The sequence below is a fragment of the Rhamphochromis longiceps genome, linkage group LG2 (assembly GCF_057381845.1).
Source record: "Rhamphochromis longiceps isolate RC_006_pf linkage group LG2, R_longiceps_female_GT1.1, whole genome shotgun sequence".
NCBI classification, from domain to species: Eukaryota; Metazoa; Chordata; class Actinopteri; order Cichliformes; family Cichlidae; genus Rhamphochromis; species Rhamphochromis longiceps.
Window position 1 is genome coordinate 22,543,860 of NC_140558.1, and position 72,089 is coordinate 22,615,948.

A 72,089-nucleotide genomic window follows, 5' to 3' on the forward strand; every position below is an offset into this window, starting at 1 on the left:
ACTAACACTGAGTTTTATTAACTTGAAATCATTATTACAGTTCCATTTAATTTTATGTGTATGTAGTTCTGAATCACAATCAAGGTCCTTTGTAAGGTAAAGACCTTCTTTGAGCAAGCACTTGGTGACAGTGGGAAAGAAAATCTCCCTTTTAACAGTAAGAAACCTCCAGCAGAACCAGGCTCACGGAGACATGCTGTGGAAGGGAACCAGAGATAATTAATAACTATGATTGAATGCAGAGAGGTGTATAAACACACAGAGATTGAAAACAGTGAAGAAGAAATGCTCAGTTTAGCATGGGAAGCCCCGAGACGTCTAGGCCTATTGCAGGGTAACTTAGGGTCACCTGATCCAGCCCTAACTATAGTCTTTATCAAAAAGTAAAATGTTAAAGCTAATCCTTAAATGAAGCAGTTGTTTGTGTCCCAAAATCCAAACTGGAAGCACAGAAGAGGGGACTGAAAGCTGAAGCCTCTGGGAACCTGAGAGTCTGAGACCAAAGTAAGATGTAATAACCTGAGTTTACTCTGAAGATCAAGCAGGAAATTAGAAGTCATCCAGGTCTTTATGTCTTTAAGATATTCCTGCATTTTAACTAATTAGTATGTGCCATTTGGTTTCATGGAAACTTCATGCACAAAGGCCCCAGCCAGATGACAGAGTCAAACCCAGAATATTCTTGATATTAGGTAACAGTGCTAACACCCGTGCTACTGTGGCGTCATCATAGAGAGCTGCTATCTCTGAGATGGTCACCTCACACCCTGTCAGTTAACCATGGGAGAGAAGTCCAATCCACCTGCAGTTCAAACCTTTGGTTTAACAAAGGCAGCCAGTCTGGGGAACGTTGGCTTAAGGTGAAGGGGAAAGGATTTAAACTAGCTTCTTTTAGATTACTAAGTAAGGGACTGCACAAAGCCCCGGTGTAATATACAGGATTTTGAACAGTGAATAAAAATATGGAGTAGAAAAAATCTGAAGAAAATGCTTGAAAATGTGTTAAGATCTGACATATTTATGAAGAACACATTGTTAACATGATTTTAAGCATATTGTTGGATGTATGTTGACTCACAGCAGATTTGACTGACTTAGAGACACTGTTACTGGCGTAAACAGAGGCACTCTGGAGAAAACTAAGTTGTTTGGTATTATGCTGCCTGAAGCTAATCTCCTCTAAACTTCAACAGAAAGTGATATTCAAACTCCAATACCTGCCCCACAGTGATTTTGCAGACAGCGTAGTCTTGAGCCTCATTTCAATTTGCTTGTGAGTTTCAGATAATCTCAGATTTATTATTTGTTTGGTTGTTTCCACTCTGAAATATGTGGTTTGACAAATGACACGCTTGTATCACACCATTTCACTTGTCGGTACTCTCTACCCCTTCTTATAAAGTATCTCTTCACTGCCTCAAACCCTATAACGGATGATGCAAGTTCACACCAATAGATGGCAAGACTCATTAAAGCCAGAAGACCTTTAATCAGTCCCACAGATTATAAACTGTGAAACTCTAAAAGTAGATACTGAATTCAGTGAGAAATGAACTTTATAATTACATTACCATATCAGAACGAGTTTTTACGTTTTATGACACTACACTGGTGGCACTAATCATATCAGAGGGAGACGGGTCCGCCAATAGGGCTGAGGTCCAACAACTGGTCATGTGGTGCTCAGAACAGAATCTGGTTCTTATACTAAGAAGAAAAAAGAAATCATCATGAAACTGGTCTGCCAACGCTACAGCTGCAGTTCAGCACCACCACAGAAAGCATCCTGGTGGACTGTGTAACAGTGTGGTATACTGGATGCTCTGCAGCAGATACAAAAGACTATCCACAGGGTAACAAGCACAGCACAAAGACCACTGGTACAGGTGACACACCTCCCAAGAGCTTTAAAAACACTAAGGATAGTTCCCACTCTAGACACTTGCTGTGTGACCTGTTGCCCTGTGGTAGATACTACAGGTCTGTCAAGACAAGGACAGTTTTTTATCCAAGTACAGTCACTGTTAAAAATCACTTTTATCACAGTGCACCATTGTACTTTTTATTTGATATTTGACTGAATATCCATAGTTATTTATTATATTCCACTTGAAAAAGCATGCCTTGCTGCTCAAATTACTTTGTTTTATTGTGTGAATGGTACTTTTTTATTTAATCTTAGTGGCACCTCATTGTCACAGTGTCTTATAATGCAGTGATCCAGATCCAGCTTAGCACAACTGAAATTATAATAGATGCCTAAGACATAATTGATGACTACTTTATGATGTAGCATAGAAGACCCCAAGGTGAGAAGCTGGGCTGCTGCATGAACAATCAGAAGCACTCTTCCTCCTCCTTGATAGTGGTACGAGTGAATCAGGGCAGATACGAGAGCTAGGTCCAATAAGGAGGAGACGAGGGGTGCAGCTGAACACTGAGCTTTTCCTAAGAAGGTCCTAAATGAGTGAAGTGACTTGGAAGCATCTGCGTGGCAGCCGTTATAAGAGCTGTTCAAATTCTCCAGAAACTAAGGAAAGGTATTTTAGTGCTTCCTCTTATCGCCTCTTTTAACAAAGGATACACTAGACCTTTATCAAAGGAGATAATTACAACCCATAATTCATAGCGACATACCATCTGACTGTTAATTAAAATGACCAACACAACTGACAAAGTGGTGCAGATCGTGTAAATATTAATTAACAGTCTGTTTTCCATTTCATGCCATGACCTGCTGATATGAATTTCTGAACATCACACAGCTGTAATCTGCTTCTTGTTGAGGTATTGAGTTGCATTTTTATGAGCTTTCTAAATCAAGATAATGAGCTATATGAGTTGATCACAGGGCATTTGAACTTCACAGTAGTCGAGCTTGCATTAGTCTCTCTCTTTTTCTTTAATAAGCAACCTTTGTAATGAAGTCAACTTTTTGCAGATTGTTCACATCTTGATGGCGAGCTTGAGACAACACAGAAAAAGCACACTGTGGTGAAGTGAGGCCCATATTTTTGTAGTTCATCTTCTGGACATTGTAGTTTCAGCACAGCAGACTTATTAATTCTCCTTTACACCTTTCCTTGGCCTCATAACATTTCCCTCTGATGTCAAGGAAAAGTGATTAGGAAGAGAAGGTAGGAGGTAATTTTTTGGAGTATTTGACCACATCCCAGGTAATCTAATACAACAGTGGCTGCAAGTTTAGGATGCTGCAGACACTGACAGTAACCTTGTTTCTCTTTATGAAGTGGTGGGGAAGCAGGCTTAGATGGAGGAAAGAGACAAGCCAGAGCTGGTGATTTGCTAGGGGGCTGAAAACTTAACCAGCCAACCCTAACTACTGGGTGGAATAATAAATAATAATAAAGAAAGCTTTGCTTGTATAGTGCTGTCCAAAACCTAGCTGCAAAGGGCTGTGTGCAATAAAATAGATAACAAAGAAACTTCGTAAAGAAAACTGAATCCGTGAAGGCCCTTAGGACCCACAGCCAACTTCTTATATGCGTGCTGTGCTATAAAAGTATTTGCCCCCTTTTGCATATTTGTCAGAATTATATGCTTCAGCTCTTTAATACCAGTATTTCTTTCCTGACATTGTGTTTATCACATCAACATTATGGTTCACTTAAAGGAGTTTCACACTGTGTATCCTCACTTCACTGTTCTCCCACCACCCTTTGTTCATCTTTAATCTTCCCCACAATCTAAGCTCTCACATGCAAATGGAGACAACAATGACACAGAGGAAAGGTCTTCTCCAGAGTGTCAAAGTACTTTGCATGGCAGAGTGAAACAGCATTAGGTGGTCATTCCCAGTCACGGTCATGGCTCCTGGTGTCTGTGCCATTTACAGAGTCATAATTCCAACGCTGGTCTCCCTCTGCGCTGCCACCTTTGGAGCTTGGCACGCTCTCTTCATCCCTCGATTTCTGTTCCAACGCAGCTGTAGATTTAAGCCAGAGCACGTCGTACACCTTAGTTGTCTCCCTCAACGGCGAGACTCTTTCATTTTATTTAAGATTTTGCTGTTCTCAATCTCATGACAATCTCCTGGAAGCCCAGTGGTGCAGCCCACTGTTGTTTGTCTGCTGTCCTGCAGATGGTCCCTGCTTCTCACTGGTCCTCTTGAAGCCTTCTCTCCCAGTCATGGTCTGCATCTGCACCTCAATCTCTTCTTCTATATCCCTCATGTCGCGGTCTCTGCAATTTAAAAATGAAAGCTTCCCCAGAAAACCCTCTTTTGCCCTCTGTCAGCTTAACACAATTAGACATGCACAATGAAGTTGTGCATTGTCTCTTAAAAATTCCAGGGCTTCTCCCCTGGAGTAGTTTCACTCCAGGCCCTGTTGTAAGAAAAAACATTAGCCAGTGGTGTGTCCTGCTGTAAATCATGTGATTAGATCCCACGATTAACCCTCTGCTGTGGAAAAAGTGATGTAGATGTTAGCGCAGCGCATCTGTATGGACACTTTCTCACAGTGACCTCTGCACTGTAAACAATACAAGGTCATGAATAACACACTGCTGGTAAATTCACAAAGACACAGAAAGTGGCAATCAAAAGGTTAAGTCAGCCCAAAAGCTCATGCAACCTGCTGCTGTCACCTTTCTGCTCCTGTAAAAAGAAACATACATACATACATCCACCCTTTGGTCAGGTCTAGATGGAGGTGCAATCTTGCATACTGGTGTCAAGTCAATGAAAGCTTTTGTCAGTCCAGTCAGTCCCCATTTTTTATTTGCTGACAGTAGAACCTCTCGTGACGCAATAAGTTTCTACTGCCAGCAATGACGTCATTTCAAAAAAGGAAAAAAAAAGAATTTAGAGTGGATTACCTCGCTGAATCCTTTTTGGCCGGGACTTGTTTTGTGATTGTCCCAAATAAGTGGCTTTCTCCCGAGCCCATTTTAAGTTTGGAGAAGCTCACTTGCGATTGATCAACATGTTGTGTAGCGTTTTCGATCCAGATCTTGCAGGCCTGCTTGAAAAGGAGAAAATTGCCAAACAAAAATCTCAGTGCACTGTTAAAATCAAAAAATATGAAGGCCTCTTTTAGAAGTTGTCTAAGTGTACTCTCTTAGAATGATAGACAAACACATGGAAGTTAAGCTGTAAAACAATTCAGCCAAAACCTGGCTTGAGTGTTTCTAATGGTGTTAACCTATAATGTTCTTCCGACTGCTGCACGTGGAAAATTGATTCAGGTCTGCTCTTCACCTGCAAGTGACACACTGAGACATTTTGCTCATTCTTCTCATTGCTTAAAACAACACGTCTCCCCTCTCTGGTTCTGAACTCCCCTTTCTTAAAAACCCAGAGAGATTGTAGTTGCCCTACGTTGAAAAACACCAAACCCTCTTCCTATTTTAATCAACAATTCTACTAATTTTGTGTGTGTGTGTGTGTGTGTCCACCCTAGGGGAGCTGGTGTACCACCTTCTCCCGCTAGTTGGAAACAACTTTTACACACATTTCTACACTCCTCTCTTTTTTTTCTTTTCTTGTTTTTGTTTCCAATTTTCTTTTTCTTTCTCTTTTTTTTGCCTGTCCCGTTTGGCTCTTTTGCCATCAGAATTATTGTCTAAAGGCAAAGAAAGATGCCCAACGGATTTACTTTACCAAATTGACCATCCCAGCCTTGCCGTCCATTTGATTCACCTTTTATTGTTTATTTTATTTTCACTTGCTGAATACGGGACAGACTTGACTGGGGGAAAGAAGGGGAGAAAGAAAGAGGGAAAGAGAAACAGCTGAGAAGAGGGACGGGGGAGAAGGGCAAAAAACAAAAACCAACAGAATGAGCAGAGAGAAAAAAATGCATCTATCGATCACCTGGATCACCTGTTGAGAAAGAAAAAAGAAAACAAGCAGAAGAAAACAAGAGTAATAGAATAAACAACATCACAATGATATATGGGAATATGACAGTAAATACTAAATATTAAACATTATTGTGCAGCACGTAATATCGACAGCGCACAGTGTGCTTTGAGGTAGGAGCAAAAAGGGTGTAGTTTGTGGGTGTGATCACCCGTGTGTACACCTGTGAGCATGGACGCGCTTGTTTTTTTTAAAAGGTTCCTTCATGTAATGATCTGCTAGAGGGTGTGGGGGGGCCACAGCCCCGTCCACCAGGGTATGAAGCAGGTATGGAGGAGATCAAAACTCCAGACATCCAGAGGCCCCCAGAACATAAGAGACCAAGGAAGACCAACAGAGGGGCAGCCGCACCACTGTCCCAGAAAGAGCTGAGGAGAGTCCCAGATGAGGGGTCACTCAGCAGCCGCGGAGCAGAAGCCAGGGGGGGTTGCAGTGACGCGCCCGTGAGCTCCGCTGGCAGCCAGCCGTGCCTGAGTGACCGAGCCCCAGGCCGAGAGGCCGGGGGCACCCCACCTCCGAAGTGGCCCGAGCGAGCCCCGGGCTCCAGGCCCCAATACGCAGCCGCCAAGGAGTGAGCCGGTGTGTACCTGGACGCCCATCCCCGGACACAAAGAATCACCAACTCTTCTCTTTCTCTCAACAGGTGATCCAGGATATTTTTTTTCTCTTCATTCTCTTTTTAAGTTTCCTTTCTCACTGTCCCTCTTCGCTTCTGTTTTTCTTTTCCTTCATCTTTCTTTCTCCCTTTCCTATCCCTCAGTCATGTCTGTCCCGTCTGTGACAACTGAAAATAAAATAAAATAATTAATAAAAACAAAGGTCGATCAAATGGACCAATACGGCAAGGCCGTGGTGATCCATTTGGCAAAGTAAATCCATTGGGTCTCCTTGTTGGTCTTCAGACAACAATTCTGATGGCTAAAGAACCAAATGGGACAGGCAAAAAAAAACCCAAAAAAGTGAAGTTGACTAAAAGATCTCAGAAAGCAACATCGTGGACATCTAAAGAAACAGCTAAGAAACACTGAACTCTATCAGTCTGGAAAGGGTTACAAAGGCATTTCAAGCGCTTTGGGAATCGAACCACGATGAGGGCCTTAATCCAGAAAATGTGGAAAACCTGAAGGCCTCACTTGGAGGTTTCTTTTCCTACTGCTGCCAGCCTTTAAAGTGGACGTCAGCGTGGACAACGGCCATATGCATGCTACGCCAGTCGGCTGGCATGCATATTGATTGGAAGATTAACTTGTAGTCGGGCAGACGGCAAGTTGCTGCAATACGGCGATTCCGTCTGCCCCCATACTTTAAAGTTTTATTTAGGCTGTATGTTTGTCCTTTTTTCCGTCGTTTGATTTGTAGTTTGGGTTTTTGTTACGCCACTGGTGGAAGGCCCTTTTTCTAGCTGCTGATCACCAGTGTGTTCCTGGAGTTGGGCTATCCCCAGCGTGTGAATATTAGTTTTTGTTGTAATATATTAAAATTTTCTTTTATTCAGACGCGGAGTGCCGACGTGGAGGAGACTAGGGTGCCTTGGTGGTGGGATCCTTTGAGTGTACACACCTGCCTTTCTTAGTTTATTAGTGTAAGTGTGTGATAGTGTGCTGCACTTGTGTCTTGGTGTTTTTCTTTTCTCTTTTTTTTTTTTTAGTTTGTGCATGGCATCCCTGCCCCTCCATTGGTAAGCCTCGGCTCTGAATACCTTTTTAAGCATATTTGTACATTGATATTTATGATTGTGCTTTTATATGCTGTTTTAAATAATTAATAAATTGTCAACTTGTTTTATCATTGAACCTCATCTCTGTACTGGGGTGGCGTTGTCTTTTAAACTGAAGAGTATGTACAGTGGGGCAAAAAAGTATTTAGTCAGCCACCGATTGTGCAAGTTCCCCCACTTAAAATGATGACAGAGGTCAGTAATTTGCACCAGAGGTACACTTCAACTGTGAGAGACAGAATGTGAGAAAAAAATCCATGAATCCACATGGTAGGATTTGTAAAGAATTTATTCGTAAATTAGGGTGGAAAATAAGTATTTGGTCACCTCAAACAAGGAAAATCTCTGGCTCTCACAGACCTGTAACATCTTCTGTAAGAAGCTTTTCTGTCCCCCACTCGTTACCTGTATGAATGGCACCTGTTCGAACTCATCATCAGTATAAAAGACACCTGTCCACAGCCTCAAACAGTCAGACTCCAAACTCCGCCATGGCCAAGACCAAAGAGCTTTGGAAGGACACCAGGAAAAGTATTGTAGACCTGCACCAGACTGGGAAGAGTGAATCTACAATAGGCAAGCAGCTTGGTGTGAAAAAATCAACTGTGGGAGCAATCATCAGAAAATGGAAGACATACAAGACCACTGATAATCTCCCTCGATCTGGGGCTCCACGCAAGATCTCATCCCATGAGGTCAAAATGATCATGAGAACGGTGAGCAAAGATCCCAGAACCACACGGGGGGACCTGGTGAATGACCTGCAGAGAGCTGGGACCAAAGTAACAAAGGTCACCATCAGTAACACACTACAACGGCAGGGAATCAAATCCCGCAGTGCCAGACGTGTTCCGCTGCTGAAGCCAGTGCATGTCCAGGCCCGTCTGAAGTTTGCCAGAGAGCACATGGATGATACAGCAGAGGATTGGGAGAATGTCATGTGGTCAGATGAAACCAAAGTAGAACTTTTTGGTATAAACTCAACTCGTCGTGTTTGGAGGAAGAAGAATACTGAGTTGCATCCCAAGAACACCATACCTACTGTGAAGCATGGGGGTGGAAACATCATGCTATGGGGCTGTTTTTCTGCCAAGGGGACAGGACGACTGATCCTGTCACGGTTCTGGGTCCGTTGGACCCAGTATTTTGAGTTTATTATGTTTTGGTTCACTTTTGCATCATGGATTATTCTTTGTTTCTCTGGTACTTTGTGTTTCAGTTATCTTGGTGTTTTGGATTGTTTCTCATTCTCTTGTTGTGATGTTTATTATTATTATTATTATCATTATTAGAGTTTCATGTTTCTATTATCCATGTTTTAGGAATGGTGGTTTCATGTATAGTTCAGTTCCATGTTTCATTTTCTGTCTCTGTGTTGAGTCCATGTCTCTGAGTTGTGATTCATGTTTCCTGTTTTATTGTGAAAGACTTTGTCTTATGTTAGTGTGTGCAGCTTTGTTCCCCATGTCTCGTTAGCCCTGATCTCTCCCAGCTGTGTCTCCCTTCTGTGGCCCATTTCCTCATTACTACCCTGTGTATTTAAGCCCTGTGTTTTCCCATGCCCAGTGTCGCGTCGTACCCTCAGATTATGCCTGTGTGTTTTTGGAGGACCCAGCCAGCATATCCTCACATCTGCTGGCGGTCCGGGGAAGTTTGTTCAGCTACCATGAAAGTATGTACAGGCTGTAGTGAGTACAAGCTATGTACAGGATATGAACAGGATATAAATATGAAAAACTATACAGAATATGAAATAAATAACTTTACAGAATCTGGGATATACAGCTATACAGAAATGGGAACTATGCAAGTTGTAAACAGTTGTAGGATTAAAGATTATCGAATGTACAGAATGATTATTTACACAGAGCTATACAGTAGTGCAGTTAAGATAAGTGAGGGTGTAGATAGTTTCTACAGAGGCTATATAAAGTGCTAGTGGTTGTGAGTGGTGGTTATTATTGTGTTTGAGGGTACAGTTGTCCATTGTGGGTGTGTGTATGTTCAGTCCATGAGTTTAACGTTGGTCAGATGTCAGGAGGCAGAGTTCAGGAGTCTGACAGCTGTGGGGAAGAAGCTGTTCCGGTACCTGGTGGTCTTAGTCCGGAGGCTCCTGTGGCGCCTCCCAGAGGGCAGGAGGGTGAAGAGTCCATGTGATGGGTGACTGGGGTCTTTGATGATTTTCCCAGCCCTTTTCAGACACCGCTTCCTGTAGATGTCTTTTATGGCAGGAAGTGGTGCTCCGGCGATGCGCTGGGCAGTTTTCACGACCCTCTGCAACGCCTTCCGGTCTGAGGCAGAGCAGTTCCCGTACCAGACTGTTATACAGTTGGTCAGGATGCTCTCGATGGTGCAGCGATAGAAGTTCACCAGGGTGTCTGAGGACAGGTGGTTCTTCCTCAGAGTCCTCAAGAAGAAGAGGCGCTGGTGAGCCTTCTTGACCAGCTTGGAGCAGTTGGTCATCCAGGTGAGATCCTCGGAGATGTGGACTCCCAGGAACTTGAAGCTGCTCACACGCTCCACAGCCGTCCCCTTAATGTGGATGGGTGGATGTGGGTCAGCATTCCTCCTGTAGTCCACGATGAGCTCCTTGGTCTTCTCGGTGTTAAGCAGCAGGTTGTTTCTGTCGCACCACTCAGCCAGACGATCCACCTCCTCCCTGTAGGCGGCCTCATCGTTGTCACTGATGAGGCCAATCACCGTGGTGTCATCTGCAAACTTAATGATGGTGTTGGAACCATCAGCAGGTCTGCAGTCGTGGGTGAAGAGGGAGTAGAGGAAAGGGCTCATCACACAGCCTTGTGGTACACCGGTGTTCATTGTGATGGTAGATGAGCAGCGGTTATCCAGCCGGACATGTTGGGGGCGGTTGGTCAGGAAGTCCAGTAACCATTTGCAGATGAGGGAACTGATACCCAGGTCTGTCAGTTTCCTGATGAGTTGTGAGGGGTGGATTGTATTGAATGCTGAACTGAAGTCTATAAACAGCATTCTGGCGTAGGTGTTGTTGTTGTCCAGGTGTGAGAGGACAGAGTGCATTGCGATGGAGACTGCATCCTCTGTGCTCCTGTTCCGGCGGTATGCGAATTGGTGGGGGTCCAGGGTGGGGGGGAGACAGGATTTGAAGTGTGCTAGGACCAGTCGCTCTAAGCACTTAGTGATGATGGGGGTGAGTGCTACTGGGCGGTAATCATTGAGGCAAGATGGGTTGGAGTTTTTGGGTATCGGGACGATGGAGGTGGATTTGAAGCAGGCCGGTACCACAGCGTGGGCCAAGGACAGATTGAATATGTCTGTGAGCACTCCTGCAAGCTCCCCAGAACACGCTCTGAGAACACGCCCGGGGATGCCATCAGGGCCTGCAGCCTTGTGGACATTGATCCTGCTCAGCACCGCTCCTACATCGGTGGGGGAGAGAGTCATAGGTTGGTGGTCTGGCGTCATGTCTGCTTTGGTTGTGGTTGTGGGGTTCCCTCGCTCAAAACGAACATAAAAGTTGTTGAGCTCATTGAGGAAGGAGACATCAGAGGATGCGGGGGAGGGTTTGGTGGTCCTGTAGTCTGTGAAAACATATTGCATTTATTTACAATTAAAGACACACAGAGCAGGAAGTTTGTTACTGTTTTACATCCACAGACACACAAGAAAAGAAGCAGGCAACATGAGGTAAAGTTATGGCAATTTTATTTGTGTATTTCAGTACATGTATTTAGATTAGAGTTTTTAAAAAACAAACGTCCCAAGAAGAAGGACGGGGTGAAAGAAAGGTGGAGAGAGGGGGAAGGAGGAAGAAACTATTGATTTCCTCAAACTTGATGCTGCTGCGTCAGTTCTTTCTCAGCAGTCTGCTCCAGAATCCCCTCCTGTCCTCGGCTTGCTTTTCTTTTGCCTTCAGTTCTTTTAAGGTTTTGTTGAGCTGCTCCTCAGAGTCTTTAAATTTTTCTTTCAGCTGCTGTTTGGCCAGTTTCACTTTGTGTTTGAGGAGCTCTTTAGCTTCCTTTTTGTGCTTTCGTATTTCTTTAAGTGCGTCTTTGCAGTCTTTCTTGGTCACCGCAGAGCCGGTCATTTCTTTCTTGAATACCTTCACCTCAATTTTCTCTTGTGCAAGTTCTTCTTGCACTTTCATCAGTTCCTTCTTCATGTTTTGAGTGTAACTCTTTGTATCTTCCATTTCTTTCTTTGCTTCCTGTATTTTAATTTTCTCTTCCTCCAACACTTTTTGAGCTTCCAACAATTCTTTCTTCATATTTTCAATCTCATTTTCTGCCTCGTGTTTACGTTTTCTCTCCTCTTCAAGTTGTTGCTTCACATGCAGTAATTCCTTCCTTAGTATTTCAGCTTCAGCCATTACATTTGCAGCTTCTTGTGTTGCCAACTGCATTTTCCTTTTTCCCTCTTCAAAATCTTCTTGCACCTCCTGTAATTCCTGTATCACATTTCCTGCCTCCTTCTTTGCAGTTTGATATTTATTTTTGGCTTCTTGTGCTGTGGTTTTCTCTCCCTCCAATGCTTTTTGAGCTTCCAACAGTTCTTTCTTCATGTTTTCATTCTCGTTTTCTGCCTGTTGTTTTCCCATTTTCTCTCCTTTAAGTTTGAGACCCACATGCAGTAATTCCTGCAATACTACTTCAGTTTCAAACTGTGAATTTTTAGCTTCTCCTCTTGATTTTTCTGCCTCTTCTTTTAATTTGACATTTTCAGCCTGTATCATTTGAAATTCTTCTTGCAGGTTAATCAGCTGTACTGTATTGTATGGTGAAGCACTCGCCGATCCTCTTCTCGTTCTCCCTTGATTCATTTTGGCCTTTTAAACAAAGGAACCAATGTATTGTAGAGGAGTGAAGTGAAGTTTTTGATGTTTTTTCGTCAACTGTCGTTTGTCCTGCACAGAGATGCTGCTGTAGATGTGTCTCTAGCTGTGTCTGGATACAATGAACAATGCTGTAACTAAGTGCTTGTGTTGCACAGTTCTACTAAACATTCCATTCCATGCATTCTCCGCCCACATGGTCAGAAATGTCAGGTGCTGCATCACCAAATGCTGTCACCTGTTGCCTAGCAAAAACAGCTGTTTACTTTTTGGGGTCTGGTTCATTGTTTAATAAAGAAAACATGTCCAAGTATTGGGGGCTGAGGCTCAGCGCATATTCTAGCCTGCTGTGTGGATTGGCAGCAAGAAATCACCAACACGTTTTCACTCCCAAAGCGTAACATTTTACGCTAGATGACAAATCGTCAACATATTACGTTTTCGGCTACCTACCACGTTCCTAAATGATGACCTCAGAAAAAAGAGGAAATATGAGAACCGTCTGGACTCCATCTGCACATGTTCGCTCTTTTCCTTCAAATCGCTTAGAAACACGCTATTTAGCATCATTATAGTCCTGGTTAAGATCAGGAATAAGGTTATGGTTAGGGCTATTGATAAGGTTAGGTTTAGGGCTGGAATACAGGGCTGGAACGTCCATTACCACGGGAGCGTCATTGCACTGGATTCCAGCCATAACCCGCTGCGTACCATAAGAACGCCGAAGGTCTCCTTTCGCGTTCCTCAGGAACGCTGCGGGACGTGACAAAACGTCGACATGTTACGCCTCGGGAGTGAGAACAGGCTGAAATCACTGGTGGGCAACATGAGTGAGGAGAAAACTGGAGCAGCCAAGCAGGGAGCTGCAGGTTGCTGGTTTGAATCTCTGTTCAGATGCTGGTGTCTCCTCTCTCTGAGATGTCTGCAAACAGTCCCAGATAAAACAATAAGGATAATAAACAAACACGTGACTAAAATAACAATTATGACTCTGATGTGTTTCATGTGTAGCAGGATGGCCTCTATAACAGCAGTCGCTGCAAGCATCCACATCGGAACACTTACTTTTCTTTAAGCAGGCGTGCTGGGGTCCTCCCAAGGAAAGTATGAAACTTCATTTCCTTCATGCTGGTGAACTTTTTACCAAATATTTTCATCAAAGCTTCTCCATCACTGACAGGGATTGTTTGGATCTTCACACTCATCTCCACGAACCCTAAAAAATGAGTCTCACTTTGCTCATATAATGCCAGGAGTGTCTCCATATTCCACAACAGTCTATGCAAACATGTAACAGTATCCCATATTCATATAAATATTATTGATATTATAACAAAAGCTGTCACCAACACAATTGTCCCAAGTGCTTTTTTTAAACAGGATTTTCAACTAGAGGATTTCCCCACAGAGCCAGCCTTCCTGATTCATTTTTCCAGCCTGGATGAGTCCTTCTTTGCTTTGCTGCTCCTCCAGCACACCACAGCATAGAATAAATAAAAATAAATTGAATTAGGAAAACCAAGTAATAAATGTGAAAATTTGAGACCGATAAGCTTACTTAATTCTGATTTTAAGGTGTTGGGTAAAATATTAGCAACACGTCTGCAAGATACTCTCCCCTCAGTAATTCATAGAGATCAAAACGGTTTTATATTGGGGCGCCAAGGTCTACATAATGTAAGAAGAGTCTTTAACATTATAGACGGACTAAACAATTCTTCAGAGAGGGCCTTTCTTTCACTGGATGCTGCAAAAGCATTGGATAGGGTCGAGTGGCCTTATCTTTTTGATGTTCTGACTAGATTTGGTTATGGAGATGTCTTTTGAAGATGGATACAATTATTACACTCAAATCCAACTGCTGAAATCTTGACAAACAAAAATATCTCTAAACCAATAAGGGTGAAACGGGGATGTCCACAAGGCTCACCGATAAGCCCACTGTTGTTTATATTAGCTATGGAACCCTTTGCTATAGCCGTACGTTCGAGTTTATCATTGACAGGAATTATGGTAAATGAAGTAGAACATAGGATTTCGTTGTACGCAGACGATGTGATAGTATATCTCTCTAAAATAACAGAATCTATACCTGCTCTGCTTAGATTGATAGGGGAGTTTGGTCAAATATCAGGGTATATCATTAACAAATCTAAATCATCCGTTTTATTACTAAATGAAGAAGAAAGGAAAAACCCACCCATAGTAACATCTCATTTTAAGACAGTAAAGGACTTTATGTACTTAGGAATAATGATTTCGCCCAAATTAAGTGAGGTCGTGGAAAATAACTATGAAAGACTTTCAAAAGAAATAACAGTGGACAGATGCATATCTCTACCAGTTTCTTTAATTGGTCGGATTAATATATACAAAATGAGTATACTGCCAAAGGTGCTTTATGCGTATCAGAACATCCCCCTGCCGCCTCCTGTTGATTGGTTTAGCAGGATCAAAAAGCTTGTTCTAGGTTTTCTATGGAAAAATGGGAGACCATGGATAAGATTATCATTGTTGCATCTACCATACAACGAGGGTGGTGTCATGTGTCCAAATATTGAGTGGTATTACTGGGCATGTCAAATCAGGTCTATAAGATACTATTTTGACTTAAATAACGCCCCGTAATTGTCAGAGATGGAAAGTATTAATTTGCATCCACCTTTACCTTTATATTTTTTCTCAGACACAGCAATAAACTTGATTAAAAAGGCGAAAAATCCAATGGTAAAGAACATGGTCAAAGTGTTGTATGATGTAAAAAGATATATGAAGGAACCTGTTGTATTGTCACAGTTTACACCGATGTGGGGAAACCAGGATTTCAGACCAGGAAGAGAGGATGAAGTTTTTAGACAATGGTCAATTAAAGGACTCCAAAAAATCCAAGATTTGTATGCAACAGATTCTCAAGATATTTCCTTTGATATGCTTAGACATAAATATAATATAGATAGAAAGCAATTTTTCAAATATTTCCAAATTAGAAGTTACATTCGAGCAAATCAAAATAATACCTGCACCAAACCACCAAAATCAGAATTGGAAGACATAATTAGCAAAAGCAGTTCAAAAAAAGGGGCAATATCAGAAATATATAAATTGATTAGGTCCAAAACATCTGACAATTCTTTGGGAAGGTTGAACGCTTGGAAAAATGATTTAAAGAAGGACATATCCATGGAACAATGGGCATTGGTTTGCGCAAAAGCTCATAAACAAACTATTAATTCTAGACTAAGGTTGTTGCAATACAAATGGTTAATGCGAATATATGTTACTCCGGAAAAATTAAATAAGTACAACTCTAATATTCCAGACACTTGTAACAAATGTAATGAAGATAAAGGTAACTTTTGGCATTGTATTTGGGATTGCAGGAAGATAGGATCCTTTTGGGCTGCAGTAACACAAACTATGAAACAAATATTATCCAAAGAGGTTGTTTTGGATCCTGGCTTCCTTATTCTGGGATTGTACCCAGAAAACGTGAGGTACACAAAAAGTGACAATGTTTATTGATATGGGTTTGTTACAAGCAAAAAGATTAATCGCACTAAAATGGAAAAGAACCAAGGAACCGAGTATCACACAGTGGATAAAACAAATGATGGTGGCTTTGCCATTGGAGCAGATAACATTTATACTGAAAAGGAAATTGGATGTTTTTGAGAAGGTGTGGAGACCATTTGGGAATTTTGTAAAAGGATTTGTATTATCTGAGGAGGACGAGGACTGAGGGCAATGACATTTGATTTGGGATAATGATAAATTTAGGCCTTTAACGGAGTGACAAATCTGATGACTTTTTTGTTTTCTTTTTGCTGTCTGAGAGGAGTGTATGTTCATGTAGTATTTAGAATGTTGGACTGTTTGTAAGTCATTAAAATGTAAAAAAATAATAAAGATATTGTTGGAAAAAAAAGAAATTCCTATACAATCCCACCCTTTGATTCTTAAATCAAGAATCACATTAAAGAAAGTATAATATTAGACCAAAATAACCTGAGTAAACACTGAATGCAGTTTTTAAATGATGACTTCATTCATTAAGGGAGAAACATGATCAAAACATGGCCCTGCGTGAAAGAGTAATTCCGCTCTAAACCGAATAACTGGTTGTGCAGTTGGCAGCAAGAACTGAAATCAGGTGTATTTTTTTTTTAAATTCAGCCACATTAGAGGGTTTTTGAGCATGAACAGCTGTCGCCAAAACATCTCAGTGGGATTCAAGTCTGTGTTGAGAACATGAGCATCAGGATTTTCTGGAGCGCAGAATTCATGGTTCCATCCAATCAATCACACTACCTCTACCGTGGCTTTGTTATGATGGTTTTTTTAATGAAATGCTGTTCTATGTTTAGCTTTTTACCAGATGTAATGGGATGTAAACGTTCCAAAAAGCTAAACGTTTGTCTTGTCAGTCCATGGAATATTATCCCAAAAAGTCTTTTGATGTTTTTTTGGCAAATATGAGATGGGGCTTTGTGTTCTTTATGAGCAGCAGTGATTTACACCTTTAACTCTCCCATGGTGCAATTTTTTTTTTTTTTGCCCAATCTCTCACATGTTGTTGAATCACGAACTCTGACCTTACCTGATACAGGTAAGGCCTGCAGTTCTTTAGATGCTGTTCTGGGTTCCTTTGTGACCCTTCGATTAGTTGTTGGTGCCTACTTGGAGTAATTTGGTAGGCCGGTCACTCCCGGGGAAGTTCACTACTCTGCAGAGATTTCTTCTTGAATAATGACTCTCGTTGTGGTTCGCTGGTTTTTCAAAGCCTTGGACTTTTCTTCGTAACCCTTTCCAGACTGACTGATGTTATTCACTTTATTTCTCATCTGTTCTTATGTTTCTTTAGATCATACAATGCTGTGTTGCTATTGGAGATTTTTTATCCTTCTTCACTTTGTCAATAGACAGCATATGCAAATAATACATGGTCATTACTCATTTTTTGTCTCTGGAAATCTTTTATGAGGAAATGAATGGGTCCCATGAAAGAATGCCTTGTCTAGCTAAAGGAAAGGACAACCGATTGCCTTGAACCACAAGTTATTTCAGACCAAACACAGTTTTTCTCAGATTTAGTAAAGAATGGGATTGATGCATGAGTGACAGAAAGGGTTAGGCACTCGAGAATATCATTGAATGATTATCATTTATGACAAAAACACCTCTATTAGTTAAATTATTTTTCTATTATCACACATGAAACCTTCTCCATTCCCATTCAAAGAGATCATGTCAACATATACTGCCTTTCATAGTTCAGAATGGCTGCTTGTGTGTGTCTGCGAAAACATGGCATATAGTACCATAAGGACAGTTATGCAAAGGAAATCTTTTCAGTGATGAATATCAGGGTGATTAATGCATTTCCTGTTCCATACAAACTCATCTACAGAGACACTCACACACAAAAGAGACAACATTTGGCTATGGATCACATACACTGTGAAACACACACACACACTGGCATACTGATGTTATACTGTTTTAGTTACCAGATACTGATCTGCTCATAGACTAACTAAACACTGAAATGGGCACCACAGACTACCTCAAGCAACCACTGATGGTAGCCATGGTAACACTCAGTGACTCACTCAACAACAAAAAATAGTTGAATTTGTGGTTTTCTAACTCTAACTGAGAAACCACAGAAACAACCGCGAGGACACCATCCAGACTGAAGTCACCAACAGAAGCAGAGTCCTGCCACATTAACTCTTTGAAGTCATCATAGCTGGTAACCCTAAACCTTCTGCTATCCTATCGCTGAATTGTAGACAAATTGTAGACCTCAGACGGTTACATCCAGGCTCTGCTACAGGCAGCTCTGCATTATGTGAAACCACCCCCATACCTTTTTGAACAGCTGCTGTTGTTCACTGCATTTTCAGATTGAAATGAAATAATGAACACAACAATAAAACTTAAAGCATTATAAAATGACATGGACTATATAACCCTGTTATCATATAATGTCCAGTGTTTATGAATCCAAATGTAATTGGATGACGCACATCAAGAAAAATTCAATAAGTGATCCAGACTAGAGTATATTTCCACAGTTCTTTCAATAAAAGTGAGACTTGGCACCCATAACATTCCTTCAAATTAAATGTGCTGAGGCACGGAGCCTGATGAGCTGTCCAGCAATTGTATGACTGTAAATGGACTCAAACAGTGTTAGCCACACACACTCTCTGTCTCTCCCACAAACAGTGAACTGCATGGTCTAATGTATCACTTTGTGACAAGGCCAATCTTTAAAGTCTGGCTGTTTTTGATAAGTCGATGATTGATTGGTGAGGGTCTATTTCCTGTCTTCACCTGTGATAAATCACCCTCCAACTGACAGCGTGTGTGTGTGTGTGTGTGTGTGTGTGCATGTGTGTGCATCATTGCCACCCGGAAGGTAAAAGTACAGTATTTCCCTATAGTAACTAATAGCTACTGCTAACAAGGCAGTCTTTCATTAATAATATCCATATTGCCTCTTAGTTGGTTAGCTTTGATTTGAAAGTGGTACCAAGTAGTTGCCAAGAGACTGATACGGTACTCAGCACAAGTCAGCAAACACACATCAGTCCATATGAGGAGCAGATCTGGGTGTCTGGGGTTCAGGAGATAGAGCAGGTCATCTATTAATCAGAAGACTGCCATGAAGACTGGTGAAGCCAGACTTTAAACCATCAAAGTATCCAAAGTAACCCAAGTTCCTCCTTATAAATTTATCACGTATTTAAGTGCTATAAAAGTGTTATATTAAAATCACATAAGATCATCAAATTAAGACAACAAATTCCACTCAAACAATTGGAAATTATTAAAAAAATGTGTAAATAGCCCCCACTTGGGAAATTGGAGGGACAAATATCCACTAAAATATGGGTTGTGTTACTTGCTTTTCCTACTTGGGGGAGTCCAGGGGGTAGGGGCTGGCCCACTGAATCTCTCCCTCTTCCACTCCTGTTGTCTCTGTCCTCGTCCCAGTCCTCGTAGGTTCTTGTCCTCTGCCACAGAACACTGACAACCAGGTGAGTCACAGAGTAGATGCTGTGGTGACTGTGTGGGGGCTCCATATTTTTATCTAATGTGTGGTCTGCTTGCTCTGGATGAGGCAGGTGTGCTGATGGATTAGGGGGCGGTGAGACCGAGGGATGGATTTGGGCTGGGTTGCCTGAAATTGTTAGGCATGTGGACCTTTCTGGACCGTTGTCTAGGTGTTGTGCTTCACCTTCGATTTGGGGTCCAGATATGTGGGGACCTCATGGCTGGTGTCCTTCCTGGCTTTGGGTCTGTTTGCTGTCCTTTGGTTCCTTTGGTGCTGAGGGCTCCTCTTTCTGACTGACCAGGCTGCATAGATAGGGTTAGGATGAACCGTCTGGCTGCAAAATATAGAAAAGAAAAAGGCAGATATCAAGACACTTCTGAAGATGGACTTTCCATGTCCACAAGTAACTGGGTCCAGCTGGCATAAATTTCCATGTAAACGGTGAACACAAGGCAGCATATGCCAGCCAGTTTTCTTATAAGAACACTATATAATGCACTAACTACTCATGGACCCTTCAGGTGGATTTCAACTGGATTTTGAAGAACTTTTGCTTTATCTGCAGCTGTCCCTGTCCATAAGTGAGTGTAACCCATGCCTTACACTGACTGTTATGACAGGAGGCTTCATCTGTCTTTTAAATAAAGTCCAAAATTCCCTGAAGAAACAAACAAACAGCCCCGTGTTCTGAACCTCGTCCTAAAACAACAGACATGTCAGCATGATTATTGGAAAAACACAGATGGACAGCTCTACTGTATCTATACAGCACACAAACAAACTGCCCTGATTGACGGATGATCTGATATCCTCGTGTTGGTGTTGTTCCCAGACCATCATGAAAATGTTGTTCCAGGTTCAACATTGCAAGTGACCAATCACATTGTTGTGACGTTATTCTTTTGCGCACCAAACCATTCGTGCATTTATGAAATTCCAATGTTGCAAGGACAATATCAATTCTGCTTACTGTTTATTAAAGGGTTACGGTTAGGGTTAGGGTCAGGGTCCGTTGATCGGTGGACAGAGGCGGTTTCACGCAGCTTTAGTACAGTTTTTTGTTTTACGCCGGTTTTTCCCGAAGTCGCAAAAGTATGATGTCACAACATTCTGATTGGTCACTTGCAATGTTGATCCCGGAACAACATTTAGTATGATGATCTAGGAACAACACCAACACAAGTATATCAGATCAACCCTGACTGACAGTCTACATGAACTTTCATGCTAACCCAGATAAAAACAAGTGAAAAATCCAACAAGCAGTAAATGAACTTCTGTCATTTCTGCACCTTTTGCCATTTGTCAAACTGCTGCTGTTGTCAGCGCTGAACAGATGCTTAAAGCTTGTCCTGCTTATCTTGTGTTGCTGCTTTGTCTTCTGTCAAACAACATGTCTTGTAGGCACCGTTCGCACAGCCGTATTAGATTTTTTGAAAAATGCATACGGTCTGACATGCAGTTACTGTGTCTTGTTTTTCTTCCACCACAAAGTGAACTTATTTTAGTTCATTTTTCAGGCATCTGGCAGATGTGCACATGTAATTCAACACCTCTTTTACAAACTTTGAGGGCAGCTTGGCTGATATTCAGGGATTTTGTGTGTGATCTGTTCACCGTTACAAGTATCAAATTTCTCACAGAATTATGCTGCGTGAGAATAAACCAAAATAATTTTCAGTCTGCACATTCATCTATCTCATTAATATTGTTTGAGCCATCCCTTTCCATCTGCCTATCCACCTGTTCTGACATGATGAATTTATAAGAGGTCTCCCAGAAGCATATTTTCTGCTTTCAACTATGATACAATTCTCCTTGCTAAGCCCTCTGATCATCTAAGGTGCTGCAGCTCGTCCTTCGATCACTTTTTACTTACTTAACAATGTCTTTGATAAGTGCACAATGTTTAGGATATTTCACTACAAAGATCGGGGATCCCCTGCTGTTTCATTTCTGTTCTACAAAATTTTTTAACTCTCTTTTATTCAACTTCATCACTTCATGTACAGTCATTAAAAGATACATTTTTTAAAAAGTTACTGAAGTACCAGTGAAATATCTGTATTTCATGCCCTTGGGTTTGCAAGACAGCAACTAATAGATGCTAAGTCATCTAGCAGTCTGGGAAACCACAGGTAAATACTTCCTTGCTGACTAACAGGTGCCTTTATAGACTCATTAGATTCATATCCAGTTAACTGGAATGTTTCTTTATTATTTGATTACAAGTCAAACTGTTTGTATTTTTACAGGCTTAAGTAAAACATAGAGACAGAGATGATGGCATGCATCACTCAAAACTCCTTGCATGTCTATCTAGCTGCATGAAATCAATCTGCACTTCACTGTCTCCCACCATATTATCTTCTTCTGGTCTAATCATCCTTTCAAGAGAGTTAGATTTTCTCAGCTCTTGCTCCCTATCATACCATGATGAATGCAGATACTTCAATTCGAAGCCTCTCCTGGAACGTAAAAAAAAAAGGCCTCAGAAAATTGCTTTGCACACCTCACCAACTGTCAGGCTTGGGGGAGTGAGCCAGGGGTCAGGAAGCATGAAGGGGAGCATATGTATGGAGAAAGAATAATTCAGAAACATAAAGAAGAGAGAGCAGATAGTCACTAAGGCAGCGAGTGCATACAAATTTCAGTGGCTCTTCGGCCTTGCCCGACCCCCTCGTCCAGGCCCTGAAACCTGTGAGCAAACATCTCAGCCTCCTGATTAGAATGAGTTTTGGGATGCTCTGAATGTACAGCCACAGGGTCAGCATTTAATAAGAGACCAGGTTAGAAGGACCAAAATGTGTTTTGATGTTTGATTGCCACAGTCAATCTGGTGGACTCCTCAAAACAAGTTCAGGATAAGGAACATTTTAAGGCATTTGAGGTCACTCTCTATCTGGTTGTTGCACGATTGCACTGAATCAAACCTTCACATTTGATTTAGTCTAAATTTAATTATAGTCTGAGCAAAGGAACAAGTGAGGTAACACAATTATGGCGGCAAAAAATCTGTGTGGAGATGAGTTTGTAAATTAATGGGTGGGCAAAACATCAGATTTATTTTAACTAACCATTGTACCAAAGGTCCAGTATTTTAACAAAAGACCTGACCTTTGAAAAGCTAATTAAACTTGGTCTGGTCTTAACCAAAACAAATACATGTGAGACAGTTTCAGTGCTACATTATACTCCTATGGGTTGTATTCAAGAGACACGCAACATAGACTCCGTCTATAAAAAGTGAAACCATTGGAGAAGTGCTTTACCTCCATTTTTCCAATTACCAGCAAAGGGCAAACTCATGTGGTTGCTGAAAGACTTATGTTTCTGGTTTCCAGTTTTACTCAATACATAATTATGTTCATTTAGTAAATGATGGTTCCTGTCAGTGTCCAGAAGCACAATGAAACAGAGCTACCCTGTGATTAGCAAGTTGCAGAATCCCTTAGTTGTCAGTCAGATCTTATCTGTCTCCAAGGTAGCAAAGGAAGGCTGTGGCTACAATGTAGCTTGCCATCACCAGTGTGTGAATGTGTGTGTGAATGGGTGGATGACTGGATGTGTAAAGCGCTATACAAATACAGACCATTTACCATTTTACCATTTAAAGTCAAAGTGTAAACACAGAAAAGTGCATTTTATGTTCTGGATAAATGACACAGACCTTCTCTGTCAGAGTACCCAGTCAGAACCTATGCAGGCACAGGCAGAACAGGTCCCAGCCAGGCCAGGATCCTTATGCTGTAAGGACACAAGTGTAACCACTGCACCACACTGCTGCCCTCAGCAAAATATAACATGAATATAAAATAATCCTTATCTAAATATAAAATGACAGACCTCAGATATGTGAATGTTAAAAGAGACTGAAGGCAGTAATTACCAATGATAGCATTAATTTATTCTATTCATCAGTTGTTGTTTTATTGCTGAAAAGGCTCGTGGCAGTAAGTACTGCTCTCTGCAGTTTATGAGAACCACAGTTATTTATTCATTTCTCACTTCATACCGTGAATTTCATGTCACACAGCTGTACGTCCACTGTTTTATTTTCAGGAAGTTGTCTTTATATACGCAGACGCTCTACAGGGACTGTGACAACAGACTTGCTCGTCTTGTATGGAAGCATTTTAACTCTGGGTTCATGTTTTATTCATTTATTTTTTATTATTCAAAATTTGCATTTTTGAATCTTTTATATACTTTTTTAAAGATATGACAATTGATTCCAATGAGTTAAATTTGGTGCATAGAACTGATCCTATGAAGAATCGCTCTGACACTGTTTAATATTTAATTTAGCCCTCTATTGTATCTCTAATTGAATGGAAAACTTATAACTTAAGAGACTGCTCGAGGATTCTGACTTAGGTTAAAACTACTCCCAACCTCCCACACATATGTTACATTTGCTTTTAATCATACAGCTTTATTTTTTAACTACATTTATTTACAGAGCTACTCTCTGAGGAGACAACAAGAATTGTGTTTAAGTCACAAGAGCTTCACCACTGAGGTCTGGTGACAATTTTAAATATAGTACTGTTAGAGCAGAACAAAGCTCCACAGCTTCTTTGCTCTAGTTGTACGTCTTTGCTTGACAATAAAACTTTAAGTACAACTTTGAGAGTGCACTTGCTGTGTAGATGGCTGATTTGGTATCCAGATCTTAAGAGTCAGAGTGAGTTTTGGGTGAAATAATATCCTTAAACACAGAATGTCACAGCAACATTAGAAGACCCAGTTGTCCCTTATATAATCTTGGGCTGGCACACTGGATTCTTCTTTATAATACTGTCAACAAGATCAAAAGCTCAGTAGAGTAGAAATACATGCAAAACTACTATCTGTAATCAAGACAAAAGATTGTTAACTCTACTTACTCTTCTTTTGTTGAAGGATTTTTATAATCCATTAAAGATAGTTTGATAGCAAAAGAATCACCAATAAAAAAGATTTTAAAAAAGAGCATATGCAAAACTCAAACAAACTCTACACTTACAGAGTAGTGAAAGCAGAGCCAGTAGCCTCTTATCTAGAAATCAGAAATCAGAAAGGGTTTTATTGCCAAATGTTGAGCAGGTTTACAACATTAGGAAATTGCTGCGGTACTTAGTGCAAACATACTGTCATATAATGCTTAAATAGACATAAAAATAAGAATTAAAAGTGCTAAGTAGATTGATATATACAGTGGGGCAAAAAAGTATTTAGTCAGCCACCGATTGTGCAAGTTCCCCCACCTAAAATGATGACAGAGGTCAGTAATTTGCACCAGAGGTACACTTCAACTGTGAGAGACAGAATGTGAAAAAAAAAAAAATCCATGAATCCACATGGTAGGATTTGTAAAGAATTTATTCGTAAATCAGGGTGGAAAATAAGTATTTGGTCAATAACAAAAATACAACTCAATACTTTGTAACATAACCTTTGTTGGCAATAACAGAGGTCAAACGTTTACTATAGGTCTTTACCAGGTTTGCACACACAGTAGCTGGTATTTTGGCCCATTCCTCCATGCAGATCTTCTCGAGAGCAGTGATGTTTTGGGGCTGTCGCCGAGCAACACGGACTTTCAACTCCCGCCACAGATTTTCTATGGGGTTGAGGTCTGGAGACTGGCTAGGCCACTCCAGGACTTTCAAATGCTTCTTACGGAGCCACTCCTTTGTTGCCCGGGCGGTGTGTTTTGGGTCATTGTCATGTTGGAAGACCCAGCCTCGTTTCATCTTCAAAGTTCTCACTGATGGAAGGAGGTTTTGGCTCAAAATCTCACGATACATGGCCCCATTCATTCTGTCCTTAACACGGATCAGTCGTCCTGTCCCCTTGGCAGAAAAACAGCCCCATAGCATGATGTTTCCACCCCCATGCTTCACAGTAGGTATGGTGCTCTTGGGATGCAACTCAGTATTCTTCTTCCTCCAAACACGACGAGTTGAGTTTATACCAAAAAGTTCTACTTTGGTTTCATCTGACCACATGACATTCTCCCAATCCTCTGCTGTATCATCCATGTGCTCTCTGGCAAACTTCAGACGGGCCTTGACATGCACTGGCTTCAGCAGCGGAACACGTCTTGCACTGCGGGATTTGATTCCCTGCCGTTGTAGTGTGTTACTGATGGTGACCTTTGTTACTTTGGTCCCAGCTCTCTGCAGGTCATTCACCAGGTCCCCCCGTGTGGTTCTGGGATCTTTGCTCACCGTTCTCATGATCATTTTGACCCCACGGGATGAGATCTTGCGTGGAGCCCCAGATCGTGGGGGATTATCAGTGGTCTTGTATGTCTTCTATTTTCTGATGATTGCTCCCACAGTTGATTTTTTCACACCAAGCTGCTTGCCTATTGTAGATTCACTCTTCCCAGTCTGGTGCAGGTCTACAATACTTTTCCTGGTGTCCTTCGAAAGCTCTTTGGTCTTGGCCATGGCGGAGTTTGGAGTCTGACTGTTTGAGGCTGTGGACAGGTGTCTTTTATACTGATGATGAGTTCGAACAGGTGCCATTCATACAGGTAACGAGTGGGGGACAGAAAAGCTTCTTACAGAAGACGTTACAGGTCTGTGAGAGCCAGAGATTTTCCTTGTTTGAGGTGACCAAATACTTATTTTCCACCCTAATTTACGAATAAATTCTTTACAAATCCTACCATGTGAATTCATGGGATTTTTTTTTCACATTCTGTCTCTCACAGTTGAAGTGTACCTCTGGTGCAAATTACTGACCTCTGTCATCATTTTAAGTGGGGGAACTTGCACAATCGGTGGCTGACTAAATACTTTTTTGCCCCACTGTACATGAGTGCAGGTGGTGATCAGTGCCAAACATGGAATGATGCAGTCAACACAGCGTAGGGTCATGTGTTAGTGGTGGGAACAGTCATATGGTTATTGTTCATGAGTCCAACAGCAGAGGGGAAGAAACTGTTCTTATGGCGAGAGGTTCTGGTGCGAATAGACCGGAGCCTCCTGCCTGAGGGGTGCAGGTCAAACAGACTGAGTCCAGGGTGAGAAGGGTCAGCTGTGATCCGAGCTGCACACCCCAGTGTCCTGGAGGTGTACAGGTCCTGCAGAGATGGGAGTCTGCAGCCAATCACCTTCTCAGCAGAGCGCACAACACGCTGCAGTCTTTGTTTGTCCCTGATAGTGGCTCCAGCGTACCACACAGTGATGGAGGAGGTGAGGATGGACTCAATGATTGCAGTGTAGAATTGCATCATCGTCCATGTTGGCAGGTTGAATTTCTTCAGCTGCCTCAGGAAGTACATCCTCTGCTGGGCTTTCTTTATGACGGAGGTGATGGTGGGCTCCCACTTCAGGTCTTGGGTGATGGTGGTACCCAGGAAGCGGAATGAGTCCACAGTGGTGATGAGGGTGTCAGACAGGATGATGGGGGGCAGTGGGGCTGTGTGCTTCCTGAAGTCCACAATAATCTCCACTGTCTTCTGGGCATTCAGCACCAGATCTAGGATGCTAGTCTCACATTAAAGAACAGAGGGCTATTCATAAAAACGGGAAACAAGGTGCTGCTTAACAAGCTAACAGGACACATGATAAATAGCAGACACTACAGATTCCAGTGGGATCAGAGTCAAGCGGAGGCAAGACTACTTCCAGAGACATCCAAGTGTGGCAGAAACTTTATGACAAAAATCTTTGAAAAGCAGACAGAGTAATCACTTTCTATTTGATAGGTTTACATTGGTGTCTACTTTTTGATTTCCAAGTACTGCTTGCTTTGCTTGCTCTGATGGAACACCATTGCTATATACATATATATTGTATCAACTCAACACCATTCTCCTTGTCTTCTAAACCATCAATAAATAACTTGAAATAGCCCATCCTGATCATGTGAATGATAAACTGTGATCCCAAATATTATCTAGATATCCGATGTCTAGTCTGTATTTTGAGCCGTACTGTCTTTTGATGTTCAAATGTTAATCACTGACAGAACACTGATATGGTTAGCTGAGATTGTGTGTTAATAGACAAATCTATTGTTTGAATCAGACAAATTTATTGTTTGAATCAACTTTTGTTGATTAAAATCATGTTGCATTGAAAAATTTGGAAGCTCAAGAACAACCTAATGTTAAGTCGTGGTTTATAAGCCTTCAGCATGAAGGCTGATACCAGAACTGATGAAAACATTTTATTCACATCAGGAATTTGGAGTTAAAATCTAAGTTATACCCCTCAAATACATGCCCTACTCAATAGTGTTCTTCCAAGAGCCTTATAGGACTCCTCCCTACTTCTTGATCTGGCACATGTAAAAAAGAAAATCTTTGGTTTGCAAACCAAGTTACTCCTCCTTACCCCTTTTTCTTTTTGCATTTCCAATTACTGTTTCCCTCATAGTATTTTTGTAGTGCTTAATAAGAATATGAGGCCCATTTAATACCTTTCTAGACACGTCTGCTCCAAACACAGCATCAAGCAACAAGGCACAAAACATTTAACAGCATATGCAGCACAGTACACCCTGTTACAAGCAGCACATTTGTGCAAACCAGGAAGTTAAAACCCTATTTGAAAACGCATGCATGCTAACTCCATGGGGCCACTGAGAATGGAAAAGGGCGGGGTGTGATTGCTTCAGACAGTAATAAGTGTTCACGCACTGTATTGAACACCATTTCCTTGGTATGTGGTCATCTCATCTCTATCTATCTGGGCTAATTTTTAAAATGAGCTAATTTAGCAGGAAAGGACACAATGGTGCTCATGGTGTTTTTTTGTATACCGGTACTGTATTATTAGAGTTGTTTCCATGAGGCTGTTTCAGAACCAGGTGAGATTATGGTTTTGCAGATAACCAGAAAAGAGCCCTAGCTTTCTATGATGTTTTTAATTACGTAATGATTATTGTTTATTTACATTGTCTGCATACAATGACATTAAAAACAAAGCAGGACAATGTGAAGGAGACAAAAAAGGAAATTAAAATGTAAGTAAATTCAGTCACGATATGACTTGAGTGCACAGGTGCCTCTTTGTATGTATGTGCATGTGTGTGTGTTTTTTGTATTTGCAGGTGGCTAATTAGCACTCTCACTGCTTTCCTCTCTTCTGTTCGTTAAGTTTTTTTTTTCTCTTGCTTTTTAGTCCTGTCTCATTAAGGCTGTTCAGACTGTTTGAGGCAGGAAAACGTGAGCTGAGAATTGTCTATGTTAATCTTCCTGAGTCATTATGTAGACTGAGCTTTCCCTTTAAATTTGGCTTTTACATTAATCACCTGTGTGTCTCTATTTTAGCAAGACCTATGGAATACTCAAATATATACAGGGTGTATAATCTTCAATAAACAGCTTAAACCAACCCTTAAACCCTCCCTTGTGTGTCTCGCTCTGTGTGTATAAGCTTGCAGCTGTTTATCAGTAACTCTGTGTGGGATTGTGTGAGTAAGGATGTGATTACCAGAGCTGCTAACAGTCTATAACAGTATTTGGTAGCAAAGGTTGTTAACTAAACACCTGTTTACAGGTTTAAAGCCTATTAGTAAATCCTTCCATCACACATTGTAAAACACACCCATTCATAATTAGCCAGGAGCAGCTGGGAGACTTTATTGGCGCTCAGCAGGATCTTCACATGAAAGCTTCCTGATCATTACAACTAGCTTCATAAAACAAGTTACTGTGCACAGTGATGGGTAAGGTAAATGGCCTTACCCATTTATTTAACAATATATCTGTCAGTTCTTGGCAATGTTTTTTTGTAAGTGTATTTGTGTGTTTTAATGTTTGCATTCAAAGTTCCAGAAGCTGTGTTTGATCACTTGTGCAGTTTGAACACTGACCCAGTCGATATATTCAGATTAGAAAATGGGCTCTAATCACCCTTATCGAGAGAGTGGTGAGTAAATGCTGCATTGTTGTCACTTTTAATGCAAGGCTGAGCTTTAATTATGGGATGGATTAGCGTGCAGTGCTAATAAGCAGGTGTCTACAGCTGTAATGAGTTAATTGCAGTTTTGGATTATTCACACTATTCACCTCTACACTTGTTTATAAGTAGTAAATCTCTTATAGTTCTCTGTATGAATAAATGCAAATAGAGAAGTTCCAAGAACTGTATCAGTTAGAGTACACAGTTATTTCTGTATCATTCTTTATTATTGGAACGTGCTCCAAAAGTGTTCAAGGTGACATTCAGTTTCAGTTTTACTTACTTCAGTATATGGTGCCAAATTATAACAAGAGCCTCCGGTGCTTTAAACTGTAAACATCTACAGTAACAGAGAGAAAACATCAAGAATCAGATTATCCCGTGTGAGTAAGCACTTGATGACAATGGGAAGGAAAAACTCCCCCCAGGTAGCTCAGGTAGGGGCAGCCATCTGCTGTGACTGGTTGGGGGTGAAGAAGACTGTGTTCAGGTTCTTCATGTGCTTCACATGTTCACATCAATGATCAGGACATTCCTTTAACAGCTCTGGTTTTGCCAGAGGTTTCTTCCTGTTGAAAGGGAGGTTTTCCTTCCCACTTCTGCCAAGTGCTTGCTCACAGGAGGTTTTATTGTAGGGTTGTTACCATACAATATAAAGTGCCTTGGAGGGACTGTTGCTGGAATTTGTCTATATATAACTGAATCGGATTAGATAGAACTAAACTGAACTGAGTTGAATTAAATTAGTTATAAAAGTCCTACAACTTTTCTAAACGAAAAAAGTGGGTCAAATGTTATTTTTTGAGAAATGATAACTGCATGTCTTTATAATACTGAGAGGATTGCATGGCCTCTGCGCCCTGTCCCCATTCCTGAAATGACTGGATATAAAAATAGACATAGTTACGGTGATGTCATTAGTTGGTTTGGGAAATCCAGTTTTCACTTATTTTTCACTTTAAATCATGACATTTAGATTTTTGGGAGGTCAAAAGAAGTTTTTGAAGACTTTTCTTGTCTGTATGAGACAGATGTTATAGTTTCTTTGACTGTTGTGCTAATGTTCAATGATGTTAGAGGGCACAGTGAAGAGAAGACCAAGCTGAACGGCTTGAGGCGTGTAAACCTTTTTCTGCCGGGCCACACTCATTCCCGGAAATTTGCTGAGACAGCCAGTCTTTTTAATTTAACTTGTTAAAATTGACTCGATGTTAAAATACCCTTATACAAGTCAAACAGATGAATGATCACCTAAATGTTTAAATCTGACACGGAAGGACAGAGATCTTCAGCTGGCATGTTCTTAATTCGTAGTGCTCCCTAAGAACGTCCATATGTATGTTAGACTGTATTTATAAACTCCCTTTTTTCTCTTCTTTCTGGAGGTGCGGCAAATTGCACAGACTGTGACTTTAAAGGATTGACTCAGTTAAGCTCTTCAGTTGTTGACACTTGGGCCATAATTAACTCACACTGCCAGGTAACCATGCTCTGTGTTTCTATGTGTGCATTTGGATTTATCTCCACGACACTAAGCCTTTAGTTCAAAGTGTCAAGTGAAATCTTATTTAGATGTAATATTTTCTTATAAAGTTTAATGAGCAGATAGAGTCTACATTTAAAAATAAATAAACCGGGGGGGGGGGAGTTCAGTTGAATGTGAAATGCTTCCTACAACAAAATCTTTACAGGCAATAAGCCAGTTAAGTGTGATAGTGCATCAGCACCAGAGTCACTTAAAGGCAGCAGCACTTAAGGGCATAATTCACTTCAGCACAGCATTGCCAGTTTTCAGCAAACAGTAGCAATGACTCGCCAAGTGCTCTTTTTACTTTCTCTAAAGGTTTGAATTCAATTATAGTCCTTTATTTATTTGAAAGTGTGCAGTGGAACAGCATGTAGTATGTATGTATGTGCACAGTGTCGTCAAGTTTGAGTCAGACTGACAGAACCAGATTTAAAATGCATTTAAATGTAGTTTCTAATGATAACAGTTATCTCCTGTTGATATGATGTAAATGTTTGTAAAATGATACCAAAAAGAAAAAAATGAGCAGTGCATCAGAATAGACCACAGGTTCTCACAGTACAGATTTAAGGGCCTACTAAAAATTCACAAGTCAAACCTTTTCATGCAGTTTGTCAGGTATCTGTTCAGAGATGCTGGTTTTTGGGGGGGTTTGGTCATTGTCATTGGTCTAAAGTTCTTCCAACCTTTAATCAGTCAACCTTGACACTAGCTGTTTTGTGGTGAAATCAAAGAGAAGTGCTGCCCTGGTCTCTCTCTGTGCTCTATATAATAACAGTGCATACTTGCCAGTAGTAATACGATGGCACCTGTCCAATATGGCGGCCAACCAAACCGGTTTGACAACCGGTTTGACCGGTTTCGTGCGTGTGCGCATGCGCGTTCAGTAATTCGATGGCACTAGTCCAAGATGGCGGCCAACCAAACCAATTTGACCAGTTTCGTGTGTGTGTGCGCATGCGTGTTCAGGTGTGGAAATACCACAGGGGATCAGAGGGGTTATATGAGTTTATGTGTTTTTAACGGGGTTTTAATTTAATCAAACCATAGGGTTTTTAATTAAACTATTTTTTCACTTAGGTGTATCGCAACATTCAGTTATGCATGTGTTCTTAAAAGCAATTCTTTGTTTCTTGTTTCATTCTTGGCGGAGTGGAAGCTGTTTTGGTTCACAGTGCGCCTTAACAAAGAGGGTGTGCTCTAGTCAAAAGTGTTGGTAATAGTGTTTTAATCACACTAATTTTCTAAATCTGACAATGTCTCAGCTTGCAGTGAGGCATGCATTTTATTTTATAAATGGCACAAATGGGAATTTCTTCTGAATGGGTGATGTCAGCATGTTCACAAGCGTTTCATTTAATCAAACCCCTAGTTTTAATTTAACTAGTTTTTACACATCTACTGGGGTTTCTTTCCAGGGTTGATGCAATCATTTTATTTAAAAATCGGGATTTCGGAATGTTGAACTAAGAGTGAGACAAAGCCAGCCAGCTAGTTTTTAACACAGTAAATGTCACAAATAGCATTCAGTCCTTTAGAAAATAAATGCTATAAGCAGCCAGTATCGCTCTTTTCAAACTAATCGTCTTTTAAATACACTCATTTTGTGATTCCGGTGTCAACACCTTGCACCGATGCAAGCATTTTATTTATTTAAAAACGGATCAAACGGGCCATTTCTTCTGTAAGGGGTTTCATGGTTTCAGAGTAGTTTTTAACACAACAGATAGTCACAAATAACATTCAGCCCTTTAGAAAATAAACGCTACAGTGATACTTCTAAAACGCTGCACACAATGTCGTCTTTTCCCCCAAAGCAGCCAGTATCGCTCTTTTCAAACTAATCGTCTTTTAAATACACTCATTTTGTGATTCCGGTGTCACACCTTGCACCGATGCAAGCATTTTATTTATTTAAAAACGGATCAAACGGGCCATTTCTTCTGTAAGGGGTTTCATGGTTTCAGAGTAGTTTTTAACACAACAGATAGTCGCAAATAACATTCAGCCCTTTAGAAAATAAACGCTACAGTGATACTTCTAAAACCAGTCGCCCAGACCCGCTCCAACTTTTCAACAGCTGGCTAATTGTTTGAATTTGTTCAGGATTGTAAAAGCACACCGCGGGTATCACATAGTTGTTGAGAGTACCATGCGAACAAGGGCCCAGCCTATTGTTTAAAGTGGCCGGTATTGGCTCTTTTTGTAATTCCTCGACAAGGTAAATGGGGCAGGTGTACCAGTCGGGTGGCGACCCCACCTATTGTCTGAAGTATCGGTTCCTTTGTAATTCCTTGAGAAGACAAAAGCCCTGAAGGGTCTCATTTAAATTGATTGGCGACATACCTTTTCTTTTTGGAAACACCACCCTATATAAAAAACAGGCTCAGACCCCGAAACCCTGAGCCATTTACGCCTCAAGATTCGCTGCAGAGCACACCATTTTCTTTGCGATCATCAACACTAACATCGTTCTTTATAACATGGCCATCGTAAACGGTAAGTAAAACAAAACCTATTATTGGATTTTTAAAAAGTGTTATGTTAACATATTATAGGATATTCAAACTATTTTTTTTTCCTAAAACAAAAGCTTAATTTTTAGGAGTTCGGGAGAACGGCCCAGGGCCCTTTTCTTTAGAAACGGGCGCTTTTACAGCTGGAACTAGTTCTCTAACAGGCACAAGGTGTGTACAGCATTACTGGATTTTTAAACGTATGTATGTTTTAAACTAGCGATTGTTTTAAATTATGTAATAACGTTTTTGTTTGATTAGTTCCAGGGTTAACAAACTGAGCAGGAAAACATTCAGACCCCGCGACCACAGAGCCCTACCTTACATCAGGTGTGTATACAACGCGATGTATAGTTGTGTATTTTTTTTTTAAAGGGGTTTAAACAATTACAAATGTTCTAAACTGATCGTTTTACACATACAGAACCACGCCAGAGAACCGTGTGTGTGGAGGAGCAGGACCATCCCGAATAACGCACACTACAAGGTAAGCATAGGCATATATAAATTAGATAAAAAGAGATAGAGAGGGAGACACGCTTATTCAGTTTGAAATGGGTACATGTATAAAATGTTTTAACACATGTCTATCTATCTTCACAGACTGCAGAACAGCACCCCTCCTCATAATGATCAGGACACCGTACGATTCCAGACGTTTTTGGAATGTTTAAGCAGTATCGACCTCCCAGAACAACAAAAACCTGGAGCTTTGTGCAGCAGTGGAGAGTCAGAACCGATCTTCATCAGCGAACCTGCAACACCTCCGAGTGAGTGGCTACATCGCGATTTCTCTGATGTTTTTGAGTACAGCATGTCAGATTTTGATCTAGTTCATATACCCACCACCCCAGAATGTGTCAGAAATAGCGTTGATTCACACATAGATTTCGAAGAAGGCGGCATAACAGACTCTCAAATATCAGCGGCGTATGATGCTTACATAAAGCTTCCAGACGCTCAGCCTGCTGAACAAAGTCATATAGCCTCAATAGCTGATAAATTATGTTTGATTGAAGCTAGACTCAATCAATACCACCAAGAAGCACAGGTACAAAGGCAACAGTTTACCAAACTCATAAACAAAGTGTGTAGTACATTAGACAACATCTGCAGCAAAATTTCAAGTCCCTGACTTTTAAAATCCAGACCATGGACCCTCCAAATAAATTATTTAAACATAATAACGGAACCTCCACTCCTGTTAGATGTTTTGACTTAGAGACTTTTATGCAGTGGGCTGAAGAAACAGATAAAAAATTAGACGATATTATAGCTAGACTTAATAGGGTGCCTGCATCAGCCTCATCCGATACACATCCTTGTCAGACTGTTCCTACGTCTGCTATTGCTGATGGGGCTATTGTTGCTAATAATAGTGATAGTACAGCAGGTGTTGCTCGGGCCGTTGCTGTTACTGATGCTAACCATATAGCTTGTGCTGCTGGTGATTTTGCGTCTGATGCACAATCTAGCCGGGTCACCTCTGCTGCAGCTACTGCAGTTGTTATTGAGCCCGTTGTGCAGTCTGGGTCCGGCAGCCGCTCTCAGTCACACATTAGAGAGATACCTAATTTTAATGCTTGCGAATTGCGTGAACGCCTTGATTTTAGGGGTATAAGTCTCGATCATCCAGAACAAGTGCCGGCGCGAGTGCGCGAGTGCTTAGCCAATGTGATAGACAGAGCTGTGGCGGGATCCCAACAGGGCAGTGTTCTAAACGTGGGCCTGCGTGGCCCCTCGCTGGCTTCAGATGTTCAGGCTGTTTTAAACGCTGATGATCGGTATGATCCGGAGCTGTTTCTCGATCAAATTGCACAAGTTATGCAGAGTAATGATGAATCTATCGGTGATGATGAATTAGAGTTTATTGTCACGGTAGCTCAGAACAGTAGTGGCGGGTCTCGCTTAAGACTGGCGCACATACCTTATGATGAGATTCTCTCAAAGAAAGGCAGACATTTATACACACCAAACAACACAAACAACAATTTGTGCTTCTCCCTATGCATAGCACATTCATTAAACTCATCATCCTCTGAGCATGAAAAACTTGCTACAGCTAAACAGATGCATGCTGAAGTAGGTCTATGCGACACACAGCAAGTATCATTCTCTGATGTCGGTAAATTTGAGAAGCATTTCAACATTAAGATTGTAATCTATTACCACACAGAAGGGCGTAAACGCCTGGAATGTTTTTACACACATGAAGAGCCAAACCCTAACACGTTGATGATGTATCTCCATAATCAACATTACTACCTGATTTTAAACCCGACCGCTTTTTTGGGGGGGTCCTATGTGTGTAATTTCTGTTACAGTATATATAATACACCATTACAGCACAGCTGTAAACATAGATGTAACACATGTTACACACTCTGTCAACATCACAGGGGACCCACAGTGAAATGCAGCGACTGTAACCGCATCTGCAAATCACAACACTGTTACCAACAACACAAATTACCTGAATTAAAACACAACATGATCCCCTGTGATAATATGAAACATTGCATGCACTGTGGCACCACATATAGAGAATAAAAGAAATTGCCACACAAATGTAGTAATACGATGGCACCTGTCCAAGATGGCGGCCAACCAAACCGGTTTGACAACCGGTTTGACCGGTTTCGTGCGTGTGCGCATGCGCGTTCAGTAATACGATGGCACTAGTCCAAGATGGCGGCCAACCAAACCGATTTGACCAGTTTCGTGTGTGTGCGCATGCGCGTTCAGGTGTGGAAATACCACAGGGGATCAGAGGGGTTATATGAGTTTATGTGTTTTTAACGGGGTTTTAATCTAATCAAACCATAGGGTTTTTAATTAAACTATTTTTATCACTTAGGTGTATCGCAACATTCAGTTATGCATGTGTTCTTAAAAGCAATTCTTTGTTTCTTGTTTCATTCTTGGCGGAGTGGAAGCTGTTTTGGTTCACAGTGCGCCTTAACAAAGAGGGTGTGCTCTAGTCAAAAGTGTTGGTAATAGTGTTTTAATCACACTAATTTTCTAAATCTGACAATGTCTCAGCTTGCAGTGAGGCATGCATTTTATTTTATAAATGGCACAAATGGGAATTTCTTCTGAATGGGTGATGTCAGCATGTTCACAAGCGTTTCATTTAATCAAACCCCTAGTTTTAATTTAACTAGTTTTTACACATCTACTGGGGTTTCTTTCCAGGGTTGATGCGATCATTTTATTTAAAAATCGGGATTTCGGAATGTTGAACTAAGAGTGAGACAAAGCCAGCCAGCTAGTTTTTAACACAGTAAATGTTACAAATAGCATTCAGTCCTTTAGAAAATAAATGCTATAAGCAGCCAGTATCGCTCTTTTCAAACTAATCGTCTTTTAAATACACTCATTTTGTGATTCCGGTGTCAACACCTTGCAGCGATGCAAGCATTTTATTTAATTAAAAACGGATCAAACGGGCCATTTCTTCTGTAAGGGGTTTCATGGTTTCAGAGTAGTTTTTAACACAACAGATAGTCGCAAATAACATTCAGCAAACGCTACAGTGATACTTCTAAAACGCTACACACAATGTCGTCTTTTCACCCAAAGCAGCCAGTATAGCTCTTTTCAAACTAATCGTCTTTAAATACACTCATTTTGTTGACAAAGCCAGCCAGCTAGTTTTTAACACAGTAAATGTCACAAATATCATTCAGTCCTTTAGAAAATAAATGCTATAAGCAACCAGTATCGCTCTTTTCAAACTAATCTTCTTTTAAATACACTCATTTTGTGATTCCGGTGTCACACCTTGCACCGATGCAAGCATTTTATTTATTTAAAAACGGATCAAACGGGCCATTTCTTCTGTAAGGGGTTTCATGGTTTCAGAGTAGTTTTTAACACAACAGATAGTCACAAATAACATTCAGCCCTTTAGAAAATAAACGCTACAGTGATACTTCTAAAACCAGTCGCCCAGACCCGCTCCAACTTTTCAACAGCTGGCTAATTGTTTGAATTTGTTCAGGATTGTAAAAGCCCACCGTGGGTATCACTAGTTGAGAGTACCATGCGAACAAGGGCCCAGCCTATTGTTTAAAGTGGCCGGTATTGGCTCTTTTTGTAATTCCTCGACAAGGTAAATGGGGCAGGTGTACCAGTCGGGTGGCGACCCCGCCTATTGTCTGAAGTATCGGCTCCTTTGTAATTCCTTGAGAAGACAAAAGCCCTGAAGGGTCTCATTTAAATTGATTGGAGACATACCTTTTCTTTTTGGAAACACCCACCCTATATAAAAAAAACACGCTCAGAGCCCGAAACCCTGAGCCATTTACGCCTCAAGATTCGCTGCAGAGCACACCATTTTCTTTGCGATCATCAACACTAACATCGTTCTTTATAACATGGCCATCGTAAACGGTAAGTAAAACAAAACCTATTATTGGATTTTTAAAAAGTGTTATGTTAACATATTATAGGATATTCAAACTATTTTTTTTCCCTAAAACAAAAGCTTAATTTTTAGGAGTTCGGGAGAACGGCCCAGGGCCCTTTTCTTTAGAAACGGGCGCTTTTACAGCTGGAACTAGTCCTCTAACAGGCACAAGGTGTGTACAGCATTACTGGATTTTAAAACGTATGTATGTTTTAAACTAGCGATTGTTTTAAATTATGTAATAACGTTTTTGTTTGTTCCAGGGTTAACAAACTGAGCAGGAAAACATTCAGACACCGCGACCACAGAGCCCAACCTTACATCAGGTGTGTATACAACGGGATGTATAGTTGTGTATTATTTTTTCAAAAGAAAAAAAAATTAAAAAGAGGTTTAAACAATTACAAATGTTCTAAACTGACCGTTTTACACCTACAGAGCCACGCCAGAGAACCGTGTGTGTGGAGAAGCAGGACCATCCCGAATAACGCACACTACAAGGTAAGCATAGGCATATATAAATTAGATAAAAAGAGATAGAGAGGGAGACACGCTTATTCAGTTTGAAATGGGTACATGTATAAAATGTTTTAACACATGTCTATCTATCTTCACAGACTGCAGAACAGCACCCCTCCTCATAATGATCAGGACACCGTACGATTCCAGACGTTTTTGGAATGTTTAAGCAGTATCGACCTCCCAGAACAACAAAAACCTGGAGCTTTGTGCAACAGTGGAGAGTCAGAACAGATCTTCATCAGCGAACCTGCAACACCCCCGAGTGAGTGGCTACCTCGCGATTTCTCTGATGTTTTTGAGTACAGTATATCAGATTTTGATCTAGTTCATATACCCACCACCCCAGAATGTGACAGAAATAGCATTGATTCACACATAGATTTCGAAGAAGGCGGCATAACAGACTCTCAAATATCACCGGCGTATGATGCTTACATGAAGCTTCCAGACGCTCAGCCTGCTGAACAAAGTCATATAGCTTCAATAGCTGATAAATTATGTTTGATTGAAGCTAGACTCAATCAATACCACCAAGAAGCACAGGTACAAAGGCAACAGTTTACCAAATTCATAAACAAAGTGTGTAGTACATTAGACAACATCTGCTATGTTCTATTTAAACCCAGATTCCTTTTATAGTTTGCAGTGAAATTTCTTAAACCATTGTTTAATGGGACAGAAGTACAAGTCACTCTTTACTAACACACTGTAGATAAGTTTATTGCTGAACGACACAGCTAGCAGTCCCACACACTCTTTAGATTTTTGAAGTTTTGTGTGTGATGGTTTTGCCTCTCACACCTTACCCCTTTCTCCCAGTATCACAACAGTATGACTCCCAAAGTACGACTCAGTAAACAAACAAGGACTCTAAACTCAGAACAGAAAGATACAGTTGAAAGATTAGTGATATCTTTTATGATGCGTAATAAACTACACCCTCTTCTTCTCTGTATTTATGTTGTTTGTGTGCATGCGTGCGTGCGTGCGTGTGTGTGTGTGTGTGTGTGTGTGAATGCCTTAGAAGTCAAAGTATACATTAGCCATACTTACAAAAACATTTTTAATTTCATTTAGAACTGAGATTCTAAGTTGTAAGCAGAAATCGTATGCTCAACCAGGAGTATGTTTCCCCACTTTCACAATGCTGAGGCATCAAATCCATGATCCAACAGATGGTTTGTCACATGTGGGCGAGAAGGGCAAGCCAACCCTTACTTACACAACCTCACACACTATAGATTTTTAAAGCTCTTGTGTACAACGGTTTAGCTAAAGATATAACTTCTACTTTTGATAAAGATCACTCCCTCTGCATATTTCTTAAGAAATGAAGTGTCTTTACTGGGATATTTATTGTCAAACTATGCGATTTTCCAAATGTGTGTGGAGTAAAATGTTGTGACCAAGAATCATTCAGGATTAACAACACAAACTGTTTTGATAGCAGAAACAGTCTGTCTTATAGTTCCCATACTTTACCGCTAGTTTTACAAACACATTCTTCTTCATATCGGTTTAATTGGTTTTTTATGAAACTGATTTTTAATAGTACAACCAAGGTCTAACTTTTCCTAGCTCCCCAGTATAAATGCAAGAATTTTGCAGACTTTATTGAAACTGTCACAATTTAACACTCAATGCCATAAACAGAGTTGATCCATGTTTCTATGGACAGTGTTTCATACATCAACAGCTCTGAAAATCACTTTTAAAGTAATGTAGAACATGATCTCTCTCACTCTCAGCGTCTCTAAAAAACCCAGCAAACTGACAATCACCTCTAAACAAGGGGTCAGTTTATAGGCTTTTTGTTTGTTTGTTTGTTTTGTTTTTTATCAGCCGCAACACCATGTAATGCATGGATGTTAGACTCTTTCACCAGACCATGTTGCTAGCCCAACCACCAGGCTCAGGGTCTCTGAACTCTAACCCTGGCTCTGGCTGCCAAATGTGCCTCTGACCCTCTTGTGCCTGTTCACCACCAGACTAAGTTTGTACTCTCACCTACTAACATTATTTTATTACAGGGCAATATTCAGCTAGGTTACTACTTTGACTTTCTTACTTTGAGCACATTTCCGAGCCCATACATTATCAAACTTTTACTTGAGTATTTCTGACACCAGCTATACTTTTACTTAAGTAAAAAAAAAAATGCCTGCACTATCGGTGTAAAGCTGTCTTTAATTCTTTAACAGTTCATGCAACAATTATAAATTAAACCTGCACCACAGCTAACTCTTTTTCATAACCAATAACAGGTGTATTTCTTAGATCTACAGAAACAGCCAAAACACTCTGCTTGTATAATGCCATATTCTCTCCCAGCGTACCCTTGTCTCACAACAGGGTGATTCCCAAAGTACGACTCAATAAACAGAGACTCTAAAACCAGAACAGAAAGATAAAATTGGAAGATCAAAGATTAAGGTTTGTGTTTTTATAGCACAAAGTAAACTGTCCTCCTCCTCAGTGTGACGCAGGGGTGCAGAGTCCATCCTTCTCGCTGTTTTGAGATTAAAAAAAAAAAGGTTTTGGAGGAATGAGACGGCGGTCTTGTTTTAAAATAACAGAAGGTGGGGCGTGATCCTGAAGTGGGATGATCTTAAAGGGCGGGTAGGATATGTAGCGTTTGAAATGCAAAACGTCTCCTTATCAGCTGGAAATATTAAAGCCAGAACTTGCAACATGATACTTTTTACTTCATGTACGGGGTTTCAAAAATAAATTTTATTTCAAGTAAACAAACTAATACATTTGATTCAGGTAAAACAGATCATCACATTTATTCTTGTAAAGGGTTTTCTAAAAAGTTTTATTTCATGTAAAGCGTTTCCAAGGCTGTTAGCCGCGTTGCCCTGTATTGAACTTATTTACAGTTTGTCAGTAAAGGGTGACATGCACTTCTGGCCCCTGTGTTGAATGAGCCCATGTTGGGTTTGTGAATTTGACACCTTAAGGTTTTGAAGTTGGGGATACATGCTCCTGGTGAGCACAAGATGTCTGATATCAGCTTGACATCACAGTTATAAATGGAATTCAAAATGTTTTTGGAAGTATGACTAACGTATAATCTGACTTCTAAGGTACGCACGCCAAGGCCTAGAAGACAAGGGGACAGTTTACTTTGTGCTATAAAAACACAAACCTTAATCTTTGATCTTCCAATTTTATCTTTCTGTTCTGGTTTTAGAGTCTCTGTTTATTGAGTCGTACTTTGGGAATCACCCTGTTGTGAGACAAGGGTACGCTGGGAGAGAATATGGCATTATACAAGCAGAGTGTTTTGGCTGTTTCTGTAGATCTAAGAAATACACCTGTTATTGGTTATGAAAAAGAGTTAGCTGTGGTGCAGGTTTAATTTATAATTGTTGCATGAACTGTTAAAGAATTAAAGACAGCTTTACACCGATAGTGCAGGCATTTTTTTTTTTACTTAAGTAAAAGTATAGCTGGTGTCAGAAATACTCAAGTAAAAGTTTGATAATGTATGGGCTCGGAAATGTGCTCAAAGTAAGAAAGTCAAAGTAGTAACCTACACAGCAAATCCAGCATGTCCAAATTAACACTGTCGGATTTGATTTCAACACTATTAAAGTGTCTATATGGGTCCACACCAGAGAGTGTTAATTTAACTCTTTTTGGAGAGTTGGTACGTTAACTCTGATTTAGTGTTAAACACCAAATCTGTCTGGAGTTGATAATTTAACACTTGGTGTTAAGAGTTTATATATTAACTCTCAAAGAGTATTTTAGTTTAACTACGTAAGAGTTATCTTCTAATTCATTCTAAAAAGCGGGAATTTTACTGTTCTGAACTTCTAGAAATTTCTTTTGGAAATAAACATTTACTAAAAAGATGCAATGGTTTTTGAAAAACATTTATTCTGAACTGTGCACCCCAATTTCAAAACATTTTTTGAAAGATGTAACAGTATACATGTTCTCACTTTCATTAGAATTTTGTTTATCAAAAGGTCTGACATGGTAAATGCAAATAACAGCATTCTCATCACTTATTTCTTCAATACAATATGCATGTCCTTCATTCATCCCTTTGTGGAACTTCAACGCACTTCTGCTCTCCCCCATATTCCATCTTCACAAGCATATCCTGTGTGGAGATTGAATAAAAATTAGTTGACACTAATTAATGGCACAAATAATCCAGTAAACAATTGCAGCACAGTAAAAAAAAAAAGGAATCCTCTTTGAGCCATTACTTGTGTAAAGTATTTTCCCAAAAGACAAGGACACAGGCAACAGGTAATACTGAACTAAATGTAAAACCTCAACCTTTTTCATTTTTACCTAAACCGTGTGCACAAAACTCTGGAGGGATCTAAATGCTAACGTAGAACCCAGTCAGGACGTCAGCTACTGCTGTTTGCTCGTTGTTGTTTTTTTTATGGGCGATCGTTTTCAGGCTTCAAGTATCACCATTACACCAACATTTCACATTCTACACATTGTTTTAGGTGTATTTGACCAAAAGTTTGACTGAAAATTCACATGCAAGCTTTTTTTCAAGGCTGTGGTATTTGCCCGCAAACAATACCTTTCAGCTAGCTAAAACAGAATATTATGCTATCAGCGAGCAACATGGCTAATGCCTTTCACACAGCTTTGTCTCAACTTCAAAGAGCCACAGAAGTAAAAGCTAATAACAATTGAAACAATCTTTGAAAAAATGACTTACCAAGCATGGCAAACAACTCAAATATGTAGAGCAAAATGTTCTGAAACGGCTTCACTTCAGCTTCGATTGGAGCCGTGCTGGGGGCGGAGTCTGTGAATTTACTCTGTTGGTGTCATAGCCCCTCTAGGAGTTCAGAGTTAAGAGGTCAAGAGTTAATGTTTCCATTTTAACACCTCCAGATTTGACAGAGAAACACTCATTTTTAACACTCGATTTTAACTACTATCATTTTACACCTCAGAGTTACATTAAAAGAATGTGACTCTGCTTAGAGTAAAATTAACTCTACTTTTGCAAGGAGACTATTAACACCAAAAAATTTAACACTTTTGAATTTGCTGTGTAGCTGAATATTGCCCTGTAATAAAATAATGTTAGTAGGTGAGAGTACAAACTTAGTCTGGTGGTGAACAGGCACAAGAGGGTCAGAGGCACATTTGGCAGCCAGAGCCAGGGTTAGAGTTCAGAGACCCTGAGCCTGGTGGTTGGGCTAGCAACATGGTCTGGTGAAAGAGTCTAACATCCATGCATTACATGGTGTTGCGGCTGATAAAAAACAAAACAAACAAACAAACAAAAAGCCTATAAACTGACCCCTTGTTTAGAGGTGATTGTCAGTTTGCTGGGTTTTTTAGAGACGCTGAGAGTGAGAGAGATCATGTTCTACATTACTTTAAAAGTGATTTTCAGAGCTGTTGATGTATGAAACACTGTCCATAGAAACATGGATCAACTCTGTTTATGGCATTGAGTGTTAAATTGTGACAGTTTCAATAAAGTCTGCAAAATTCTTGCATTTATACTGGGGAGCTAGGAAAAGTTAGACCTTGGTTGTACTATTAAAAATCAGTTTCATAAAAAACCAATTAAACCGATATGAAGAAGAATGTGTTTGTAAAACTAGCGGTAAAGTATGGGAACTATAAGACAGACTGTTTCTGCTATCAAAACAGTTTGTGTTGTTAATCCTGAATGATTCTTGGTCACAACATTTTACTCCACACACATTTGGAAAATCACATAGTTTGACAATAAATATCCCAGTAAAGACACTTCATTTCTTAAGAAATATGCAGAGGGAGTGATCTTTATCAAAAGTAGAAGTTATATCTTTAGCTAAACCGTTGTACACAAGAGCTTTAAAAATCTATAGTGTGTGAGGTTGTGTAAGTAAGGGTTGGCTTGCCCTTCTCGCCCACATGTGACAAACCATCTGTTGGATCATGGATTTGATGCCTCAGCATTGTGAAAGTGGGGAAACATACTCCTGGTTGAGCATACGATTTCTGCTTACAACTTAGAATCTCAGTTCTAAATGAAATTAAAAATGTTTTTGTAAGTATGGCTAATGTATACTTTGACTTCTAAGGCATTCACACACACACACACACACACACACACGCACGCACGCACGCACGCATGCACACAAACAACATAAATACAGAGAAGAAGAGGGTGTAGTTTATTACGCATCATAAAAGATATCACTAATCTTTCAACTGTATCTTTCTGTTCTGAGTTTAGAGTCCTTGTTTGTTTACTGAGTCGTACTTTGGGAGTCATACTGTTGTGATACTGGGAGAAAGGGGTAAGGTGTGAGAGGCAAAACCATCACACACAAAACTTCAAAAATCTAAAGAGTGTGTGGGACTGCTAGCTGTGTCGTTCAGCAATAAACTTATCTACAGTGTGTTAGTAAAGAGTGACTTGTACTTCTGTCCCATTAAACAATGGTTTAAGAAATTTCACTGCAAACTATAAAAGGAATCTGGGTTTAAATAGAACATAGCAGATGTTGTCTAATGTACTACACACTTTGTTTATGAATTTGGTAAACTGTTGCCTTTGTACCTGTGCTTCTTGGTGGTATTGATTGAGTCTAGCTTCAATCAAACATAATTTATCAGCTATTGAAGCTATATGACTTTGTTCAGCAGGCTGAGCGTCTGGAAGCTTCATGTAAGCATCATACGCCGGTGATATTTGAGAGTCTGTTATGCCGCCTTCTTCGAAATCTATGTGTGAATCAATGCTATTTCTGTCACATTCTGGGGTGGTGGGTATATGAACTAGATCAAAATCTGATATACTGTACTCAAAAACATCAGAGAAATCGCGAGGTAGCCACTCACTCGGGGGTGTTGCAGGTTCGCTGATGAAGATCTGTTCTGACTCTCCACTGTTGCACAAAGCTCCAGGTTTTTGTTGTTCTGGGAGGTCGATACTGCTTAAACATTCCAAAAACGTCTGGAATCGTACGGTGTCCTGATCATTATGAGGAGGGGTGCTGTTCTGCAGTCTGTGAAGATAGATAGACATGTGTTAAAACATTTTATACATGTACCCATTTCAAACTGAATAAGCGTGTCTCCCTCTCTATCTCTTTTTATCTAATTTATATATGCCTATGCTTACCTTGTAGTGTGCGTTATTCGGGATGGTCCTGCTTCTCCACACACACGGTTCTCTGGCGTGGCTCTGTAGGTGTAAAACGGTCAGTTTAGAACATTTGTAATTGTTTAAACCTCTTTTTAATTTTTTTTTCTTTTGAAAAAATAATACACAACTATACATCCCGTTGTATACACACCTGATGTAAGGTTGGGCTCTGTGGTCGCGGTGTCTGAATGTTTTCCTGCTCAGTTTGTTAACCCTGGAACAAACAAAAACGTTATTACATAATTTAAAACAATCGCTAGTTTAAAACATACATACGTTTTAAAATCCAGTAATGCTGTACACACCTTGTGCCTGTTAGAGAACTAGTTCCAGCTGTAAAAGCGCCCGTTTCTAAAGAAAAGGGCCCTGGGCCGTTCTCCCGAACTCCTAAAAATTAAGCTTTTGTTTTAGGGAAAAAAAATAGTTTGAATATCCTATAATATGTTAACATAACACTTTTTAAAAATCCAATAATAGGTTTTGTTTTACTTACCGTTTACGATGGCCATGTTATAAAGAACGATGTTAGTGTTGATGATCGCAAAGAAAATGGTGTGCTCTGCAGCGAATCTTGAGGCGTAAATGGCTCAGGGTTTCGGGCTCTGAGCGTGTTTTTTTTATATAGGGTGGGTGTTTCCAAAAAGAAAAGGTATGTCTCCAATCAATTTAAATGAGACCCTTCAGGGCTTTTGTCTTCTCAAGGAATTACAAAGGAGCCGATACTTCAGACAATAGGCGGGGTCGCCACCCGACTGGTACACCTGCCCCATTTACCTTGTCGAGGAATTACAAAAAGAGCCAATACCGGCCACTTTAAACAATAGGCTGGGCCCTTGTTCGCATGGTACTCTCAACTAGTGATACCCACGGTGGGCTTTTACAATCCTGAACAAATTCAAACAATTAGCCAGCTGTTGAAAAGTTGGAGCGGGTCTGGGCGACTGGTTTTAGAAGTATCACTGTAGCGTTTATTTTCTAAAGGGCTGAATGTTATTTGTGACTATCTGTTGTGTTAAAAACTACTCTGAAACCATGAAACCCCTTACAGAAGAAATGGCCCGTTTGATCCGTTTTTAAATAAATAAAATGCTTGCATCGGTGCAAGGTGTGACACCGGAATCACAAAATGAGTGTATTTAAAAGAAGATTAGTTTGAAAAGAGCGATACTGGTTGCTTATAGCATTTATTTTCTAAAGGACTGAATGATATTTGTGACATTTACTGTGTTAAAAACTAGCTGGCTGGCTTTGTCAACAAAATGAGTGTATTTAAAGACGATTAGTTTGAAAAGAGCTATACTGGCTGCTTTGGGTGAAAAGACGACATTGTGTGTAGCGTTTTAGAAGTATCACTGTAGCGTTTGCTGAATGTTATTTGCGACTATCTGTTGTGTTAAAAACTACTCTGAAACCATGAAACCCCTTACAGAAGAAATGGCCCGTTTGATCCGTTTTTAATTAAATAAAATGCTTGCATCGGTGCAAGGTGTTGACACCGGAATCACAAAATGAGTGTATTTAAAAGACGATTAGTTTGAAAAGAGCGATACTGGCTGCTTATAGCATTTATTTTCTAAAGGACTGAATGCTATTTGTAACATTTACTGTGTTAAAAACTAGCTGGCTGGCTTTGTCTCACTCTTAGTTCAACATTCCGAAATCCCGATTTTTAAATAAAATGATCGCATCAACCCTGGAAAGAAACCCCAGTAGATGTGTAAAAACTAGTTAAATTAAAACTAGGGGTTTGATTAAATGAAACGCTTGTGAACATGCTGACATCACCCATTCAGAAGAAATTCCCATTTGTGCCATTTATAAAATAAAATGCATGCCTCACTGCAAGCTGAGACATTGTCAGATTTAGAAAATTAGTGTGATTAAAACACTATTACCAACACTTTTGACTAGAGCACACCCTCTTTGTTAAGGCGCACTGTGAACCAAAACAGCTTCCACTCCGCCAAGAATGAAACAAGAAACAAAGAATTGCTTTTAAGAACACATGCATAACTGAATGTTGCGATACACCTAAGTGATAAAAATAGTTTAATTAAAAACCCTATGGTTTGATTAGATTAAAACCCCGTTAAAAACACATAAACTCATATAACCCCTCTGATCCCCTGTGGTATTTCCACACCTGAACGCGCATGCGCACACACACGAAACTGGTCAAATCGGTTTGGTTGGCCGCCATCTTGGACTAGTGCCATCGTATTACTGAACGCGCATGCGCACACGCACGAAACCGGTCAAACCGGTTGTCAAACCGGTTTGGTTGGCCGCCATCTTGGACAGGTGCCATCGTATTACTACTCTTGCCTTGTTGCACTTGTGGGCAGCAATCAATTCAACTTAATTCAGTTTTATTTATATAATGTCAAATCAAAGTCACCTCGCTGTGCTTTATATTGTACAGTACTGACCCCACAATGTCAGAAGGAAACCCCATAAATGGCACAGAGGACTGTCACTGTCACTCGTCAGCACTTTAAGAAGCCTGAGAACAGACACTTTCGCAATGATTCCAGCCAACCAACCCAAGCATAATTGTATTAAAGTTATTATTTATCATGTGGTGCCATAGCCCTTCTGCTGACATGACAGGGAGCCAAAACTAAATCTCAGATATTTTTTACTTAACGTTACTTAATTTGTCAAGTTGTATTTAAGCCCAGATGTTTGTTCAACCCATCTAATTAAAAGTTCATATTTCAGTTGCACCGTAATTGTTTTATTATAATTTTTTTTATATCAACAGCACCACTATCATGGCAGTAATTAGAAATTGTAATAAACTTAATTGGAGGTTTACTTGTTGTGGCAGGAATTAGTCTGGAAAGGAAACAGACTTAGTGAGTAATTAATGATTATTTAACCACTACAGATGCAACTATTTCTGCCAAAGAACAATATCCACTAACTGTCAGGTCTGGTAATGCAGCTGTAATATCCTCTGTGTTAGATACTTTGTGGGGCTGGACAGCCAGGCTTCTTTTACGTTAGTTCGCTCAGCAAAACCTAAAATCCCAGTCAGAGATAATGGGCATTGTGACAGTTTAGCAACTTTCTTTGTTAAACTGGCTTTTTCCTTTAGGTTTGGTTTGTTTCACGTGTCATATGATAGTGATGGGAGGTCCAGCTGTTTTCAAAGATTCAGCTCTTTTGGCTCAGCTTCCATAGAAGAGTCTGCTCTAAGAGCCATTTGATTTTAGCCTAATTTAGCAAAATGTAATAGTATGTGTGTTGGGAAGCAAATTTGGATTCAGTGTTTTCATAACAGACATGTTAAGACAGAAACTGTTACTGTTGCTGTCTTAATAAAATAAAATAAAATAAAAATCAACTCAATTATCTTTATTCATTTACTACTACTGTGGAGAACATACATGTGGTTTAAGGCCTGGACAAAGGATTGAAATCGTTTGGCCTCAAACTCTGCAGGTGCAGGTGGTGATTGGTTCTTAGATGTCTGCAGGTTTGTTTTTGACACTGCTCTAAAGGACATTGTCTTTTTTACAAATTCAGCTCCAGCTTTGCATTTCAATATCTTATCATGTTGAAATGCAGCCAGTTCAATTTCTTCATTTTCTCCCAATGTGCCTGCATTTAAATCTGGAGGGTCATCTTTCTGTCACTCCGTCAAGCTTGTCTCCATCACTACACAGGCTGTGTCATTGCCACCCTTCCTACTTTGACATTATGATATGATTCTTTTCTGTTTTTACATCAGATTGGCCGCATGGTGTCTCCATCAAAATAAAGTCCTGCCCCTGCCTTCATGGATTCCCAGCAGAGCTGAACAGCATGAGCTGAAGATTCATCTCTCCCTGACAGAAGTCTTCTTGTTCATTACAAAGAATCAGTTCTTAGAGCTGTCTCATTCGCAAATGACACAAAAAAACTCTGACTTCAAGCTTGATATAGTTCTTTAAGCCATTAATCTTAGTACCCTTAGTTGCTAGATATTGGCTTCATGTATTTGCAGAAGTATCTCCAACACAAACTGTAAAAGCTGCATACAGGGAACCACTCACTGCTGTTTATCCTGCAGGATCTCACAGGGAAAGAAGGGAAAATAAGGGAACCACAGACAATAATGCTTTGATTTATCCAGAATATATTTTGTTCAGATATTGTTTTCATCACAGTGGGATTGTGCTGGTTTCAGTGGGAAAAGTATGCAGGTCATCTAAATAAAAAGTTGTCCGTTCATGAAGTGTGTCAGTATTTTATAATTATGTCATGTTTCTGTATCATCTGTCTCCTGTTAGAGCCTCTTACCCAAACATCAGCCTGTTTAATGCTCTAACATCTACAACATCTTAAGTAAATTATATTTCACTGTTTTCTCATTAATAAAAGAATATTTACTGCATCAGTTTGTCTTCCATTGTATCTGAAACATACAAGGATCAAATCTTTTACTTTATTTTTGGGATATTGCCCTTAAATATAACTCAAGCTTTCACACAGTGCTCATTGTATATTAATATGTGTGTGTTAGACGGTCACACAGGTATAAATGATATGAAAAAGAAATACATACTTCGTGAAATTTAACTCAGTTGTCAAACTTTTTTTTAAATGGTGTATATATAGTAAAATATCAATAATGTAAATCCTGTTACATTTGTACCATCAAAATGAAATGAGACTCGTTTCTAGAGCTACACTAGCAAACTAGTTTATTAGCTAAACATAGCATCATTGTTGGCTAGGTAATAGAAACGTTGTAGGCTAGACCGTCCAATTTAAAAGCCTTGCACTTCTGGTCTTTGGACACAGCCAGTGAGTGAGCACTGTGTTTCTTACTCGCTAATTATTTTCAGAGTGTGTGGTTTGGATGAAGCAAGATTACACTATGAAATAAGACGTTATCTACAAGTTTTTAATTGCACTGGTCATGCAGATAAGCTACACATAAACGTTGTGCGTTGTAATGGGAACAGGAAGTGATACCCTAATGCAGAGCGAGAGCGCCACCAAATGGAGCCACAGAAGTTAAGAATTAGGCTTCCAGCTCGCATTTCCAAATGTCAGACTTACTCATATAAAAAACATCCAAGTATGATGTTGTCATGATCACGCGAAATTTATGAGAATGTGTTTGAAGGTGATGTTTTTCCTTCTCTCAACGGACTCCCAGGCCATGTGTTATTGGCGCTGTGACCTCAGCTCCTTGTTGCTTCTTCCAACCAGGAAAGCACAACAATCTTACTCCACTCCAGTCGTATGTTTGGCTTTTACAATACAGCAGGTGACCATCATGATGGTTTTATAACGTCCACAGTTTGACTTTAAACCCAAAGTCTACCTCCGTATGTTATCTGCTCAGACTTGCATGAACAACAGTTCTATACTGCATTGCGTTGGTGACATCACAATCCTGAGCTTTATAGTTTACTTGCCTAAAATCTCCTTTTGTGTGTTTCTCCTTATTCTTTGTTGCAGATTTGTATCTCATTTAGTACATCAACTAAATTTACTTCTGTCGGCTATTAAATCAAATTATCCTTTATCATGAATTCAGCAATTGTGGAGAAGCTAACCAGCCATTTTCACAACATTGCCAATTCTCTGAGCCACACTGCTCAAAACATTTTCCAAGAAGTTTTATCAAAATTAGGTTCTTCAAAAGGCGTTTAAAAAGTGCTGCTTTATCTTTTACAAAGTGAAGCTTCAGTAATGATGAAATGTCATCATCTTCCAGCAGGTAAATAACAGTTTCAGGAAAACAGACAGCAGGTACTGATATGGCCACCAGCCTTTATTTTTAGCCTCAGACTTATGAGCATTATTAAAAGGAAAAGTGGTGAAAGGCTATGTGCTGCACTTCTAATGAAATGGCTTAATGTCCCGCTGCAGCCACAAAAGAAAAGAAAAACTTTTGTCCTTCGTTCCCCTTATGATGTCAGACTTTCCGACAGATCCTGCACCGGGTCGGCTGATTCTGCCTTCATTAGTTTGATTGCATAAGACTGAGTCACACATACACAGTCCTTGCAAATATTCAATCTCTATGAATATGAAACATCTTCTCCCCACTAAACTGCCCTCTCTTAGTGTTTATATTTTTTCCAAATTGCTATCTTTGCTATTTTAAGATTTCACTTGATAGCTTATGCAATGTGCAGGCTCAATTGTCCTCAATGATTCTGTTTTGGGGGGGGGGCGCTTGGGCTCTTATCATCAGGAGAAGCACTTGTGTCTGTGGGGGCATGTGCATGTGTGTGTGGTGTGAAATATTGCATGAATATGAAAATTGCTCCCATAAATAGGCTTTACTTTAAGTTCTGAGAAACTTTAATTTCAACCCCCCCGTGGCATATGAATCTCATCTCCACATCTCCTCGGAGGATTCTCTCAGCGACGCTTGCTCTCAGTTGCTTTCCCTATTTTTTGTTTTTCTGTCGCTGTTTCTTTTCTCTCTTCATCCATCTTGTCTGTTACCCGACCTTTTCGCTTCTCCTTTCTAAGTTTTGCTGTCACATTCATATCTCCGAAACTCTATCGCTTTCTTTTTGCTGTCATGAATGAGTTGCACAGAGGTCACACAAGTACAATAGCGATGCTCCGGCCACAAATGCCAAATGGGAGAAAGTTGGAAATCAATCCACTTTCACCTTTTAAACAGCCAGTGGACGATGGACTGTCTGGGCCTTCATGCGCAGTCATTGGTGTGCTTCATGTTTGCTTTGGAGAGTCAAGTCAGTGTGTAAGATTGTCAGTGATTGCCAATATCACAACTTAAATCTGCTTGTCTTACATGGAGGTAGGACAGACAACTCAGTGACAGAGGGAGAGGGGGTAGGCTGGAGGATGAGAGGGTTAAGAGACTTCACACTGAAGAGACAGCTGAAAAAGAAAATGAGGCTGAGCAATGGAGGGAAAAAATTGGCTCCCCGAGCTTCAGATGAGCACATCCACTGAACAAATATTTGACTGGGCAAAGTTCAGAGCTGACTCTGGAGTTTTTGATCGTAGAAAGAAAGTTTTCAGCAGACAAAAGAAAAGAAAAAAGAAATGAAGGAACAAGAATATTCAGAGAACTCCGAAGCAAATGGATAAAAATGGATTGAACTGAATCTAAAGGTATTATCTGTTGGGACAATATTACATGTAAGAAAATTCAATAACAATCTTGCAAAGATATTACCTTTGAAGATTCCATTTAGCTAACATTAAATTAAAATACACATGACAGCAATAATGTGGAAGAGTGGTGTGCAGATGTCCCAAGACCTTAACATTTAGATGAAGACAGAATTATAAGCTATACGAGGTGTTAAACAGTGCAAGGCAGTTTAACACAGCTTACACCCTTATTTGAAAAGGTCAGTTTTCAGGACCCTGGCTATTGTTGTCATTATGAAAATTTCTTTTTTGTGTGTGAATAGAAATAACTGATCCTTTCTAAAGAAAACGGACATGCTGGTTGAAACAAACAGTGATGACATGGACTTTGTGTCAGGGAAGGGTTGCCCCAGTATAGAATCCACATGACCTGGTGGATACATGTATACAATGTATAAGACACAGAGAAGATCGAGTAAATGACAGAGACATTACCTTTGAAATCTACTGACCTCAGCAGCATTTCAATTTAAGTTGACTGGCTGAGGGGAGAAGAAGATTGAAAAAGCAGTGGCTCACCTCCGAATGCACACCATCACTCTATTCATACAGGAGATCAGAGCTGCAATAGCTGAGAAGAAATACTGGTGCTATCATGATCTCTCTCTCTCATGACTGTGTGTACATTTGGTTGGGAAAAGTCTTTAACAATATTTTTTGTCTGTATTTCGATTTTCTGTAGCTTTCTATATCTCCCTCTACAGGAAACCCCAGGGTTTACTCTGCATCTTTTTTACCTCCTCTGCTTTCAGCCTGTTCTTTTTCTTATTCCCCTTCCTCTCTCTTGATTTGCTGTCGCTCTTCTCTCCTGTCTCGATCTGTCTCCTTCTATCTGCTGCTAAGAAGTTTCTTTCTTTTAGAACTGTTATTGCTGTTATTGGAAAAAATCACATCTCACGAGGTGACACATTTGCGCCTTGACTTTTTCCTTTCAAACACACATAACACACAGACTAACCCTGTAACAATGCTGTGAATGTGCATTAAGGTATAATTTACCAAGATTTTCAAAGAATGGTCATTTTTTGTGGCCATTAGAGCACTTCATGTCATATTTATCTTTGGATTAAAACCCCCTGTTGTTTTAATCCAATGAATTCAGCTGTGACATGGGTCTTACATGGATTTCTTATTCTACACTTCTACTGTCATCAGGTCTCGGTGAAGGACTGTGGTTTCAAATTTGATCAAAAACAAAAATTGAACATGTACTTAAGTATTCACAGCCTTCACTCAAAACTTTGCTGAAGCAGTTTTAGCAGCAATTACAGCCTCAAGTCTGAGTATTCAATTAAGTTTCTCCTTTGCAAAGCATCTCAAGCTCCATCAGATTGGGTCTGGATCATTGGTGCATAGACGTTTTTAGATCTCTCCAGAGATGTTCAATTGGGTTCAAGTCTGGGCTCTGGCTGGGCCATTGTAAGACATTCACAGTGGTCCCAAAGCCACTACTTTGTCTTTGTCCTTTTGGAAGATAAACCTTTGCCCTACTCTCGAGGTCGAGAGCAGGTTATCATCAGGGAGATATCTGTACATTGCTGCATTCATCTTTCCCTCGTCCCTGACTAGTCTCCAAGCTCCTGCTCCTGAAAAACATCCCCAAAGCTCGAATCTGCCACCACCATGCTTCACTGTATAGGGATGGTATTGGCCAGGTGATGAACAGCGCCTGGTATCCTACAGACGTGACCCTTGGCATTCAGGTGAAAGGGTTTAATCATTTCTTCATCAGAGAATTTTTATTTTTATAATCAAAGTCCTTTAGCTACCAAACTGCAGGTGAGCTGTGTATAGGAATTTCTTTCACTTATGTATTAATCACATTATTTTATTGTATGATGCCTTGGTGCCACTGGATTTTAACATGTTCACACTCATACAGTAAGACAAATGGTGGGGTGTAGTAAGGAAGTTGGAGGAAGCAGACAACTCCACAGGAAGAATCTTTTGTCTCTTCGAGGACTCTGGGAGGTAGCAAGGTATGGTGTTATTTTTGTGCCACTGTTCTGAGCGCACGTAAAAAAAAATTGCAGGTGCAAGTGTTGCATTTTGAGGAGAAATTTATTTTGAGCGAAGAAAAGCTAAATTTGAGTGAAAAAAATCCATTGCTGCATGCAAAAAATGTATTTCAGTGTTTGCTATCCACACACACACACACAATAGCAGCCCCTGTCGCTCAGTTTTTGCATTTGCGCTCGCTCGCAATGTGTTTTGCAATAAATATTTCTGTCCTGTATCACCACATATCTTGTCTGTTTCCTTTTCTCTGTTGTGAAGTTAAGCAAGACTTTTTTTGTCTCGCTGGCCTTTTAGTTTCGTTGGTAAATGCTTTGTGGTCTTCACATTACTTACTTGGTACTAAGTCACACAAAATGTTTACCTTGCAACTAGTAACTGTCTCAAACACACTCACAAACAATTAATGCAAATCTTAATTATTACATATATCAAAGTGCATTAAAATATTTACACTTTCTAAACAATACTGAGTCAGTAAAATATCAGTGTAAGTGAACTACACACATGCATTAATTATGCACTAATCGTTTACTAATATTTGGTAGTGTATTATGAAGTGTTACCAGAATATCTTTCAGATGAGAGATGGAGAGCATTGGTTTCAGCAGTGAGACCAATTGTATTGACAGCACGACTGTTTTTTTATTTTCATGGGTTGAGAACTCAGAATGTATTGCATCTCTGCTGGCTCTCCACAAGACAGAGACATTGGTATGTTTTAACAAGGAGTGGTCCAAGGGTGAGTCACTGCATTATAAATTTTAAGTTTGAGTCCTTCATTGGAAAGGCCTATGCGCTTGTGCCTTAAACAATTTATATCCCTGGAGCTGTTGCTGAGGGGAGGAGTACAGGTTGTATAAGCTGAAGATGTATGGAAAGTGCAGCCTGCTGATAGAAATATGGCTACCACTGTCCCTGCTCCATTAGCAATGCCCTTCAGCAAGCTTTAATAATAAGAAGAGCTATGAATCAACACCATGCACTTTGGCTCTGAACACATGTGTCGAAATCTCTGAGGTCATGACTGGGTCAGTCACATAGATGTGGTTGTGTGTCATTGTCGTTAAGATGGTCTCCAGTCAAATGAAAAATGCACTGGATGCTACATAAGAGAGAAACGTCAGCTTATGTTCAGACTTCGTACTCATTTTTGTTGTTGCTTGAAGTTTTTAAAACCTTTTTGACATGTGTGCCTGGTTGCTGACAGGCAACAATGACCCAGTGAGTAGACTCAGCATTGAAAAAGAAAAGAAGAACAATACTTTTACTAAGCAAACTCGAATGTACATGTTTATATTGAGATGAAAATACAGTCTCAATAGTTCAGTTTTTTACAAAAAAGAAAGAAATTAAGTGATTTATTTGGAATCTTTGGTTTGCTTCCTTGTAAGGCCAACACTAGGTTAAGTGGATATAGACATAACTAAATGACTTTTCTAGTCAGAGACATTATGAGGAGAGGAAATGGCACTCAGCAAAGTCATCCATAAAATTTATTCTGTTTATCTCGGTCCAGGTCATGTGATCAGCAGACTAAGCAGAGGTGCCCAGACCTCCCTTTTCTCCACATCCAGTTCTTCATGGGTGATGACCAAGGCACCCGACAGGTATAATCCTTCCATCATGTCCTGGGTTGGTCAAATGGGTAGTGAGACACCAACTGAACCAACTGTGCTATTGTTGTGATGGATGTGAAAGGTTAAGGTTCACTCCAGTTTCAGCACTTTGGTGGCTGGTGGCAGGTGTGTTTACTCATTATTGTCCCATGTCCAATTTGTTCCCTCAAATCCTGGCAATCAGGAGAAAGTATGTAATTGGGGTAGTAGTTATCAAATCATTAAACCTGAAAAACATAACAATATATTAACATGTTTTGCAAAAAACAAACAAACAAATAACTGTTTCTTGTCTCCAATCTTGGACATTAACACTTGGGATTGGGGTGGGGTCATGTTGACTTAAAGAAGCTATGATGTTAGACATAGAAAAAGTATAACTTGGTTTTTAAACCTTTTAAAAGTAATGTTAAAGATTGACTGTATCAGTTTTGAATGGTAAGTCTTACAATTTCTGGTCCCAGTAATCACTGAAAGCAAAACACTGGACCTCTAAGAGGCATCGCAAAGATGGCTGTCATAAGATTTGCTCCCACTATGGTTTGTTTGAATAAGGCACAAAGAGTCAAACTGTAGTTTTGCAGTTTCAAAAATTAGCAAGACGCTGGAAAAACAATGCATATGCATCATACAGTACAGTATAGCAAGACTACCATCTGAAACAATGAACAATCATAATTCTGCCTGCTACAACTGCTGGACAGGACATGCTAAAAAAGACTATAAAACAGATAACACAGTTATTCTGAACAACAGCTTTTCACATATGCTAAATACATCTGCCATTTGGTCAAATGATAGAAAAGGGTAAAACCTGGAATCAGTGTTGCAATAATGATCCGTAAAAAATACAGTTTCTCAATAAATATCCAGTGATTTCGATTCATTTATTTGTTGGCTTCCACAATGAGCTCATAAGAAATCCTCTTAATATTTAAATTTATAGAATATTAGCAACCCCTTAGTGTTAACACCGCCACATAATCACAAATGTTAGAGAGGACATGAACTCGGTCTGTATAATGATAGGTAGAGTTATGCATTGATGTGGTGCACTTCTTGTAAACACTATATTATAATGCTGATATATTGGCGGGTCAGGGGTGGGGAAATCCGTGAGCTTGTATGTAGTGTGTGCTCGTTCATCTCCGCTGCTTTGATGCCTGACAGGAGTGTCATGTTGTGCTGAGGCAGGTTATTGGCTAGTACTGGGATGGGACCAGTCCTTCCTTGGGTGATCTGTCGTTTATTTATTTTAAATGTCTTGTATTCTCAGGTTAGGTTTAGGTTTATCTAAAATGCTAAGAGGGCATTAGTTATACTCAGGTTATGAATGCAGCTTTGGAAACACAAATTTAAAAGTCATGGTGATAGCATTCATAGTATATTGTATCAGCAATGCACAACTATTTCAGACTTTTGTTGCCCTTTTGCAAAAATGTTTTCATACAAATTCATATATTTATTTTAAAAAGTGTTCATATAGTTATTTTTAGTCCTGAATTCGTTGCATACCTGCGACAGCAAAAGGATCCATCCATGAGTGTCTCAAAAGCTAGTAAGTTACAGTCATGCACATGTTACAATACTGTAAATTTCATTACACGTTCATAACTCTTAATTATTGCAGGCACACCAAAAGGAAATTACACTGTTTACTTTTCTGCCCTTCAGATAGGTAAGCTGCATGCACGAAGACACAGTTTATTAGTTGTGATGAAATCATTTATTCTTAGTATAAATCTCCTCCATCACAACTATGAGGCCACTTTTGATTGCTGTTAATAAAAATCTGTTATTCAAGTCTATTTTCGGGCATGTTTTACGTTGATGTGTGCATATTTTTGCATTTTATTACAGTGACAAATTGATTATCAGTTTAACAATGTAAAACATTTCCAAATAACAAAGTGTATGTATGTAGCAAAAAGAGTATTAGCAGGTCAGGTTCAGAGTGTTCCAGATAACTGGCTTTATTTCGCTTTAATTATTGTCCTTACCCTTAAAAACAATCAAAAACAATATCCAGAAAAACAGTTTTGGTCTTCTCCAAAATACAGAGTTCGTGTAGAGTTAGGGTTAGAACCTATGATGTCGTGTGTGATCTCAGGGGGTTAGTAACATATTTTAGGCCTAAACAGACAAACTCTTTAGTGTTTTCTGAAACTAGAACATAGAGTTAGTCTAAGTAGCTGTTGTTATTACTTCCTTATTTGGGAGGACTATTGTAGGGTTCATTAAGGTCTTATAGAGAAATATATATTTGGTGCTAAATAAAGCTGCGGTGATGACTGATTGTTGAGTCATTATTTCATGCAAATTAATGCTGATACTGATGTTTGTGCTGATTGAAAAATGTGTAGCCCTGGGGCCTACGGTATCTCAACAGATCTTCTCACAGCTACATTAGTTCTCTCTTTCTCCTCTGCTGACTTTTTTTCCACAGACAGCTCAGCCACTTCATGACTTATTGAACATGCAGGTTGGTTTGTTTTCACATTACAACTCTGTCAACTAACACGGCTGAAGTGTCCGCTCATACTTTGATAATAACAAACCCAAAAGCAGTATAGCAGGACAGGCAAGCAAACCACTGATTTCTGCTCAGGTTCACCATTGAAGTTAAAGCTATAGACCACTTTATGTTACTGCTACAGTCACTTCAGTGCTGCAAATATTAATCCCACTATTCTGAATTTCATAAGGCTATAACTGTGCAATTAGCTATTCAGGATTTAGGAAATTAATTGTTTACATGAATTGATTCACCAACAATCATTAAGTCACGGTGTGAAGATCCTCATCCATTTCAACTGCCAAACAGTCACTACATTTTGTAATTGACTTCAGTGACAGTGAGCTTCTCTCTCTCTACTGTGTGTGTTGGCCCTGCGACTGACCTGTCCACAGTGGCTGTGTTTTTGGGACGATTGTCCTGCTGAAGCATCCACCTTTGTTTCATCTTCATCATCCTGGCAGATGGCTGGAAGAATGTCTCGGTACATTTTCCCATTCATCCTTCCTTCAAGTATATGAAACATGCCAGTGCAGTTACGCTGACAAAGCACCATAATAGTTTAGAAATTATTCTTTATATTTTCAGTAAAAAGCTGCAGTAAAAAATTCTTGATAGAGCTCACTGGCTTTACCCATCACGAGATGTTTCTTGTGTGACACCCTGGTAATAAGACACCTTTTCATAGGCCATCAGTTGGGACTGAACCGACTGATATTAAGTTGCACTAAGTGGCAGGATTGCTTTCTAATTACTGATAGATTTCAGCTGTTATGCATCTCCCTTTTGTCATGTGTTCAATATTTTTTCATTGTGTCCTCTTTCATTACTTTACGTCATTTATGGATAATAATTTATCTGTGCTTTGATTTCTTTGCATGTGTGAGTTGGATGGATTCTCGTCTGATGAGACTTCCATGCCATTACTCCTTTAGAACCAGATTTACTTGGAAAATTGATGTTCAATACTTATTTTAACTGCTGCATGTGTTCATTACATGATGCACACTGCCCATAAGTTTGTTTGTTTTTTTTCCACACACAATCAACACAATACAATTTTATGACCAAAAACGTCAAAATAATTAAAAGTTCTGAGAAGAAGTGATTGTCGAGGTCTTTACATTGATGCTATTGTACATAAAATTGTGGGATTTTATTGATTTTCCAAATTATGTGAATAAATACTTTGGCTTGTGCACCACTGGGTAACACACATTTAAATAGATACCTGGAGCTTGAAGAAGTTAGGCCTGGGACGCATGGCCAAAATGTACATTCACATCATACCAACAACATTGTGAACACAAGTGTTATTTTAGCATTGACAAAATTGCAAATAATCAGGAAAGATTGAATCAAGCAACACTGAGGGGGATTCAGGATCTTAACCCTGCTATTTAAAAAATAAAAGCTCTCTTCAAATTGCCTCAGCGTGGAGCAATGCCCCCTTCTGGTGGAATAAAAGTCTTTAGCTTCAGTAAGAATAAATTTTCTCAAAATGTCTGATGATAGGCTACAAAATCTCTAATCTCCCAAATTGTACGCAGATTGTCCATCCTCCTACATTTCTTCTGTGTGTATATTTGTGAACATGCTTTAACTCAGATCGCACACCTACACAGGCTGCAAGCGTGTGTGATGGTGAGAATGTGATTGCATGTGTGTGCATGCTTTACCAGTTAGAGAACATTTGTGCAGATGGTGTGTTGGTGTTTGGATGGATCTGCCATGCTAAAGCTGCTACTCTTGATAATTACCATAACTCACTGATAAACTGTTAATTATTCATTCAAATACATTTACTAGGGGAAAAAATGTTGATGAAGAAACTGGGTGAAATGATTACAGCGAGATCTTACTGGAAAGTACTTTACTGAGGATCAGCTCCATCAATAACTTTCATTGCCTGTATATCAAAAAGTCATTTTATTCAAAGCTTAAATTACACAGGCGAATGTTTAAATTGTGTTTGTCTGTGTCTTTCTTTTTTTAATTTAGAATATGTAAAACATACATCATTTTCTTTGGGATTGATCAAGTTTTCAAATTCTGATTCTGATTTTAGATTTATTAATTTACTGATGTGCCAAAGTAGTCGCCTGGGCTTCAGAGTTTTCAAAGTGCAAATCATCAGGCTCATGAGTTCAGTAAGTGAGATTTGTATCCACTCATCTGCCTTCATTCCTGCCCAGATTTTTAAGGTCCTAGTTCATATCACTTCCACTTTTGCATGCGTCCACACTCACATCTGCTATCTTGACTCTGACACAAGAACACTGAACATTGAGACTGAATGACTTGGAGAAAGATCATTCTGCCTTGTGGACCTGCCTCTTCCACATCTCCAAGTCATCATGTTCACTCATCCATGAGAGTCTCATCCAAGTCGCTACCTGTTTCATCTCTACTAACACTCTGGAGGCTCCTGTCCTACTTCCAACTGGGTGGGACTCCGCTCTGCTTGTTACTTAATTGAAGACAGATTGCCAATAAGCTTATCACTTAAACGCTGCTTATGTTCATTTCCTTTCATGTCTCTATGTTGGAATAATTTGCACATATATACGAGTACTTTGAGAACTTTGGTGTGTAAATCATCATGACTACTCTCTAACCTGCTGTTCCGATCAACACGTTCCTGTTTATCACCCCCCCCCCGCTCTAATCAGTTTGACAGTCCTGATGATCTCACTTTTTTCTGATGTTGCACTTGTCTGGTTAGAACTGCACTGCATGTGGCTACACTGAATGCTGATGGCACTTTTTAACACACGCATGGACTTTTTGAAATTCAGATCGGTTCTCTAATTCATACAGCATGTTGAGATTCATACAGTTATTTTTATTTACACTGTCATCTGAAAGCCCGAGGCCAGCTTTGCCTCTTTGACTCTCTACAAGGACTGTTAACATTGCGAAAAAGCCAAAGGACCATGATGAAGATCTATGCATTTATTGATGTCGATTTCTCTGTATTAATGTGTTATGCTATCTACCATACCTCAATCTGGATTAAACTTTATGAAATAGTACTAGTACTATTGATAGTACTATCAATAACTAAGAGCATACTGTAGAGGAGACGGAAACTTCACAGTCACTTCATTATTTATCATTCTCTGAGTACAGATTCAATAATGAGCATGCTCATGTTGCTCCTACAGAGAAACCTCAAAATTCAATTATTTTCTTACCATCCTTCCCTCAGGATGTTGCCATACATTAGAGTCAGATATCAATAAATTTTTCTAAAGCAAACGTGACAATAACTATATCATTTACTATCACCATTCATCATTTCTGTCCCACTTAATATCTCTTTAAACAAAAGTATAAGTAGAAGGCAAATGGGAAGGCAGATGTGAATGCCTGGGGAAAAAATAAAATAAAATAAAATAAAATAAATAAATAAATATATATATATATATATATATGTATATATATATATATATATATATATATATATATATATATATATATCCAGATATCAACACAATTTCGATCCGCTCCTCACGTGTTAACCTCTTCGACATGTCAATGGCTGTGAACCAAGAGAAACTTCCAAACAGCTCATGAAAGAATAAAGTTACGTTGAAACCAAGCAGACCATTGTTTTTCTTGGTAAATGGACTTGTTCTTATATAGTAGTTTTCTTTCTGAGCACTCAAAGTGCTTTATACAACTAATTCATTCACCCAATCACACCCATTCACACAACCACTTTTTTTCTGAACTCTTAAGTGCTAAGTATCTACCATTCATACATATTCACACTCCAACGAATGCATCGGAGAGCAACGTGGGGTTAGTATCTTGCCCAATAAGTTTGATGGGAAAGAAAAAAAAAACAAAAAAACAAAAACAATAAGTTTGATGTGTCACATGGTCCTCTTCCTAGTGAAAATTTTTTATCAACATTCCTTCTGACGATGCTCTCTGTGTTGTGTCCAGTGGGGCTACCAAAATCTATCTCTGCCCTGCCCGTCGGGCTATTGTAGGAAGAAAAATATATGTCAATGCTTTTGCATTCTTTTTGAAATGTAGCTGGGTAATTATGTCATTGGCATCGGTGAGCCACTGTCAATATGTGACATATTGAAATCGCGTTTTAATTTGCGCTTGTTTTTTGCTTTCACTTTGCAATCGCGCGAACTGTGTATCAGTAACTAATTACTGATTACTTCCCCAAAAAAGTAATCCCGTTACTTTACTGATTACTTATTTTCAAAAGTAATTAATTACTTAGTTACTTAGTTACTTTTTAAAAGCACGATTTGCAACCTGAATAGGTGATAAAGCGATAGATCTTTCAGCTCAATTCTACTTTTTCTATATAATCCATCATACAAAATGTAATCAAATGGAAAAGTCTCTTTTTTTAACTTGTTTTATCAGTTTTAATCTTTTAACTTTATGCATCAAGCAAAAATTTAATTATATGCAACATTCTCTGACTTGAATAAATTAGTTTAACATTTAAACCTATTTTCTGCACATTCCAGCACATAAAATAAAATATTTTTTGTGTTTACACTCACTCTTTCAAATAGATGCAAGTAAAACACAGCAGAAAATAAATAAAGTCAAAGACTCAGCGGTCCTGTTGCTCTATTTTCACCTGTAAAGCAGGACTGGGGTAGGCGGAGGTTTACCCTGGTGCAGGTGTCCGCGGTCAGTTAAAGAATACGCGAGTTTCTCTGTGAGTTTCCCATTACGCCGTTGCGCACTCGGTGCTTGTTTGGAAGTTTAGGGGTTTTTTTCGCTGTAAAAAGAAGTTTTCTTCCCACGCACGATGGACGCTAATGTTTTTGTCACTTTTTATAGAATCAAACTCAAAGTAAGGTCAGTACTTCCATGCTTTAAACGCTGCACGCTCATACTCTCTCCCATAATCGATATGTGATCCATTGTTGATCTGCACACAGCTGTTGTCACTAACGGCGCACTCGCTTACGTCACTGTCGTGAGACATTCTCGCAAAAAATCACGGTTTTAGTAACGCAGTAACGCAGCGTTCCTACAGGAAAGTAACGGTAATCTAATTACCGTTTTTGCAATAGTAATCCCTTACTTTACTCGTTACTTGAAAAAAGTAATCAGATTACAGTAACGCGTTACTGCCCATCTCTGTTGGTGAGTGGCGATAATTTGCGCACCAATTCCTCTGACATCGTCTTATCAATCGTTAGCTTACTATGCAAACATGACAAGTGAAATCTCCCGCAGCAAGCTTAAACATGTGAGAGGTTGATTGCACAGAGAATCGCTGAGCATTATGTGAGTGCGTGTGTAAAAGCAGCAGGATATATATTTCAGTTCTGCTGAGCCAAATAAGACAGGTCAGGGTGAAGAAGTGACAGCCAAAGAAAAGCTTACCACAAAACGGAAAAGTTATGACAAATCAGACTATAAGGCAAAAAGAAAGTGCAGCTTTATGGTTTCATGGACAAAAGAATTTCTGTGGCTGCAATATGACGAGCTAAATAACCAGGGTTGCACATAAGTGGTCCGCAGGTGCGCATTCGCTGTCAAAATAAAAAACGCGCACAAGATAAGAAGTTGCAACGCGTGTTTGCGTACATAAGATTTTCTGGAGGAGGACAGACATTTGTTTAGAACTCTTAAAGATGTCGAAGAAGCAAGCTCCTTTAAGCAATTACTTTGGTTTTCCTCCACCTCCAAAGAAATGTCAGAAGGAGTCTGAACCACAAAAGAAGCGCTTATTCTCGGAAAAGTGGTTGCAGGAGGTGAGCTGGCTTCAAACAAATGATGTGGTGCGGAATGTGCCGTAAAAATCCCACTCTAGCGGACAAAAACACTGCCTTTTATATGGACGCAAACGCGCGTTTCAACTTCTTATCTGGTGCGCGTCTTTTATTTTGACAGCGAATGCGCACATGCGGACCACTTATGTGCACCTGTGTAAATAACATAATGTTCTGCCGGGTGTGTTGTTGGTTTTCCCTCGATTTCTGAGTCGACAGGCGCTTTTGTTACTGGGACCAGTCATTTTAAGAAAGGCCCCCATTAGAACCCATGAGAAATGCAAGAAATGCATTATTGCTCAGTCTGCAATATCTTTCCCAGAACAAACACCAATTGCAAATAACATCCTAAAAATAAACCTGAAAATCAGCTTAAAACAGCGTACTATGTCGCAAAGAGTGAACTACCACTGGCAAAATTTAGCAGTCTTTGCAAACTTCAAAAAGCAAATGGCCTAGATCAGTACCGGTACCGGTCTGTGAGTTGTTTGGTACCGGGCTGCGAGAGTTGAGGCTCAGGTGTGAAATGTATAGTTTTCAGGGTTTTTATTGGTTTTCAGCGTTATTTTGTTATTGTTTTTATCGTTTACTCAGTTTTCCTTGGTCTTTTCACGTGTGTTATGAATAAATTTTCTTTTTTTCGGTACCGGTGTTCTGACAAACCATCCTACTTTGGCAAAACGTCCTACCATAAGTAGTTTATGCACATTTCTGCTGTCACAGAGTAATTCCAGCACCAATTTAAGTATGTATGACGGTTGCCACTTAACTTTGCCCATCAGAGTATGCTTGTAGCTCATATGCATACAGCCAGGGTGGTTTGCCACTTCATTTTACCCGTTAAAGTATGCTTGTAGGTAACATTCACAAAGGTAGCATGGTTTGGCACTTAATTTTACCCGTCAGAGTATGTGTGTAGCTGTTATTAACAAAGGTAGAATGATTTGCCACTGGATTTTAGCTGTTAAAGTACGCTTCTAGCTCATATTCAGAAAGGTAGTATTGTTCGCCACTGAAATGTAGCTATTAAAGTATGCTTCTAGCTCAGATTAACAAAAGTAGGATGATTTGCCAAAAAATTTTAGCAGTTTAAGTATGCTTGTAGGTGACATTCACAAAGGTAAGTTGGTTTGGCAGTTAATTTTACTGGTCAGAGTATTTTTCTAGCTAATATTCATAAAGGTAGGACAATTTGCCACTGAATCTCGTGTTGTGCGCATGCGCAGAAACAACGGGTAGGATGGTTTGCCAGGTAGGATGGATTCCCAGAACACCGGTACTAGTTTTATTTTGTTGTATTTATCCGCGACACCTTAAAGGCCGGTCCATGAAAATATTGTCGGGCATAAACCGGTCCGTGGCGCAAAAAAGGTTGGGGACCGCTGGCCTAGATTTTGGTTCCACTTGCCTCTTACCCGTGACTTCAGTGGAAATTTCAAATTCAGGATCTGACACAGACTGATTCATGTTCTACACAGTTCTTACAAGTTCATAGAAATTTCTGTTCAATTAGAACCAAGTATTTGAGTTGATGATTGTAATTTTTATACAATGTTGTAATTTGTTTTTCAACAATTTTTTGATTAATGTTTTGTTTCCTTTACAATATTGTACTTTAATGTATAATATTGTAAAGGAAACAAAACATCAATCAAAAAATTGCTCTCTTTTTTATTCAGGCTACTTAAATTTTTTTTGGGCTACCAAAAACTGAAGATTCCCTGCCTGAAGGGCTACCAGGGATTTTGAAATTTTGCGAGCCCTGAGATATATATATATATATTTTTATTACTTTTTTGTTTCAGCAACATTAAATTTAAAAACTGCACTTTTGAGTTAAAATATATATTTATAATTTTAATAAATGACAAATTAAAAAGGCATGAACATTTTTTTGTATCGAAAAAATATCGAACCGTGACACCAAAGTATCGAACCGAACCGTGAATTTTGTGTATCGTTGCACCCCTAATATATATATATATATATATATATATATATATATATATATATATATATATATATATATATATATATATATATACTGCAAATTAGAAGGTGTTGTAATAGTTAAATATATGAGCTGAAGAAAAAAGGTTGCCTTGAAATTATAATTTAAAAAAAATGATCATTACACCCCGAACAGCACGTTATCTTAATGAAACACTGTTTTTTGAGCTTTGCATTTAATCTTAATTTTGTTGATTTTAGTCTAAAGTAACCAGAAAAATCAATCTCCAATACAAACTGTTCACTTTTTTTTCCCATTCGCAGATTTTTTTTCCATTTGATCTTTTGACTTTTGACTTCATTAGCCACATATGTGGTTAACAACATTAACCACATATGTTGAAAAATGCTTAGAATGGAGTAACATCCTCTTTGTCAAGCATCCTATTGATTGACTTTGTAAGGTATACCTTGGTAAGACCAGGTTGAAATCATTTTTGCCCTAAGAAGTGTTTTAATTATTCATGGCATAGATTCAACAGGTAATTAAAATGTGAGATTTTGGCCCACATTAGCATGATAGCGTTGCACAATTGTTACAGATTTGTCAAAACTGTATCCATGATGCACACCAGCTGGCAACTGAGAGATGCCAGTAACTTTCACAACATAGCAATACTTCACATCCTAGGAAGGAGACAGTCTTTCACAACTCATGATCTCAACTTCAAGACTAATTATCATCTTTAAACTACTGCTGCAGAAATTAAGCCATCAAGGCAAAAATGTAAAAGCTCCAACAACAGTGAAACAAACTTTCAGTGCTGCACAGGTAAACCTGATTGATAGTATGAATAATGTGTATGATTTCAGTTAGAGTTAAGGGTGGATGGTGGATGTTATATTGAAAAAAAAAACTTAATGTAACTTTTAGATAGCAAATAGATACAGTAGCTTTCATCTCTCAGTGTTTGAAATTTAGCTAAAGTAGGGTACACATCAACCCAGGTCACTGTGATAGGACAGAACAGAGACAGATAACCGTTATGCTTTAGGTTAGTGGCATTTTGCTGCAGGGGAGAAGCTGCAGGGTCACTGGCACTTATTGACTGCTTTTGATGTATGAAGATTGCAGGAAATTCATTGTGGAGCACTGCCCCCCGAGAAAGAAAGTCATTGACACATTAGCAATGAATGCATTATCCTAGATGACCTGACTAAAAAGATGACCTGCAGCGTACAGTATGCGGAATGAAAAATCTAAATATCGATCACACGTTCTGTCATGGTACTGTCCAGGGGCGGATCCACTGTGGTGGCATGCCACCCCAAAATAATCTCTTGCCACCCCTCGTCCCACAATAGTTTTGCATATGACAATGTGTTTATTAAAATAAGATAGCATTAATACTTTGAGCCTACGTACAAATAACACTGAACATAAACTTTTAAACTAAATGGTAATGTTAAAAATAGCATTTTCTAAGGACAGCGCAAAAAAAAAAAGTACCATGTCAACCAATCAAAAAATGATATGGCAACACATGGGTGTTGGTTGCTTAGGAGGCGGGGAAAGAAAGATGTGAGAGATTAATGACATTTAGTGTGATTGGAGTGTATAGTTAGTGTAGTTAGGGAATAGTGTAATCGTTTGTTTTGCTTTGTGTGTCAAAAAATTAAGGGCATTAGTGAATGTCACAGTTGCTAGCAAAAAAACACCAAAGGCAGATTGCACTGTAAACACTGTTTCCAGGTAGAAAACAGGAGGAGCGATACACCTCCAGTTGTTAGCCAGCAGGTTTTAGATGTTCTCCTCTTAACCCACTATACCCCAATATTTCTTTACTGGAATATTCCAGATTCCTGAAAACCTCGAAAAGAAAAATTAACCTTCTTAAATCCCGACATTTAACTAGAAATTAAAACTATTGAAAAGTTATGTTAGTATGAACTTAAATATCAAATTGCTCTTTTAAACTGCTCATGACCATTTAAGTCTATTACATTCAAATTTTTTAATCTCTTTCTTTTCTTCTTTTTCATCTGCATCCTCTACCACTGTTCATTTTGCACTCATCTCTGCCTAATCCTCTTTCTTCTCACCTGAAGCATCATCCCTTCAACTGAAGTCAAGGCTCTAGCATAAGAAAACATTTTATTCATTCCAGATATTGTCACAGTTACTCATTGTGAGTAGATTAGATATTTCACCCTCCAGTCCCTGGACATCTGCCGGTGAGCTGGTTACAGCAACAGCTGGTTATGAGCTAACATTGTGCTTGAGTGTTATAAACCCCATATTTCCCTGTGATAAACAGATTGATTGCATTCTCACATCATATGGGAGGTTTTTTGTTAATTAGATTCACTCCAAAGAAAGTTTCAGTACCACTGGCTAACAGCAGCTAACAACAACAATAACAGCAGCACTTCCCAATGGAGAAGTTTAGAGTATCCTCGAGAACTGACTTCAGTATTACTGTCATTATTGACTCATTGTGAGAGAAGTCCAGTATGGGTCAAAGTTATAGAGCCTGCTCAAGATTAAATAGACACTCAGCTGGCGTTCATAGCAAGTATAAAGTGGTCTGGTGGAAAACATCCATGTCTGAAACGACTTGGGGGTAAAAATGGAAAATCTTGGTTACTGACAAATATGAAACATTTTTAATTCCTGATTTATTGTTAAATATTGACATTATTTAAGCATAAAATGTAGAGTGTTAAACAATGTAGGGTCCATATATATATATATATATATATATATATATATATATATATATATATATAACGGCAATGCTCAGTGGCTAGAGGATCTGAGGGCAGACCACAGCGACCTCCCTGAACAGGGTCCAGTAACCATCACAGTGGCGGATATCCAAGAAAGGGTCTCCAGTATGAAGAGTTGGACAGCACCAGGGCCCGACATGGTTCACGCCTACTGGCTGAAGAAGCTAACTGCACTCCACGAGCGTCTGGCAGCACAAATGAACCAGCTGCTAGTTAACGAGAGACACCCGGAATGGCTAACCGAAGGTCGGACGGTCCTGATCCCCAAGGACCCCAAGAAGGGACCGGTCCCCTCCAACTACCGACCAATAACCTGCCTCAGTACTACATGGAAGCTCCTGTCAGGCATCATATCGGCTAAGATGAACAGGCACATGGGTCAATACATGAGCGGGACACAGAAAGGAATTGGCAAGAATACCAGAGGCGCAAAACACCAGCTACTGGTAGACAGAACAATCAGCCGAGACTGCAAGACCAGACTGACCAACCTGTGCACTGCCTGGATTGATTACAAGAAGGCCTATGACTCAATGCCCCACAGCTGGATACTGGAATGCCTAGAATTGTACAAGATCAATGGGACCCTAAGAGCCTTCATCAGGAACTCAATGGGGATGTGGCTAGAGGCCAACTCCAAGCCCATAGCACAAGTCACCATCAAGTGCGGGATCTACCAAGGAGATGCTCTGTCCCCACTGCTGTTCTGCATAGGCCTGAACCCCCTCAGTGAGATCATTAACAAGACTGGCTACGGATACCGACTACGGAACGGAGCAGTTGTCAGCCACCTCCTGTACATGGATGACATCAAGCTGTATGCCAAGAGTGAACGAGACATCGATTCACTGATCCACACTACCAGGCTATACAGCAATGACATTGGAATGTCGTTCGGACTGGAGAAGTGTAGTCGGATGGTAACAAAGAGAGGGAAGGTAGTCAGAACTGAGGGGATTGAACTACCAGAAGGCAACATTGCAGACATAGAGGACAGTTACAAGTACTTGGGGATCCCGCAGGCGAATGGGAACCATGAAGAGGCCGCTAGAAAAGCTGCAACCACCAAGTACCTGCAGAGGGTCAGGCAAGTCCTGAGGAGTCAGCTGAATGGTAAGAACAAGATCCGGGCCATCAACACGTACGCCCTGCCCGTGATCAGGTACCCTGCTGGGGTAATAGGCTGGCCAAAGGAGGAGATAGAAGCCACTGACATAAAGACAAGAAAGCTCCTTACCATGCATGGAGGGTTTCACCCCAAGTCCAGCACCCTGAGGCTGTACGCTAAGCGGAAGGAAGGGGGCCGGGGACTGGTGAGTGTCAGCACCACAGTCCAGGATGAGACAACGAACATCCAAGAATACATTGGGAAGATGGCCCCAACTGACCGAGTGCTCAGTGAATACCTCAGGCAGCAGAAACCCAAGAAAGAGGAGGGAGACGAGGAACCATCATGGAAGGACAGAGCCCTGCACGGTATGTACCACCGGCAGATAGAGGAGGTGGCTGATATCCAGAAATCCTACCAGTGGCTGGACAAAGCTGGACTGAAAGACAGCACAGAGGCACTAATCATGGCAGCACAAGAACAAGCTCTGAGCACAAGATCCATAGAGGCTGGGGTCTATCACACCAGGCAAGACCCCAGGTGCAGGCTGTGTAAAGATGCCCCAGAGACAATCCAGCACATAACAGCAGGGTGCAAGATGCTAGCAGGCAAGGCATACATGGAACGCCATAACCAAGTGGCCGGCATAGTGTACAGGAACATCTGTGCCGAGTATAACCTGGAAGTCCCGAGGTCAAAATGGGAGATGCCCCCAAGGGTGGTGGAGAATGACCGAGCTAAGATCCTGTGGGACTTCCAGATACAGACGGACAAAATGGTGGTGGCTAACCAACCGGACATAGTGGTGGTAGACAAACAGAAGAAGACGGCCGTAGTGATCGATGTAGCGGTTCCGAATGACAGCAATATCAGGAAGAAGGAACACGAGAAGCTGGAGAAATACCAAGGGCTCAGAGAAGAGCTCGAGAGGATGTGGAGGGTGAAGGTAACGGTGGTCCCCGTGGTAATCGGAGCACTAGGTGCGGTGACTCCCAAGATAGGCGAGTGGCTCCAGCAGATCCCGGGAACAACATCGGAGATCTCTGTCCAGAAGAGCGCAGTCCTGGGAACAGCTAAGATACTGCGCAGGACCCTCAAGCTCCCAGGCCTCTGGTAGAGGATCCGAGCTTGAAGGATAAACCGCCCGCAGGGGCGTGCTGGGTGTTTTTTTATATATATAAATACTGTGCAGGGGCTTGATGATGGCTCCTCCTCTTCCTCCTCTTCCTTGGGTTTCTGCTGCCTGAGGCGTTCACTGAGCACGCGGTTGGTCATGGCCATTTTCCTGATGTACTTGTGGATGCTCGTTGTTACAGGGATATATGCCGTGATGGTTTATCAGGGTGCAAACTACAGGGAAGCAGGGGGGATAGTGAGTCCTTTTAAGAATAACATGGTTTGTTAAATTTTTCAGTTCGTTGTTTTTCTTTCTTTGGATATTCATTATCATGGATCATGCATAAAATTAGGCGTGTACTGATGTATGATTCATGCAGGAGAGTGTTTCATAACTAATTCCCTTTAATAAATATAGGAATGCATTATGTTTGTGCCAAGCCTGGTTACCACCTTTGTAAAATAGAAAAATATGAGTTTGACTGAATGGATCTAACAAGAAGCAGATGACTTGTACTTCAGTAGACAAAGACAGTCCCAAAGGAGGCTGGATTTGTTAAACGATCT

At 40.0% G+C, this 72,089-nt stretch overlaps 1 protein-coding gene and 1 long non-coding RNA gene across 5 annotated transcripts; both read left to right on the plus strand.

Moving 5' to 3' along the window:
- Positions 1-33,318: 33,318 nt before the first annotated feature.
- On the plus strand, positions 33,319-34,661 carry LOC146677177 (uncharacterized). Of its 2 annotated transcripts, none has more exons than XR_014913352.1 (5): positions 33,319-33,409; positions 33,504-33,597; positions 33,688-33,756; positions 33,851-33,913; positions 34,030-34,661. It is a non-coding gene; the product is annotated as an uncharacterized LOC146677177 (long non-coding RNA). The 2 variants fall into 2 exon arrangements; XR_014913355.1 differs by having other exon boundaries at positions 33,694-33,756.
- A 2,220-nt stretch (positions 34,662-36,881) lies between these two features.
- On the plus strand, positions 36,882-41,517 carry LOC146677178 (uncharacterized). Of its 3 annotated transcripts, none has more exons than XM_085419015.1 (5): positions 36,882-37,821; positions 37,928-38,009; positions 38,101-38,163; positions 38,276-38,338; positions 38,455-41,517. In XM_085419015.1, exons 1-5 carry the CDS (start codon positions 37,806-37,808, stop codon positions 38,996-38,998), a joined length of 768 nt encoding a protein of 255 aa, XP_085275141.1. In that variant the 5' UTR covers positions 36,882-37,805; the 3' UTR covers positions 38,999-41,517. The 3 variants fall into 3 exon arrangements, 2 of the variants coding, with proteins under 2 accessions (XP_085275141.1, XP_085275151.1); XR_014913350.1 differs by having other exon boundaries at positions 37,079-37,821; positions 37,916-38,009; XM_085419025.1 differs by having other exon boundaries at positions 37,356-37,821; positions 38,287-38,338.
- The last annotated feature ends 30,572 nt before the right edge of the window (positions 41,518-72,089 follow it).

What these genes read in the sequence shown, in the direction of transcription:
- LOC146677178 (XM_085419015.1), top strand. An exon ending in AGAGCCCAACCTTACATCAG is followed by an intron (nt 38,164 to 38,275) that starts GTGTGTATACAA and finishes TTACACCTACAG; the next exon opens with AGCCACGCCAGAGAACCGTG. An exon ending in CGAATAACGCACACTACAAG is followed by an intron (nt 38,339 to 38,454) that starts GTAAGCATAGGC and finishes CTATCTTCACAG; the next exon opens with ACTGCAGAACAGCACCCCTC.